This window comes from Gamsiella multidivaricata (assembly GCF_025024155.1).
Source record: "Gamsiella multidivaricata strain RSA 2152 chromosome Unknown BC939scaffold_43, whole genome shotgun sequence".
Lineage (NCBI taxonomy): Eukaryota > Fungi > Mortierellomycota > Mortierellomycetes > Mortierellales > Mortierellaceae > Gamsiella > Gamsiella multidivaricata.
Window position 1 is genome coordinate 1 of NW_026251751.1, and position 64,314 is coordinate 64,314.

General features: G+C 48.3%; 20 protein-coding genes across 20 annotated transcripts in view; 12 read left to right on the top strand and 8 right to left on the bottom strand.

The window, feature by feature from the left end:
- Positions 1 to 2,968, bottom strand: BC939DRAFT_387935 (NUC173 domain-containing protein; the record flags this gene model as incomplete). The annotated part of the gene is made up of 6 exons (XM_051551853.1): positions 1 to 1,352; positions 1,386 to 1,694; positions 1,764 to 1,892; positions 1,997 to 2,447; positions 2,562 to 2,650; positions 2,900 to 2,968. Coding segments are annotated over 6 exons (2,399 nt in total), but the record flags the coding sequence as incomplete, so codon positions are not given.
- Positions 2,969 to 4,152: 1,184 nt separating this feature from the next.
- Positions 4,153 to 13,478, bottom strand: BC939DRAFT_200887 (atypical/PIKK/FRAP protein kinase). Its single transcript, XM_051550614.1, has 18 exons — positions 13,210 to 13,478; positions 13,068 to 13,119; positions 12,802 to 12,931; positions 12,584 to 12,703; positions 12,393 to 12,473; positions 12,159 to 12,292; positions 11,864 to 12,067; positions 11,426 to 11,754; positions 11,138 to 11,331; positions 9,992 to 11,052; positions 9,669 to 9,908; positions 8,960 to 9,574; positions 8,475 to 8,867; positions 7,051 to 8,376; positions 6,255 to 6,956; positions 4,962 to 6,099; positions 4,726 to 4,845; positions 4,153 to 4,641 (listed from the first exon to the last, which is right to left on the bottom strand). The coding sequence occupies exons 1-18, from the start codon at positions 13,263 to 13,265 to the stop codon at positions 4,448 to 4,450; spliced, it is 7,089 nt and encodes a 2,362-aa protein (XP_051410955.1). The 5' UTR covers positions 13,266 to 13,478; the 3' UTR covers positions 4,153 to 4,447.
- Positions 13,479 to 14,762: 1,284 nt separating this feature from the next.
- On the top strand, positions 14,763 to 16,359 carry BC939DRAFT_455055 (GPR1/FUN34/yaaH family-domain-containing protein). The gene is made up of 3 exons (XM_051556144.1): positions 14,763 to 15,034; positions 15,666 to 15,732; positions 15,858 to 16,359. Exons 1-3 carry the CDS (start codon positions 14,834 to 14,836, stop codon positions 16,235 to 16,237), a joined length of 648 nt encoding a protein of 215 aa, XP_051410956.1. The 5' UTR covers positions 14,763 to 14,833; the 3' UTR covers positions 16,238 to 16,359.
- BC939DRAFT_455057 (HotDog domain-containing protein) lies at positions 16,349 to 19,087 on the bottom strand. Its single transcript, XM_051556145.1, has 6 exons — positions 18,593 to 19,087; positions 17,934 to 18,195; positions 17,545 to 17,744; positions 17,269 to 17,442; positions 16,940 to 17,160; positions 16,349 to 16,851 (listed from the first exon to the last, which is right to left on the bottom strand). Exons 1-6 carry the CDS (start codon positions 18,855 to 18,857, stop codon positions 16,456 to 16,458), a joined length of 1,518 nt encoding a protein of 505 aa, XP_051410957.1. The 5' UTR covers positions 18,858 to 19,087; the 3' UTR covers positions 16,349 to 16,455.
- Positions 19,088 to 19,845: 758 nt separating this feature from the next.
- BC939DRAFT_455064 (calnexin) lies at positions 19,846 to 22,108 on the top strand. The gene is made up of 4 exons (XM_051556146.1): positions 19,846 to 20,110; positions 20,250 to 20,515; positions 20,636 to 20,908; positions 21,020 to 22,108. Exons 1-4 carry the CDS (start codon positions 19,949 to 19,951, stop codon positions 22,047 to 22,049), a joined length of 1,731 nt encoding a protein of 576 aa, XP_051410958.1. The 5' UTR covers positions 19,846 to 19,948; the 3' UTR covers positions 22,050 to 22,108.
- Positions 22,109 to 22,475: 367 nt separating this feature from the next.
- Positions 22,476 to 24,014, bottom strand: BC939DRAFT_504204 (uncharacterized protein; the record flags this gene model as incomplete). The annotated part of the gene is made up of 3 exons (XM_051560494.1): positions 22,476 to 22,636; positions 22,769 to 23,593; positions 23,705 to 24,014. 3 exons carry the CDS (start codon positions 24,012 to 24,014, stop codon positions 22,476 to 22,478), a joined length of 1,296 nt encoding a protein of 431 aa, XP_051410959.1.
- Positions 24,015 to 24,096: 82 nt separating this feature from the next.
- Positions 24,097 to 24,478, bottom strand: BC939DRAFT_529866 (uncharacterized protein; the record flags this gene model as incomplete). The annotated part of the gene is made up of 1 exon (XM_051561536.1): positions 24,097 to 24,478. A coding segment is annotated over exon 1 (228 nt), but the record flags the coding sequence as incomplete, so codon positions are not given.
- A 1,399-nt stretch (positions 24,479 to 25,877) lies between these two features.
- BC939DRAFT_455073 (uncharacterized protein) lies at positions 25,878 to 26,812 on the top strand. Its single transcript, XM_051556147.1, has one exon. It carries the CDS (start codon positions 26,021 to 26,023, stop codon positions 26,696 to 26,698), a length of 678 nt encoding a protein of 225 aa, XP_051410961.1. The 5' UTR covers positions 25,878 to 26,020; the 3' UTR covers positions 26,699 to 26,812.
- On the top strand, positions 26,648 to 28,725 carry BC939DRAFT_455077 (uncharacterized protein). Its single transcript, XM_051556148.1, has 2 exons — positions 26,648 to 27,905; positions 27,987 to 28,725. The coding sequence occupies exons 1-2, from the start codon at positions 27,033 to 27,035 to the stop codon at positions 28,521 to 28,523; spliced, it is 1,410 nt and encodes a 469-aa protein (XP_051410962.1). The 5' UTR covers positions 26,648 to 27,032; the 3' UTR covers positions 28,524 to 28,725.
- Positions 28,726 to 29,362: 637 nt separating this feature from the next.
- Positions 29,363 to 31,176, top strand: BC939DRAFT_201088 (uncharacterized protein). Its single transcript, XM_051550615.1, has 5 exons — positions 29,363 to 29,984; positions 30,159 to 30,294; positions 30,451 to 30,543; positions 30,654 to 30,794; positions 30,916 to 31,176. Exons 1-5 carry the CDS (start codon positions 29,680 to 29,682, stop codon positions 31,030 to 31,032), a joined length of 792 nt encoding a protein of 263 aa, XP_051410963.1. The 5' UTR covers positions 29,363 to 29,679; the 3' UTR covers positions 31,033 to 31,176.
- A 234-nt stretch (positions 31,177 to 31,410) lies between these two features.
- Positions 31,411 to 34,508, bottom strand: BC939DRAFT_478143 (uncharacterized protein; the record flags this gene model as incomplete). Its single annotated transcript, XM_051558735.1, has 4 exons — positions 31,411 to 32,552; positions 32,666 to 32,717; positions 32,809 to 33,160; positions 34,009 to 34,508. The coding sequence occupies 4 exons, from the start codon at positions 34,506 to 34,508 to the stop codon at positions 31,411 to 31,413; spliced, it is 2,046 nt and encodes a 681-aa protein (XP_051410964.1).
- Positions 34,509 to 36,889: 2,381 nt separating this feature from the next.
- On the top strand, positions 36,890 to 39,142 carry BC939DRAFT_201287 (Alpha/Beta hydrolase protein). The gene is made up of 7 exons (XM_051550617.1): positions 36,890 to 37,342; positions 37,437 to 37,602; positions 37,696 to 37,763; positions 37,852 to 37,949; positions 38,073 to 38,517; positions 38,624 to 38,865; positions 38,955 to 39,142. Exons 1-6 carry the CDS (start codon positions 37,126 to 37,128, stop codon positions 38,698 to 38,700), a joined length of 1,071 nt encoding a protein of 356 aa, XP_051410965.1. The 5' UTR covers positions 36,890 to 37,125; the 3' UTR covers positions 38,701 to 38,865; positions 38,955 to 39,142.
- Positions 38,688 to 39,325, top strand: BC939DRAFT_201237 (uncharacterized protein). The gene is made up of 2 exons (XM_051550616.1): positions 38,688 to 38,865; positions 38,955 to 39,325. The coding sequence occupies exons 1-2, from the start codon at positions 38,787 to 38,789 to the stop codon at positions 39,152 to 39,154; spliced, it is 279 nt and encodes a 92-aa protein (XP_051410966.1). The 5' UTR covers positions 38,688 to 38,786; the 3' UTR covers positions 39,155 to 39,325.
- A 190-nt stretch (positions 39,326 to 39,515) lies between these two features.
- BC939DRAFT_201309 (uncharacterized protein) lies at positions 39,516 to 40,975 on the top strand. The gene has a single exon (XM_051550618.1). It carries the CDS (start codon positions 39,868 to 39,870, stop codon positions 40,789 to 40,791), a length of 924 nt encoding a protein of 307 aa, XP_051410967.1. The 5' UTR covers positions 39,516 to 39,867; the 3' UTR covers positions 40,792 to 40,975.
- A 5,106-nt stretch (positions 40,976 to 46,081) lies between these two features.
- On the top strand, positions 46,082 to 51,556 carry BC939DRAFT_529871 (uncharacterized protein). Its single transcript, XM_051561537.1, has 3 exons — positions 46,082 to 46,193; positions 46,262 to 46,326; positions 48,073 to 51,556. The coding sequence occupies exons 1-3, from the start codon at positions 46,191 to 46,193 to the stop codon at positions 51,416 to 51,418; spliced, it is 3,414 nt and encodes a 1,137-aa protein (XP_051410968.1). The 5' UTR covers positions 46,082 to 46,190; the 3' UTR covers positions 51,419 to 51,556.
- Positions 51,557 to 52,051: 495 nt separating this feature from the next.
- Positions 52,052 to 52,739, top strand: BC939DRAFT_398460 (uncharacterized protein; the record flags this gene model as incomplete). The annotated part of the gene is made up of 2 exons (XM_051552427.1): positions 52,052 to 52,274; positions 52,426 to 52,739. The coding sequence occupies 2 exons, from the start codon at positions 52,052 to 52,054 to the stop codon at positions 52,737 to 52,739; spliced, it is 537 nt and encodes a 178-aa protein (XP_051410969.1).
- Positions 52,740 to 53,351: 612 nt separating this feature from the next.
- Positions 53,352 to 54,186, bottom strand: BC939DRAFT_455108 (uncharacterized protein). The gene has a single exon (XM_051556149.1). It carries the CDS (start codon positions 54,067 to 54,069, stop codon positions 53,764 to 53,766), a length of 306 nt encoding a protein of 101 aa, XP_051410970.1. The 5' UTR covers positions 54,070 to 54,186; the 3' UTR covers positions 53,352 to 53,763.
- A 1,724-nt stretch (positions 54,187 to 55,910) lies between these two features.
- On the top strand, positions 55,911 to 56,411 carry BC939DRAFT_504212 (uncharacterized protein; the record flags this gene model as incomplete). The annotated part of the gene is made up of 1 exon (XM_051560495.1): positions 55,911 to 56,411. One exon carries the CDS (start codon positions 55,911 to 55,913, stop codon positions 56,409 to 56,411), a length of 501 nt encoding a protein of 166 aa, XP_051410971.1.
- Positions 56,412 to 56,696: 285 nt separating this feature from the next.
- On the top strand, positions 56,697 to 57,264 carry BC939DRAFT_455110 (uncharacterized protein). The gene has a single exon (XM_051556150.1). It carries the CDS (start codon positions 56,881 to 56,883, stop codon positions 57,148 to 57,150), a length of 270 nt encoding a protein of 89 aa, XP_051410972.1. The 5' UTR covers positions 56,697 to 56,880; the 3' UTR covers positions 57,151 to 57,264.
- Positions 57,265 to 57,704: 440 nt separating this feature from the next.
- Positions 57,705 to 64,314, bottom strand: part of BC939DRAFT_201433 (SNF2 family N-terminal domain-containing protein) — an 8,936-nt gene continuing 2,326 nt past the window's right edge. The window contains exons 3-9 of the mRNA XM_051550619.1: positions 64,184 to 64,314; positions 63,504 to 64,073; positions 63,363 to 63,419; positions 63,194 to 63,274; positions 62,947 to 63,077; positions 60,070 to 62,845; positions 57,705 to 59,973 (exon numbers count right to left, since the gene is read on the bottom strand). The exon at positions 64,184 to 64,314 is cut by the window's right edge and continues 13 nt beyond it. Coding sequence (XP_051410973.1) covers positions 57,832 to 59,973; positions 60,070 to 62,845; positions 62,947 to 63,077; positions 63,194 to 63,274; positions 63,363 to 63,419; positions 63,504 to 64,073; positions 64,184 to 64,314 — 5,888 coding nt within the window. The 3' untranslated portion in view covers positions 57,705 to 57,831. The remainder of the gene's footprint in view (positions 59,974 to 60,069; positions 62,846 to 62,946; positions 63,078 to 63,193; positions 63,275 to 63,362; positions 63,420 to 63,503; positions 64,074 to 64,183) is intronic.

Genomic DNA, 64,314 nt, shown 5'->3' on the forward strand with positions numbered 1-64,314 from the left:
TGTCCCATGGCAACCAGAAGTGCGTATGCAACATCACGGGTCTTCTCGTTCACCTCCTTCGTAGCAACAACAACCTCGGACAAAATGGAGGGCACAAAGTACAGGTCTGTAGGTTCCAGGAGCGTGATCACCTGGCCAATCAACGACAGACGAGCGCGCTTGGCAGTCGCGGTGGCAGCGGCAGTAGTGTCGAGAATGTTGCGCATCAGCTCCTCCAAATTCGCCTTCAAGACGATGCGGCCAGTCTCCGTTTCGGCCATCGAATTGACAATCTTGTATGCCTTCTTCTGCAATGCAGCGTCGGCATCATTGGCAAACAGGGAGGCGACAGTCTGGTATAGGCCGACCATGCTTGGTCCATCGACATATGGCACCATGATATCGGCTAGATCCATGAGGTTATGCGACGCTGGAGGGGCCCCTCCTTGTTGAATAGGAGTCTGAACCGTCGTCAAGGCAGTGTTAAGCTGAGCCAAGACTGCCGAGAATGTCTGCTGCAGATCCTGAGGGGTCGAAATACTCAGGTACATCCTCATAACTTCCAGAAGATATCCACGGAACTGAGGCAGGGTCGCTTGGAAGATGTTGAAAAAGACCATGAGATAGGGTCGGGCGTACTGCTGTAAGAGTGCGATGTTGTTGGCAGCCTCGTCCTTGCTCATCAGGTATTTACGCTCCAAAACTACATCGCTTTCAGTACTGGCGATAATGGCCTGGTTGCGGACGACCAAGCTGGTCAAGGCTTGGCAAAGAACAGGTCGAAGATCAGGCACAGAGTAAAGGACATTGCTGAATCGCTCAGCGAGCTCCTTGTTGAAGGCGAGCTCCATATCGACGGGGAGGTCGCAAAATCCGCTGACAAGGCTCCAGACCTGACCAATCAGGGTCTCGTAGACCTTCTTCATCATCCCGTTCTCAGTGCACTCCTGCGCTTTCTGGTTGAGGCGGTCAGCCAGTGGGATCAGAGTTGAGGCGAAGTATTCGAGTTCGGTGTTGGTAACAGAGCTCTTGAGCAAAGGCAAGAGCCAGGCACGACCACGCTTGCGCTCCTCGGGGTTGTCAATATTCAGAGGCAGAGTATCCAGGAAGATGCGAGGCCCGACTGTGCCGATAGCGGTCGACAATACAATGTCCAGATGCGCCTTTTGTGTGAATGCGGGAGTGAACCGGAGTTCGTCGATGATGGGGAGGAACGAAACCAGCAAGGGGTTGGCAGCATGATTGAGACGCTCGAACAGGGTCTTAAGAATGTCCAGAATGCCCAACCATGAGCTCTGGAAGCGAATATCGAATCCTCCCTTGATAATCGTAGAGATGGTGTCAATCACGCTGCGCTTCTTCTTGCTTTCAGGCTGCTGTCCGCGATTCTTCTTCATATCCTGGACGGCAATGTCGATCATTTCATCCGTAATACAGTGGGTGATTAGCTGCTTGAGGCAGTCAACGGTCGAGTTGTGAACAGAAACAGGGTTGGACGACTCGAGATTAGGGAAAATGACCTTGAAGAGCTGGACAATTGGCACGGCGGCCTCCTGAGGGATCTGGGCACCATGACCTGCAGCCTTCATCTTCCCCTGTAGTCTAGCTGACTCGACGAATCCTGCGCGGACAACATCCAGCCACAAAGGCATCAATGTGGCATCATTGGCGCTGGGCTTCAGTTCCAACACTGCACTCATGACTTGAGTAATCTTCTCTAGCCTAGAGACAATTTGATCCATGGTCTCTACTGGAGTTTGGTTGGTTACATCTTCCTGATGAACGACTGCGGGGACATCGGGGGATTCTTTTGTCGAAAGCAGGGATTCAAAGACTTGGAAGGCAGATGATGTAAGGTATGGGTTATTGAGTTTTGGGAGATGGAGAAGGATATCACAGAGAGGAAGGAATTGCTATAGACCCATAGAGATAAAGTCAATATCACCATTAGAAATCCAAGAGATAAAAAATGAGAAGCAAAAGAATAAAAAAAAAACAGAAACGAGCGTGTTATTACCTCGACAGGCCAGGCCTTTCCGACCATGCGGACGAGTTGAAGCGTGTGCAAAATCATCTGAGTAGCGCTGTCCTTATCCTTAGATCCCGCCGCTCCAACGACGCCGTTACCCGACTCCTTGAGAAACTGCAGTGTGGTTTGGACAACGACCTTCATTCCAGGGTGGACAAGCATCATAAGCGGTGGGCGTGTGACGATGTTTCTGACAGCCTCTTGTGCACGCTTCCTTGGCTTAGGCCGCGAGTCGAGCGAGAGAACGAGCAGTGTCTGAAGGGCTTTCAAGGTTGTGGTTTGGTTCCATGTAGCAGTGTCCTGAGCAATCAAGAGGTGTTCCAAGCAGGTAATCAGTGAGCGCAGAGAAGGTGCGGTGGGTGGTGGTTGGAGCGCCATAATTGTCGTGAATACGCTCAAAGTTGCTGTGTATTGAGATCGGAGGACGCTGACCGGGACACTGCAAAAGTTCAAGGCGAGCCGCAGAAAAAAGAATACCACGATCAGTATCTAACACGCTCAGAGTACAACGACCGTAAGAGAGGCATGTCTGGTAGGCGCCCACAACACTTACTTTGGGAAAATAACAGCGAGGAGGTTGAGAATCGCTGCTCTCATTTCTTCAACTTCAGGGTCATCCTTTTGCTGGTCTAGAAGGGACATCTATCCCATTCGGCGAGTTACGTGATAAGATGAGTATTAGTAGCTTGCCCTGGAGCGGATAATGTAATATTCATGAAACATTTTTTTCGGGGTCCTTACCAATGTGGCAAAGTATGCAGTTGGTGTAATCTCTGCGCCTTGTTCCCTGAGCGTCTATTATGGTTGATTCATATAAGTCGTAGAGTATCAATATGACCTGTTCTTGGTGCATCGGATTCCGAATGATAGCCTGGTGTACCTCGCTCGTACCTCTTCAACAGCCAGTAGCGTAGTTGCATGCATCTGTTGGTTTGGCAGCTTAGACGATAGCTGCGTCCTGTAAAAGTGATAGAAGGAACGAAGAGTCAATGATTGTTGTCAGAACCAACACAGAGCGCGAAAGTGAGTGTGATAATCAAGGTAAACTTGCCTAATCTTTGCAAAGTGCTCATCCATCGTGCCGTCGCTGTGTATGTGAAGGGGGCACAGTAAAGAGAGGATGGGCGAGTTAGGGGTGAATGCGAGGGTGTAGAGGAATGAACCCAGCTGCAGTCAGAAGGAGCCTTTTTTTTTTTTTTTTTTTTTTTTTTTGTCATACCAGTTCATTGTTGTTTACAAAAAATAAAAACGCAGATAGCAGTCATCTACAGTCACACCATCCAATGAAACATCGCGAAATGCGTTCAAAACTGAGGGCGTGACCGGCCACAGCATGCCAAACGGCTCAACATGTGGTCGCAGAACTTTGAACGCATTTTTTGGACTCAATAACGTCCTACGCTAAGAACTCCAACTCCTTCCAAGACACGCACATGATAATTTTTCAAGGCATGAGTATGAGACTTTTGAGCAGCAGTGCTCGTTTGTCATGAAGCAAAAATGCGCTCAAAGCTCAATGGCTGAGTCCACGCAAACAACGGTGATAGATGTTGCACGTGAGAAAAAAGGAGTTTAGTCCACATTTGGATTAGACCAGGGGAGAAGGGAGAGAGACGAGATGAAAAACCATTCGACGTCGCGTCAAGGAAGGATCGATACTTTCACTGAAACGAAGATAAATAGTTGACACTAAAGAGTGGGCCTGAAAACTGGCCTGCTCACATCAACATCCGCCCTGTTTAGTAGTTCATTTCAGATTTGGTGAAGCACACTGCAGGTTCAAAACGTTTCAAATATTTCAGGTCTATACTTGATTAGAGGTTTTATCGCGTTGTGTTCTAAGATTGGACATAAAGCATTTCACTGTTTTTCGCGTCAAAGCACTTTTGCTGATCTATCCTTATATTCTGCACCTGTCTAGTCAACCGCTGTCTAGTCAACCGCTCTCGGACGTCTCATTGTGTCTTGTGTTGGCGGATGATTACCTCATGTCTAGCACCTGCCCAAGCTGTATCGCGAACGCACCAAACGCGCAGGCTCGGCGGTTGGCCAGCCCTTCTTTAGAACGTACGTATGCTTAGCAAGGGTACGAGCGGCGGATGGATAGAGGCAGCGTTGGCGCGCACAACTTCCCTCTGACCGAAAAACACTGAAGGGCCATCGCTAATTTAGAGTCACAAAAGTAATCGCGTACACATGGACCTTGCCTCAATTAAAATGGGAGAAATTGTATGGCGGCTAAAATTATACTTTACATGCTACATGTATGATAGACAACTCGGTTGACAATTGGACAGTGAAAAAGAAAAAGGAAAGAGAAGAGCTGAACAATATGAGGCGACTGAAAGTATATCCTCAAAGTACACGTCTGAAGAAATAAAAAATAACGAAAAATGTAATAGTAATATTCTTTTGTGATAGCAGCAGTACAACAGCCGACTACCAAAAGGCACAATATCCGACCCAGCACTGGCACAAGTTCTCGGTCGAGGTCGCCTGTCGTATCAATTTTTCGACTTGCGAAGGGACATCGAGCGTCTCTTCCGGATTAAAGTCTCGTCCTGTCAACTTGTTGGTCACTCTGTTCAGAATGGTCACCGCGCGCTCGTTCAACTGTTCCGGCTGCGCCTCCACTAGTTTTACGAACACAATGAACAAGAAGGTGTGTTAGTAAGAAGCTCTGTGGCAAATAACCTTACATTCAGTGGACGACTTACATTCGGAACTATCGCTGACAAGTTCTTGCTCACTTGGAAGCGGTCGCCTCAAGCTTCGAGCTTGATCTTTAGGGTACGATTCTTGAACCATGCTATTACGTCCTTGCGCCGTGGACGCCTCTGTAAGAAGAAGAAAAAAAGAAAAGAAAATGACACCGTTAGAGAAGGAGCATGTTGGTACGAATAGCAAAAATCGTTCAAAAAACACTTGCTACAAACGAATCAGTTGAGTTTACGTTGACGAGGACTGGGCTGCAAGATCCTCCAGTTGATAAGGGGGTCATGGACAAAGGCCTCCAGAACTGCCATAACGCTCTCCTTGTTCTCCCGCAGCACTCTCATTACATTCTCGCTGGTATTCCTGAAGCTACCCTCGATCCCGCTCACCTCCATCGCCTTGACCAACATCCTTGTCAGACGGAAGGGAATTCTCTCCGGGAACTGGGGCCGATGCATCGCGACTTCGAAGCAGTCTCCAAAGTCGATATGAACAATGTCTCCCGTGTTTCTGTCCATCATCATGTTGGATGGATGTCGATCTCCAAGACCCAAGATGTGTCCTACCATCGACATCACCGCCAAACTACGAGTGAAGTTCGTCCGTCTCTCGAACCAGACCTCAGAGTTCCGACTTTTGAGCCACAGAATCTTGTACAGATCATCTCCAGCGGTCTTGTCCAGCATATTCTCAAACACCTCCACCTTCTGCATAACCGTCAACGAGTCATAGCCCTTCTCAGGGGCCATCTGGGTCAAAAGCTGATGCTCGATGTAAAACGACAGCTTTCGGCTTTCGCGGTAATCCCTGATCAGATTGTGCAGTGTATCCGTTTCTGGGGCCCACCCAATAAGACCAGAATTAGGCGATAGTGGGATTACAGAGAACCGGATGATGCCGAGATGCCGCTTAAATGTTTCCGGATCTGCAGTCAACAACGTGTTGACTAGGCCGAACAACTGCATCACGCGCTCGTCCTGCCTTAGATCCTCATGTCCCTTCAGCAAAAAGGCGTATTCGCGGCCATCGCTACCACGCATCGCCAAACGTCGCGGCTTCTGCTTCGTGCTCATAACATCCAGGACTTGTACGAACGAAGAGATCTTGATGACGGGTTCGCCACTCTTGTACGTTCCTGGGATAGCAAGTTCCAGGTCCCTTGCATTTTGAAGCTGAGGGGACACATAGGGCATATCTAGCGTGCTCAATTTCGGCAGCTTCCTGATACGGCTCAAGACTCGAAGATAAATATCCCAGGCGTCGTTCAACTCGTTGACATCTCGCTTCTGACGGAATCGCGTGCAGCAATTATAAGCCTCTTTCAAGTCATCTCCAAATGCTTTCGCGAATGAAGCTTCATGTAATGTCTCTGGCCGCTATTGCAAAAAAAAAAAAAAAAGAAAAAAAAAGAAAAGAGAGAAGAGAAGAGAGAAAAAAAAAAAAGCGGAGTGCTGATTAGTTATTCACTTAGCATATGTGCGATCCATAGTTTACGATAACGACCGAAATATTCGAACACGCAAAGCGATACCTTCATAATCATCTTGTGAAGTGGATCCAAGACTGCAAGAATGGTGTCGATATTATTCTTGCCGCCCTGGTAATTCAAGGTCAAGGCCTCATCAAGCCCATCCTCCCACATCTCGTGCCACAAGATCGCGACACGAAGCAGCTCCTGACTGACCATCGAAGCCTGGTCGACCAAGACAGGGCTGTGCAACCGCATCTTCTCCATGATGGCTAGAGCCGCATTCTTTCTGAACACACTCGGTGATTTTGAGGCGACATTGAGAGAATAGACTAGCGCCTGCGGATGGGCTTTTCCGACGTCCGCCAATAGCTGATGGATCAACCGATGTACGTTCTGGCTCGGGGCATGGATGCGAGCGATCAGTTGTGGGATGACCTGCAGCCAGGTATCAATATTCACGGTGGGGAATCCTTTGGCGAGTGCTGCGCTGACATCTGGTCGATGGCCGTACTTGAACCAAAGCGTCAAGAGTCTGAGCGTATCTTGCAAAGAGTTTCCAGCAGACAGTGCGATGGATTTGAAGAAGCCAGTAACCGAGGGGATCACGTAGGATAGGGCTTGGTTGGCATTAGCGGGGCCGTTTCGCTCGTAGAATGAAATGACGTCAAAATTGGCCAGAGCCCAGGTGTGCCACGCCTTGTACCAGGTCTTGTCAAGGTTCTTTGCATGCGAATATGGCAGTAAGATGTAGTCGATCGATTCCTAAGAAAGACGCCAGGGAAAAAATGAGACGAATTAGTACAAGGTTTACACGGTGCTAATGGCCCGCTATCCTTATTAAACGAGATATGCTTACAGGAGTCCAGCCATATTGCAGTGCAAACTGCCACTCTCCTTGTTTCAGATAGCAACGCGCTAGCAAACGCGAATAGTCCTCATCCGACCCATGGGCTTGGTTGACACCGGTGAGTGCTGAGCCATTCGTCTCCGCCAGTCCCAAACCCAGGTCAGATGCCAGTCGGTCCGTGAACAGTCGAAGGCACTCCAGCGTTTGTTCCCGCACACCAGTCGCCCACATGTACTTCAGTTTCGCGTAAACAACTTGCGGCGGAGTAACCTGTATCATCTCTGTGAAACCCATATCTGCAGTCTTGCGCCCCACCAACGACACCATGGCCTGCTCTGCCAGTCGCAGACGACCTGACTTGCGGCACAAATTCATAAACTTAATCCTCAGCTCCATGTCCTCAGCAGGTGTCAAAGCCATTGCATGGACCTTGATCACTCTCTGCCAGATCTCGATATTTCGTTCACATCCAAGAATGCGCTTCATCCAAGTCTTGCGAATGGTTGCCTGACGATCGGGTTGGTGTTCATACCGCTTGTATGATATAATCTCCTCCAGCTCGGCCATCATCTGTACCCGGACGACAATGTTATATGCGCGGCTGTAACTCTCACTCACGAGGGCCGTCAATTCGGTATCCAACAGCGTGCGTGTGTTTTCGATCTGCTCCTCTGCCTTGTTAAACTGACCCCGGTGGAGTGCGAGGATGGCTTTGAAGAAGGCGCGATCCGCCGACTCGTCCTGGATGAACGATATGTATTCGTCCAACAGCTCCCATTGTCCCAAGCCCCAGGCAGCCGCCGCAACAAAGGGTGCCATACTACGTCTTAATTCGGATGGAGCACGGCCCCACGATTCCTGCGCCAGCAACGAGAGTGAGTCCCACTCCCCAAGGGCATGTAGACAGCGCATGCGCTTGAGTGTCAGTAGCAGATCATCTGGACTCTCCACCTGTTTCTTGTTATATGCCGCCAGCGCATCCTCCCACCTGTGAAGACGCTCATACCACGACTCCTTCAACTCGATGTCATGATGCCGTTGGGCATAGGTGAGGATCCCCGCTGCGGCGTCGGGTTGCTGAAGGCAGTTGTTGATGCTGATAAGGCTCTCAATACTGGCTGTTGAGTGATTTGTCATAAACTCTAGCTCATTGTAATGCAATGCCTTCGCGAAGGCGTGACAGCTGAAGGCATACTTCCCGAGAGTGCTGATTTCGATTGGAAGGGGTTTGTCGTCATGCTCCATGTACTCGGCCATGTTCAGCAGCGTCTGTCTGATCTCGGGTGAAATATTCTTGGCAACTAGAGCTGTCCTGATCGCTGCAGCGAATTCAGTCTATGTGTTTTAAAGTTGCTTGAAGGGTTAATGCAACGCAATCGGCATCTCGAGTAATGGATACAGATATCAGAGATATGCGAGGCTGCTTTACATACCTGAAACTGCTCGGTTAGCGAAGTCCAACATGACATGAAGGCTGAGTTGAAAAGTTCTCTGGCGAGAGGTTGGAACGAGTTGGCCATGTCTGCACAGGCTCGAAGAGAATGCGATGGCGTCTCCTTCAACATTTCCAAGGTCAGGCGACGAATCCAGTCGGCCCAATCCTCCTTAGTCGAACGAGATGTGGTGTCCCAGGCTCGTCGTAAAGCAACCGGGTTGACTGGCAGTGCCCTATTATCGGATAAAGCCTGCGGTACATCTGTGGCGACAACGTAGCGATCGTCTCCCATACCAGTTAGTTCTGATGGCGATGGAAGGGGCTCCCGGCTCATCAGTTTTGACACTACGAGGTTATAATTGTCGTGGTTGATACGTTCTCGAACCAGCACCTAGGGTTGACATAAACGTGGATGTGAGAAACGAGTATGTATTCGGAAATACTTCTTGTAACAGGTATTACAAATGGGAAACAAGGACTGACCTTGTTCACAAGCGGTACAAATCCAACATAGTCCTCCTTGAGCTGAACGACAAGCAAACACAGCACATCCATGGTAACAGTACGTAGCTCCTGTCCAGGCAGTGCCAAAATCCTTGCCAGCGGATGAATGATCCTGGATGCGTAGTCTGAAAAGTCGATCCTCCTTGAAAGGGCTCCGATCGTGCTGATGGCTGCTCTTCGGAGGTTTATAGGGGCATCGGTTCTCTCAAACGTCTTGACGAGAGCTGGAATGATCAAGTGCATATATTCCTCCACATTTGAGCCCAAACGGACAAATGCCTGCAGGACACGGAGTGAAGCACCATGTCTCTCTGACATGTCCGAATCCAGCACTGCCAGCATAGAGCGAAGGAGTTTGGGCATGTTCGCCTTAAATTCTCCATCGAGTGAAATGGCGACACTCTCTATTAGTCCGATGATCCGCTCTTGCAGGCGAGTATGGCTCCAGTTATCCTCAATAAGCTCGAAGAGGTCGGGTATATATGGCCGGATATGTAGTGTTACAATCTGAACGAGTACTCCCATCTTCTCAAAATAAAAGTCTAGGTTCTGCACATTCCCTGACTGCATGATGGAAAGATACACCGGCATGACCTATAGCATTAATTCAAGTATATAAATATTAGCCATTGGTTCCTATGCTGCATCTTGATTTGCGATCTTACAAAAATACATGCCGTTAACTCACCTGTGGCAGGAAAGGAACCATTTTGAGTTGAAGCGAGCTAAAGATGTTGAGGATCGCCTGTGTAGCAGGTTGATACTGCTGGCTCAAAGATGGGTCCTTCAAAATTTTAAGCAGCGCGTTGATTACAACCGTGGGGTAGTACTCATCTGAGGAGGGGTCTACGCCCGACATTAGAAGAGTGACGTCCGCGTTTTCCGATTTATCTGTCTGGTTTAAGTCGCCAGATTTTATGACCAATTGCTAGTGAACGCAAAAGCGATGTCAATTATTTGCTCTTCATCCATACATGGCCACACTTATCAGCTACACGATTAGTTGCATACCTTGTGTCGATATGGATCAAGAGCGCCGAGCACACCAATAAGCTTTACGGTCTCCTGGCGAATCCTAACAGATTGCTCGGTCTTGATGATGGACATTAAGATGTCCAAAAGAATGGGATAGTTCAAGTATGGATCAATCACATAGCCGGTGTTACTGGCTAGACGACCGAGGGCAGTCAGGGCGGCACTGCGTTTGATGGGGGAGCTTTGGTCCTGAAGAACTTCGATAAACATCGGCATGAGTCGATCCATGTATGGTAAGAGAGCCTCGCCGCCGACACGAGCAATTTCTCCTAGTGCCTGAAGGACGCTGGAGACAACGCCAGGACTACTGTCTTTGATGTTAGGCAGAAGCACCATTAAAATCGTGTCGATGTATGGCCTGACAAGATCTTCAGATGCCATCACCAGCAAAGTTAGGAGGCGTGCACTCTCCTCCTTGTTCCGCACTATTCCAGAGTACTCGATCTCAGTCAAAAGCTGGATGAGAATCTTCCTGAGAGGCGGTATGACATAGGCAGGATTGAAAGCAGTAATGCGTCCCAGGATGGTGATAGCGAGCTCTCGAATAACAAAGGTCTCGTCGTTCAGGGCAATGAAAAGCGAGCGCACATTTTCTGCCTTGGCGAGGTGGCGATCGAAGCGTTCGTCCAGTGAGGTTAAGATGGCTTGACGTATCGTCGCATCTGGGTCTGCTATTCCAACCAGCAGTAGTTTCTCGAGGACCTCGTTCACCACCTGAACGGCATGAGCACTTATCTGGAAGATGATGGGATCACGGGCGAACAAATGGCAACAGGTCTGAGCAGCGGCGCGACGGATTCCTGCGTTCTCGTCGTCTAGGTATATGATACAGGAATCCCGTACAAACTCGTTCAGCATGTGTCCTGAAAAGTTGAACGAATCCAATGTCTTGAGTGCGAGAATGACGGTTTCCACATTTGGTAGATCTTGAAAGTAGGAGCTGATGCGATTGTGAATATTCTTCTTGGGTTGAGGTGCCCCTGGCGCCCTGTATAGTTTTCCGCTGAGGATCAAGGAAATCATGTTGAGAAGGCGCTCTATAAGATAAGCAGTTATGATTTAGCAATGTTATCATTTCCTCGTATTCGCTCAGTCGCAACCGTCATGTGTAATGCAGCATACCTTGTATCCCCGGTAACGAATGGGGGATATAGGTCGACAGATCCGTCAGAGATTGGCACATAGGTTCGCTGAGCCCTGTAGCTAGCATTAAATCCAATAGCTCCCCAAGATGATACTGCAATGCCTGGCCAACAGATCGAGCTAACATGCTGATGCAGCTGAAAATCGGTGCATCTGTTGTTGCTCGAGTTTTACTACCGTATTTTAGTTAAGGTTTTTGTGTTAAAGTTCGTCAGCATATCAAACAGCAAGGTCAAAGTATACTTCATGGGTATTGGCAGTCGATACCTTTTTATCCGCAGCCCGTCTTTGATGCATTGCATGATGCCAATAAGGTAGTCCTCCATGTCCTGCTTTGCAATGAGCGCCAGCTTTCCAATGGCCACAAACGCCATAGATCTCTCCATATCGTTAGCGGTCTTTCGGTCCTTTTCGAACTGGAGCTGGGCAAGAAGATGATGCATAGCCCTATATAGATAGTGCTTAATGAAGTCTACTGGATCATACGCCGCTAGCACAGACAAGAGCTCCATGACCGTCCTCCTGATAAGGCTGTCCTTGTATTCTTTAAGCCCCATAACTGTTTCGCATGTAGCAGTAAATCGCTCGTAGATGAACTAGAGTCGCCAGTGGTAAAAAAAAAAAAGGTATGTGGGTCAGCGAACTGGATTCAGCCGTTCATTGCTCATCGTCAGATAGCCATGAAAGCAGAAGCAAAGCTCGCACCATGTTCGCGTGAAGAGTCAACTCCCTGAATATCAGCAACGATCCGTGAATGCTTTCCGGGGACGCTATCCGCAATCCTCTCGTCGCTTCTTGATGGATCCTGCTGTACCAACTAGTGTTTTGTTGGTTTTGTGAGCTGGCACGATCTGAAATGAGCACCAAAACAGCGCTCAGGGTATCTGCTGCCGCCTCTCGAATGGCTTGCTGCACATAATGGCGAGAAAGAGGAAATAACACAGTCAGATCAGACATTCACTCAAAACGTACCGCTGTAAATCAACATGTGTCCCCTTACCTTGTGCTCGCGCATTGCTCCCCAAAGGTTGTTCAGGATGGTCTCGACATATGGATAGACAATGACATTGGCATGTCGCGCCAGTTCTGCAAGCACTAGCACACTTGCATGGCGACGTGCCTCTTGCCTATCTCCTAGTTTCATGATACATATGGGTGTAGAGTGACCATATGTTAGCTACGAGATCTGAGTCCTTTGCCCTGCTGTGAAATACGGCGAATGATTGATCCGCACCTGCTAGCCATTCGATTGCCCTTGTCAGCTCGAATTCGACGAAATCAGCGGTGAACGGTCCTCCTTGCTGCGCCAGCTTTCCTGTAGCGTTTTTACAAAGGCGGATAAATACATCAGTCATAGGACATTGCCGCTTCTGACACCAACAAAGAACAGGGACGAGCATCAAGCCTTTCTTTTCCTATTCGTACCCAATGCCCTAGCTGCCACAGTCATTGTTGGAACATCCGATGGAAACAGTTGCCGTAGATAGTTGGCGAAGCGGGTCTCTTGAGCCGTGTTGTCCTCATCCTCGATTCCAATCAAATTGTCTATCGATAGGGTGCAACCAATTTTCATGCGCGTGAGATGAAGCAGTCTGTTTAGCATCGACTGAACACGAGGTCGACGATATGTCGCGTTCGCTTACCGATAATAAGGGCTCCACATAGCTTGTCATCGTTGTCAATGCTCCCCACTAGCGTCCTGATGATTCCATTGATCTCCTGATAGAACTTGGTCAAGTCTTCTCCTGAAAGTTCTCTGGAAGTGAGTGTGACCTACGGGGTCATACGAAATAACAAGGCAAATTGTCTTTAGCAACCAGCAAAGAAACAGTGCCATCTTTCCATATAATAAATAAAGGCTGAAGAAAGCGCCAGACAGCATGCCAGGATATTCCTGAGTCCAACATACGTAGTTCCTCAAGTTCTGGGTGCTTAGGTTCCTAGCTTTTTCCCTGTGAAGACTAAGTTTGAGAAAGAGTAGTTGGGTCTAACGAGTTAGGACTGTCTACAGATGGCCAAGAAACTTGATAAAAAAACCAAGTTGTTCCCACCTTGCTTTGAGATCACTGGTCAAGCGGGAGAGGGTTATGGGCGATGCAGAGGCCATGGTCTTTTTACATAGGGCTGCACAGAATCAGCCCTTTTCTTAAAAGACGCCTCGGAGTGTGAATAAGTGAATGGTAGTGTGATAGCGACTGTTCCTGACTGCAGGGGTTGCGTCAACGGTCGAACGGTCTGTTGACGAAGGGAGGGAAGATGCAGGTGGTGCAGCGTTTGAATGTGGTCGTGGTCGTGTTTTCGATGCTGCTGGTTCCTGAGAAGGGAATTGAGAGGAAGAGGGGGAAAGAGAGTTGGATTCTTCAGAATGCCGGGTCCAGTGCGAGATCAAATAGTGACTAACGAAAGCAAGATTGGGGACAAGTAAGCGACCCCCATCCGGCCAAAGTTCCTGGGGTCTCCTCTGACTCTTTTTGCAGCTCTCTTCATACTTGGCCATGGTCCTTACAGCAGACGTCTTTGCCATTTGATTGGATATGAGTCACGTGTGCACGGGACTGCATTTTTTTTCGCGTTGCCCCAATCAACCCACTCGTTTCCAACCAGACCTTTCAAAACTAGGCAGCCCAGCTACAAGTGTTCCTAGGTTGAGTAGGATTTATACGATGGATGAAAGCGATATATACGGCATCGTTTTTGAAGAAACCACTGTCCCCTCAAGACACTTGGGTATGGTTGCTATATACAGCGCGCGTGAGAGACGCTTACGGAGTCGCTCTTTGACGCGTCAGTTTATGGCAAACCTGCTTATTTTGTCAGCATGGTGTTCTCATGAGGAATGACAGCGCGTGAGGATGCATCACAGATCATTAAAGCTACAGGTCCCGGCTGATCGTGTAGACTATACCTCGGATCTTCAGCCAGCAAGCTGGCCCTTTCTGCTACGCGCGCTTGCTCTAGGATTTTTTGTCCCCGACGGATATTTCAAAAACCTAAAATTATATCTGTTGCACGAGTTAAAAGTTGCTTAGTCCTTCAGGTTGCCCGTTCCGCCCGTGCCGTGCCGTGCCAATAAAATAAAATTGTCGACAGAGGAACTCAGTCAGGCAGCGGATGTACTGGCCCCACTGCATCCATCACATGAAAGGAATAGGAAACAAGAGAAAATCCGCTGGGGAGGGGCAATGTCCGCCATGCAGGGAAGATGTATATAACGAAGACCCTTTCCGCCTCCACGTCCACCTTCTTCCTTTTTCACCCACATTCCGCCTCTGTCGTTGATAACTGCAGCCATATACCCTTTCATCATCCCCTGCTACTTTTCTTCAACTCTTCACAGCTGAATTTTGCTTGCGTGCTTTTTTTTTTTTTTTTTTTTGCGGGCAAGAAAATAATTCTCTTTCTCCACACTCCTTCATACGCCGTCAAAGCACTATACGCATGTCTACGCCGAAAGATATCTTTGATCTCGAGAAACAATCGCACCAGCTTGTCGATCACCCCATCCACTGTCTATCCCAACAACAGCAGCAACAACAACAGTTACAGCAACAACAACTACAACAGCAACAGCAGCAGCAGCAACAGCAGCAGCAGCAACTGTCGCCACAGCAGCAGCATCAGCTCCCGCTCCATGCACACCTCGAACCAGAGGACGTCAGGGTCTCACCGTTCCAGATGAACCTCAACATGGCCCCACCCCTGCACGCGGTCCTTCAGCCGACCAATCCACCCCCAAACCCCGGTCCTTTTGGTCTTTGTGCCTTTGCATTGACAGCCTTCTGTATGGGTCTCTACAACATGCATACGGGCGTCGATCCCCATGCTCCTGGCAATTTTATCACTGGAACTGCCATGTTCTATGGTGGATTTGGGCAGGTAATAACTACACGCTGCGGAATAGAAACATGATAAGGGAAAAGATTACCCTTATACCCACCACTCGCACTCCTCTTGTTCTAAATGCCTTCATCATTGCACACACAAACGCCCTATCGCTGTAAACTCATTGGTGGTCTTGGTCTTTAACAACAAAGTAAGACTTGCAGTCCCGCCTGGACCCAACCACGACAATACACACATGCAGCCCATTTGTTGTGCAGGCCATCGACTGATTGGTTCCCCTTCGTTTCGCAAAACAACCCTTTCCAAAAATTATTTACGATGTCCGCCACTGCATCCTCCTCGCGTTCTCCGAACATTCCAATGCTCATAGTTCCCCGCATTTATTTGCATGGGTGCAAAAACCAACCGTTATGGCACTCATACGCACACAGGCAATAGCCTATTGCTTCCGGCGCCCCGTCTTACGCAAATCAGCCATCCCCTCTCCCCGCACCCTGGCGTTTTTCAACCTTGCCCTTCATTTTTATTCCATCGTGCATTTGTTTGGGCTGCACAGCAGGAAGCGCACTCGTAGACAGGTTGCGACAATTTCCCTAGTATCTCTACGCGTCTTTCAATCAACACTATTTCCTGACACTTCTTTATCTCCATTTACTTTCCAAAGGTCATTGCGGGCTTGCTCGAATTCCGCAACGGCAATACGTTCAGCGGAACAACCTTCTGTTCTTATGGTACCGTATATCCTTCAACGCGTCTTCTTCAAACCAGCCATAGGTTCTTATTCTTCTTCATCCGCACTAACAGACCAATCTCACAAATGGGGGGCTTCCCTTAAACATCTCTCCTTCATTTGCAGGTCTGTACTGGGTCTCGTACGCAACGCTGCTCATCCCTTCATTTGGCGTTGCGGCCGCATATGAAGACTATCCAGAGGACTACATGACCGCCGTTGGGATCTACTTGCTCGGCTGGACCATTTTCACATTCTTGATGTGGACCCTCACCTGGCGCTCGAATCTGGCCTCGACTGCCTTGTTCTTCTGCTTGGGCATGACCTATCTCTTCAGCGCCATCTCGAGTCTTGCACATCTCCAACCTGGCAATGTGGTCCAGAAAGTAGGAGGTGGCATGGGCTTGATTACCTCCGGCATCGCCTGGTACAGCGCTATGGCTGATCTGAGTAATTCGCAGAACTCGTATTATACCCTACCCCTGGGACAATTGGGTCGTCGTTGAAAAGAATACCTCAGCATAGATATCTTTCCTTATAATTACATACCATCCAGCTTTTTTCACCATCTCATTTGCTTATACATTCTGCTTGCATCAACCGACCTGGAAAATAAATTGTTGATCTTGCAAATACTCTAAAAAAATCTATGTGGCTATGCTTTACTTTAGTCTATATTTGCTGAAATGGGGATTCCACTAGTTATATTTATAAAAGTATGTTTTCAAGCTGGCGAGCTGACCCTTCTCCTGCTCTGACTACCCACCTTTCTCCGACGCTTTCCTTCGAGATACAGCATCGATTCCGCATACGTCCTGGGCATGATCCTAGGCGTGCCCTTGGCCGGGTCCCTGAACGTGAACCAGAACGTGTTCGTGGTTTCTCGGCTCTTCTTGTTGACGTCCAACACGTCGGCCTTGACCATCACCTGGAATGAGTGGCGATCTCCTCCCTCCGCATACACAATTTGCGAATCCAGCGCCAGGAATGTTCCAATAGGCACCGGCTTGCGGAACGAGATCTCGTCCAATGCGAGGAACGTTGGGCGGGATGAGATAAACGACGACGCATTGCAGAACGCCAGCTCGTATGCCAAACGCATCAAGTAACCACCAAAAATCTAACATGCGATGAGTGGATGAAAAAAAAGGTATAGGTCAGTAAGATCGCTTTGAGGTGCAAACGCGCCTTATTGTTGTCCATATTACCTTGTCGTGGATGTTGCGATCCTGGGGCTGCATGATATGGATGGCACTCATTTTCGTATCAGACATCCACTCGACATCATCAGGCTTCTTGGTCTTGGACTGTGGGTCGTCGTACTGCGAGTACTCCAGATACAGGTCATGGATCAAGAAGCGCTCCTCCTGTGTCGGAGGTCGCTTGGTCAAGGCAGAGTCGGTCGCGACGCGTTTCTTGGCCTTGTGGTCTGTTAAAACATGTCAAGCATACACTGTTAATCAAGGGGTGCTACTCATGGACTTCAAAGGCTCATTTATAAAATGACAAGATGGATGTTGCTGCTGCTGATGCGTACCATCTCCCATCTGGAACAGTTTCTTTTCGGTGTCGTTTTTAAGGAACATGGGATTGACTTGGGCAGCCTTGCCGGTGAGAGCATCTCTGGCAACCATGGTGAATCTTGCGACCAAGATGGTATCGCCATGTTGTCCTGGCTGATCTGGCGACATCTCCTCCACTTTCATGAAAACTATAGCGTAATTCAAATAAAAGACAGCGTCAATAACTCAATCGGAAACAAAGATGTTTTCAAAAGCATTGTAATTCGCTGTTGACTTTCTTATCGACGTACTCTCCATGGAGCTGTATCCAACGTAGGTGACATGTCCAGAGAGACGCAGATCGCAGATACCCAAAGGCTTCAGCAGATCAATTCTATCCACTGAGGCCGTGACGATAGTCAGGGGCGTGCTATCGGGCTTGCCATCATCCGCGTGCTTGTAACCAATGGCGCCCGCCAGGGCATCCAAGTCCTCCATAATCTTTCCATGTCTATCGAGATACGAATGAAAATCAACTTAGTCTAATAAGATGCAATGATAACAATAATTTTTTGAAGGGCGATCCTCTTCTGTCGCTCAAAAAAAAAATAATATTATGACTCCGATGCAGTTCGTGGGCGTGAACCGATTCATTTTCTGTCACCTCTTCAACAATGTTCTGTTCTTCTTCACACGGTACCTCAATGTTCCGCCGACGTTGATGTACTCCTCCAGAAGAGCCTTATCGGTTCGGAAGGGGAGAATAATTTCTGTGTAAGAATCCTGCATGGTCTTCAGGAGCAGATCGCGTTTCTGGTACTTCTTCTCTGGCTCAGGAAACGCGGCATTATTGACCACATGTCCGCCAGGCGATCCGTGTTCGCTGGCCAGCTTGTCGATCCATGACGTGACCGGGCGCACAGTAAAGACTTTGCCATGAGGCAGAGCCGGGTTCGTTGAGGCTGCAAACGATGTAGGACATATTACACAAAAATAGGCATGGGGCGGGATTGATTAAACAAAAAGAAACGCATAGCACTTCATTTTACAACATTATCGATAGCCTGTCTGTTCCCTTCAGTCCCATGTTATTTGTCCAGTAGCAATCAAGAACGAAAACGATGCGAGGACTCCATTTTTGGAATCCGCGGTGAGGTTAAAGTGAATGAATGGTCAAAAGTGCTGTTTGTTTATAGGACATGGGGACCAGCTGGATGGTTACAGAAGCGCCTCCCGCGTGCAAATGCATAAAGAGATCCATCATCAAACAGGAAATATAGGAGGTACATAAAGATCAACGACGACCGTTGGCACCGGAAGGCTTAAATTCGCAATTGATGTGCAAGGCATGTTCTTTACCTGAGGTGGCGATGACCCTGCCAGAAGAGTTGCTACCAAGTTTGTCGAGGAGCTCGCTCCTGTTCTTTTCAATTGCCTCCTTTGGGTAGGCCGAAGATTTTGAACTGGGTGCATGTGTAACAGGCCCGATCTCTGGGGTGATCGGAGACTGACCGGTACGGCTGGAGCCCGAAAAGAAGTTCCACTTCTTTGTGTTAAAGGCACGCTGCACCATCATAGGGCTTGCCAAGCGTCCAATGGATCGCTGTGAGCGAGAAGCATACATTCGAAAGGTAGGTACGTGGTGCAAGGCGCGTGGGAGGAGGATATACAGAAATTGACACTGAGGGAACAAATCAGTTCTGTCAAGCAGTGCGGGAATGAGAACGAGAGAATGAGAATGAGGAGTGGAGTGAGAGGAGAGAGGTGAATGGGAATGAATGAATGAATGAATGAATGAAAAGAAGAGAGAGAGATCTTTGACTGGACAGCTAGAAAAGCGCTTAGGGAGGCCGATCCTCTTCGCGCCATCTATATACAGATATCCCTTGGATGTAACACGCCCACAAGTACGCCGATCCAACCACGCAGCTCGCCCGCGCTCATTTTTCGGGCGACAACTATTGCTGCACAGAGCATTTCCGTTTCCGTTGACCTATCCGTCGTGTCTCATCCGCCACTGTCCGCCTGAGGATGCTGCTCGGGGACTTTGTCCTTTGGATCGGGATAGTGTCGGAAAGCAAGCGTAGTTCGCTGCAGAAAACAGTTATACCTTATCGAGCACGTGTACTTCTATTAATCGAGGATGCAATCTAATTGAAAGTGGTGTTCTTTATCTCCTTTCGAGCTGTAGGCCATGCTCTCAAACGAGCTTCTACTGCTAACCAAGTAAGTTTTGCACGAAGAAAGAGAAATGGCAGCCTGGGCGGGTGTCATTATTGGTATTATTATTGGTATTAATATTAATACGGACACGAAGCTTACATTACACGTTTTTTATGGGCCGGGATCAAGGAACATCAACTTTCTTCGTGAACAAGGACTACCTGGTACCAAAAACGACAACAGCACTTCTGTTGGATTGTCTCCCAAGTGCTGCTATTGCCCTTACTGATCGAGGATCCAATGTAGCGTGTATTCTCCTTCTCCAAATGATAGCGGCGATCGCGATAATGCTATACTAATCACCGCTGCATGAAAGAGCCCGAGGATCGCTCTATGGCCACACGTCACACAGTTAATGTACAAATGTACATTGCTTTGCAAACTCATCATCATCTTACACATCTTCTCCGCAACGACTCTCTTCAACCACATCTTTGTGAACGAATCCCCCTTCGCGATACAAATAACTACCAAAGAATAAAACAAAGCACCATGACGCGCGGTATCCAACTTGGCTTGGCTGCGTTCATCGCCTTGTCCTCGGCAGTGGCCATGGTCGACGCCCACGATCACGGACACGAACACCCAATACCGACCAACCTCGCGCGCCATAAGCACAAGACTGTTCAAGGCACGGAGCCCCCTGTTTTCAAGGTATTGTTTCTTCATCTTGCTACTACTGCGTTACACGACTTTAATGATATTGCTATGTTGGATCCCATGCTAGCTATTATGCGACTGCCGATCTGTGTTAATAGCAAACATCCTTTTTCATTGTTCCCCAATTGGATAGGCAACAAGCATCAAAGGTCCATTTCTCGAGCAGTTTGTGCATGAAGGAGGCTCCTACCAATGGTTGCCAAGCAATGCGACAAGGGAGCCTGCCGGCGAAGGAGAGATCTTTAGCTACGTAGGCCAGTGGGCTTTTGAAGAGCCACATGTGTATGCGGGGACGAAGAATGACCTCGGTCTTATCGCCAAGACCCCCGCTGCCCATCACGCTATCTCTGCATCCATCCCTGAGGCAATTGACAACAAGGATAACACGCTCGTGGTGCAGTAAGTCGATCGATACATGTTGTATGCCCCAACTTCCTCCCACGGGACAATGTAGAGATCAGTGGACAATCTCCAAGCTGGCGATCTTATCCTCATACTTTATCAACTCGTGCTGTCTAGGTACGAGGTCAAGGCGCAGAATGGAATGGTCTGCGGCGGTGCATACATGAAGCTCCTGACCGAGTCGCCTGAGGGTATTAAGTTCAAGGAATTCTCAAATGAAACGCCCTACACAATCATGTTTGGACCCGACAAGTGCGGCACCACGGACAAGATCCATTTTATCTTCCGCCATAAGAACCCCATTACTGGAAAGTATGAGGAGAAGCACCTTCGTTCAGCACCCTCTTCGGGACTGAACGAACTCACCACATTGTACACGCTGATTGTCAAGTAAGTGAAGTTTGTTCATACGCATGAAGAATGTCGTAAGGGTACAGGAAATTATCCTTATGCTGACTCGAATCGCCTGGCTCTGCTCTCGTGGTTTACGCTAATCAATAGACCAGATCAGACGTTTGAGATCAAGGTCAATGGCGATTCGGTGACCACCGGATCTCTTCTCAACAGCTTCCAGCCTGAGGTCAACCCACCCAAGGAGATTGATGATCCCACGGATAGCAAGCCAGCTGACTGGGTCGAAGAGGCCAAGGTCCCGGATCCTACCGCAACAAAACCCGAGGACTGGGACGAAAATGCTCCCCCTACGATTCCCGATGAGAACGCTACCAAACCGGATGACTGGCTTGAGGACGAAGAGGCCGAGATCCCGGACCCTGAAGCAGTCAAGCCCGAGGATTGGGATGATGAGGAAGATGGTGACTGGATTCCAACGACTGTACCCAACCCCAAATGTCAGGACCACGGATGCGGCAAGTGGACTCGCCCCAATATTCCCAACCCAGCTTATAAAGGCAAGTGGTCAACCCCATTGATCGACAACCCAGCATACAAGGGTGTCTGGGCTCCACGCAAGATCCCCAACCCAGAGTTCTTTGAGGATCTGCATCCATCGAACTTTGAAAAAATTGGTGCTGTGGGCTTTGAGATCTGGACGATGCAGGACGATGTCCTGTTCGACAACATCTATATCGGTCACTCTGTGGAGGATGCGGCGGCCCTGGCGGCCGAGACATTCGAGATCAAGTACCCCTGGGAGAAAAAACTGTATGAGCTTGCCAACCCCAAGCCGGACCCACTTTCTGAGGATGGTGCCTTGAACTTTAAGGAAGACCCTGTGGGGTTCGTGCTTCAGCATTTGCGAGAGTTCATTGTTCTGGCGCGTGAGGACCCTATGGGCGCGATCAATGCTCGTCCCTTGGTAGTCTCAGCATTGGCGGCTGTTGTGGGTGTTTCATTCGGACTGATGTTGATCATCATAGGTCTCTTGAGCCCCTCGATCCCTGCTGTTACCAAAGAAACAGCATTCGCGAAGAAGACTGACAAGGAGGGAGAGAGCTCTACGGCTGCCACTGAAGAGCCGGAGGGATCTGCCCTCCGAAAAAGAACCGTCGTTCCCAGCGATGAGAACTAGATCGCTTTGCTACAGCTTGCCATTCTCTGCTTCTTTGCTTATTGCTGCAATTGCTTCACAATAAAAAAAAAAAAAAAAAAAAAAAAAAAAGAGGGCACGAAAACGATCTGAACCCTTATCTCATGTCCACATCCTCTGTCTCTTTTCGGCGAATTTCTGACCGAACGACACACACTCCAGAGGCATTAGATGCAGGTAGAAAGACGAAAGTGCTGTGCGCAATTGTTTTAGCCACAGGCAAACGACAGCCCTCCATCGTATCATTTTTTTAACGTTGACAATCGAGCGAGCGGGCAGGGCCCTGAAAGTTTACTCCATGTGGTTTTCGCCACGTTCTTATGATCCACACTGTCATAAATATCCTTTTGAGAAGGCTGAAGTCTAGTCCTATGTACATGTCAGGCTTATTGGGCCTTTTGTTCTTCTTTACGTTCGAAGCATCTGTGGGGCTGCTTCCATGGGATCAAAAGGGAAATCGTCCAATTGGAACGAAAAGGCAGCGACAGGATGGTACTCTGTAGCGATAGCATGGTACTCTAGGGACACGCCCGGATCATCAGACATCGGATGCGCCATATTAAAATCAACTGCATCAACGACAACAAGGCGATAGAAACAGAGAGCAAGAGAGAAAGAGCAGGTTAGCACTCCATCTCAAACAAACAACTGCATACATCGTTCCAACAAAAAAAAAAGCAAAAAACAAACAATGTACTTACGCCGAATCTCGACCTCCTCTGCCTGTTTATCCTTCTCGCCACTCGTCCTGAGCTTCAGCATAATGACCAACTGGTGTGTAATATCATAATACTTTGACCTCAGGCTCGGCGTCAACATCGCTCGCGTCGACAACGGCACTGTCGCCGCCGCGGCTGCCGTGACTGGGTCCACAAGGTTCGATGCCGGCATAGTCAAATGCACAGTCCGTTTCCAGCCATTTCTGCTCTGCGGCCAACTACCCATCGATGTTCCCGGCACCAGAATTTCGACAAACGTCTTGACCTGCTTAGTGCCAATCATATGATTGACCGACCGCGCGAACCTCGTCTCCTGGATCCCAAACCGTGCATCCATGATCACGACCTCCTGTCCTGCAAAACCGGACCTCGGCCTAAATGGCTGGACCTCGATCGTCACGGGCACTCTCTTCCCAAGAATCACGGTCTCGGATGGGATGGCGACCTGAATTGGCACGTTCTTCTTGGGACTGATCACGACTGTCGAATGTGTAATCGGGGAAGGTAGGAGACCTGCAGGTGGGAGACTATAATTCATGACCAAAAACTCTTGGGAGGCGCTAAAGAGTGGGGTCTTCAATTTGGTGGCAGTTGTTCGGGTGATGTTCGCCTGAAATGTGTATTGTACAAAGCCCTCGGGGTGTCGATAGCAGGAGGATGGCCAAGAGGGCTCAAGGACTGTGAAGACCTGCCGCGTGTATCTCCCGGCGGCAATCATCTGTGGTCCAGACTTGGTCACCGGTAGGAGCCACCGCTTCTTTTGGAGGATTTGTTCTGAATACGATGTACCTATTTCTGCTCCCCGGACTGGATAAGATGAGAGAAGGGCGTTGTTAGGAGAATTATTAATTTCTTCCATAACGGACGAGCATTAACTTTTGGGATGTAGAAATTCAAAAACGACAGATTGATATTGACCTGACATCTCCAAACCTTGGATTCGGGACCCAACGACAGCCTTGAAGATGATCTCGACTTCCTCGCCCTCGCACATCTGGTCCAGTTCAAGCGTAACTGTGGCCTGCACGAACCCTGGTCGCTCTCGAGTTCCTTTGACAAGGACCATTGGCTGCTGCTGCTTTTGCTTCTTATAGGATGAGGTGTGGGCCGTATGGTTTGTGGTCTGGTGCTGTGCTGGTGAAGATGTTGATTCAGGGGTTTCGATATGGATAGTGAACCTCTTGGTCTTTTTGGCATCCATCTTGAGGAGCCTTCTGAAGATAGACATGCTATTGGGTTATTATTAAGGATTAGATGAATAGGGTAGTAGTAGTAGTAGTAGTAGTAGTAGTAGTAGTAGTAATAAAGTAGGTAAGGAGTGAGAGTGAGAGTGTGTGTGTGCGAGTGAGAGAGAGGTTAGGGTAAAGACAAACAAAGGGGAGGGAGAGGAGTGATAGGCGCCAGCGAATTAAACGGTCGAAGAGAGGCTTTGGTCGCCTTTTATGATTGTCCAGGAACAGATTATGAAGGTGCTGTGTTGTTGACGAATATAAAATAAAAAATACCGAAAAACAAGAGTAGCGCTGTGCGCTCAGCATTGAGACGAGAGATGGGCCTTGTAAAGGATGGATACAGGTGGCAGGCGGTATTGGGTTCAGAATGCTTGTCGTACGGGGTGCCGTGTACAGGTGTATTTCCCCAGGCGAGCAGTACAGCAGCAGCAAGCATGCAGGCGTATGGTAGCACTCGTGGATTTAAAGAGGGGTATAAGACGGCCAAACGTGTTTAAAAAGAGCGAGGCAGGGTGCCGATTGGACGACACGTGCGCATTGGGCCAGACAGGGAGATGCCCTGTGCGCTAAGACCTGATGTTCCTGTTCCTGTTCCTGTTCCTGTTCCGCACGGGTTCTTCGTGCCTTGGATGGTTTTGATTTAATCAGGAAGCGTAACACTGGTCGTCCGTGCGGAGAAAACTAAAACAGACTGTGCTATGCTGGCCACAACTGCGCTCAGGCCTCTGGTGCAAAAAACCTCTTCTCTCCCTGGAGCAAACCTCCACTCCTTTCCTCATTACTCCTCATTCTTTCCCTGACTAGAACTCAAAAGGATCTCTATCTGACAGCGACTGCAATAACTGCTGGGGGAAAATGACGAAAAGTAAGTGGCGGGTGCGCGCATGTGCTGGTCCACTGAACGATTGGCCTCAATCGCAAAGCAATAATTCGCCGAAAGGTACGCACACACACATTGCCTGTTTTAGATTTAGTCCTGTCTTTTGGCCGCGCCGCCATGTGTATCTACCGTGACCATTCCTCCCTCCAGGAACCTTAGACTGGCTCTTCCCGAGGCTCATGTATCTTATTATTGGCATGTTTGCTCCTTCCCATGTCATGAACTGTTCAAGTATTTTTTGATAGCAAGGAGGGAATTGTGTGATTTCATTAGCTGGTCAAATAAAATGCAAGTGTTCGTTATTAACAGACACGCCACCAACTCTACTCGAATCAACTCTACCCGGTTTCCATGGCCCTCTTCGGCAATGCGCACTCAGCCGCGTGCCCCAAATGCGAAGCGAGAGGGTCAATTGGCACATGTGCTGGAGGTAATCCGGGTCTCAAATCAATGGAAATTGTGAGCTGATAGGATAGGATCGCTGAAATAGGAAAGTCTCCAAGGCGAACGAACCAGGAGATCTTCGGAAAGCGACATCCAATGGCAGCGTAGTCGTATCTACGCAATGCAATGCTCGGATTAGGATAAAGGAGGAATAAACGCCACCAACAAGTACAATTCTCCTTTTGAGGAGATGCTAATGTCGCGGAGGATGATGCCATTACAACATAAAGGAAGTTGCGCAGGGCAGACTTTTGGGGGAGTAAACAGCTACCACTGATGTCGCAGGGATAGCAAGACCAGAGAAGTGCGCTGATGACGACGGCGGTATGGTAGGGTAGGGCAGCATAGCATGTGTGTTTATGGCATGTGGCAGCCAGTCTTCCCACGGATATGGATGCTTTCCGCGCGGGGTCTTAAGAAGCAAGGGCAGCAGTAGTCGCTGTTCAAAAAGGGAAATTCCTGCATCCGCCAATTGGAATCTTTATCTCGGTCGGATCATCTCGTAGGGGTGCCACTTTTTTCTCCTCCACGCAGCCCCGAACGGGGGAAGGGGAAAGGACGACATAAAAGATGGAGCAGTGGGACTAGCTCCTTCGTGCAGAGACCTTCTCTCTTTCTTTCTCTTTCCTTCCTCCTTTCTCTCTTCTTTCTCTCTTTTGCCACCGACCCCACAAATCTATGCGGTCAAGTCCTCTCTTACGCACCGACATCGACACTCGACTCGACACTGTAGACATGCAAGTTCAGGCTGCTGCACCTTCCTCGCCGGCGCAGACCAACACCGCTCCACAACCATCAGACCTTCAGGACAAATCCTGGATTGCCTCTACTTCTGCAATCGCTCCTGAGCACGACCCCAATCCCTCCTGGATTTTTTATCCTCCTTCAGCGACCTATATCCCCCCAAGCTTAGCCTGCACATCCACCACAGGTGCCAGCTCCCCTCCGCCGACCTTACCATCGTCGCCCTCAAGGTCCCCACGGTCCTCCCCTCCTCCTGGTAACGACGCTACAATCGGCATCGGCAGCAGCAGTAGTGCCGGTTCGGCATCTGCTTCAGTTCCATCAACACACCACCGAATCCTGGACCATTGCTTTCATTTGTCAATCGAGACCCGTCTGAAACAAGCAGAGGCACAGTATCTGGCTTCGACGCAGGAACAGGCCTTAGAGCAGGAGATCGAGAAACAGGATCAGAATCAGGATCAGGACAAAGCTACTGCATCTGCGCTGAAGCAGGATGACTGGCGAAAACGTCAGCGTTCGCTGGTGGATGAGGCTGTGGTTCTAGGACGCAAGGGTTCGAATGTCGAGGCGATTGTCGATGGTAGGCTATCCCAACTACATCACATCTGATTGCATGACACCCTGTAGACAATCGACGTTCCCGCGTCCTCTTTAAGTGTGTCTCCGTATAGGCAGCACATGCTTTTCCCTCTTGTTCCTATCAGCATTTTTTTTTTTTTTTTTGTTCGGGTACGACCTAAAAAAGATTTTCTCGCAGGGTTGTGCACCTTCTTTTTTTCATCTTCGGAATGGGCCCACCTGCCATCTGTATCACGAAAATTAATCATACCTGTCCGGTCTACTTTCATAAACAGGCATCCTCAAGTCGCATCGGTCCAATGGTCCGTTGCAAACATTACCTCGCTCCCTCAAGCATCGTCTCCATCTCTGTCAATTGACTTCCATGGTCTTTGGCCGTTTCGATGTCGCCTCCTCGACTAATAACTCTGCGGGACTCAACGTTTACTCCGCCTTCCATTCTCGGCGCCATGGAGCATCTCGCGCTGCGTACAAACATAGGTTTTCACACAGTGAGCAGGGCAAGTTGTTGCAGCCCCTCTTCGCGCACACTATTCCCGCATCCTCATACTGTCGTCGCCACCATCACAAGGAATGCAAGCGCACATGTTGCACACTCGCCAAATTGCAGCAGGAACAGCAACAGGCATTGGAGCTGAAGAAGAAGATGGCGAATAACTACTATATGAACAATGTTCGCAAGCAGGAGCACCAGCGAGTCACAGGACTGGTCGACGCCATCCCGGCATTTCTCAAGTGCTCTGCCATGAGCTATCGGGATATCGCCAAGGCTATGGTGGACAAGGGCGAACTGGAGGATATGAAGGGCACGAGGGTGCTGGAGGGCTGGTATCGGCTGTTGCTTGAGATGATGACTCAGGCAGCAATCGAGTCGTACCTGTGCGATGAGGATTCTGGGTGCGACACCATCCTGGACGTGTTCTCGTATGGCGATGACCCAGACAATGAAACGGTATTAAAGGATTTTAAGCTGGAGAAGAGTGCAGAGTCTTCTGAAGAGACGTCTTCGTCATCGTCGACTATGACGGGGGTCGAAGGACTGCAGTTCCAGAGTCTGAATAGCCTTGGATCGACATCAATGTCATCGCTCAAGGGCCAGTATCCACACCAACAGCCGTCCAATTCTTCAGCAATGCTACATGATGTCACCACACAGGATCGTCAGGATGATATTCTGTTCGCCAAGACACCCGCATACGAGTCGTTTAAAAAAGCCAAGGATGAGCGCATGCAAGAGGTAAATATCTGCAGCGTTGAACTTCGACTACTTTGAGTAGGAAACATGGACTAACGAATTGTATTTTTGTATTTGCTATAGTTTTTGACACTGAACGGCGCGACAATGGAGCAGCACTTTGCAGATCTGGCAGCCAAGTATCCTCTGATCATCTTTGAACGTCAAATGACGCATTTCATTGCCCGCTCACAGCAGCTGCTTGTAGATCCCAAGCTGTCTCAAACTGTAGCGCCGATGGGATTGCTAATTCCACCCACAACATCTGCATATGCTGATGGCTCATTGTCAATGCCTGTTAGCGAGGATGAGGATGAGGACGAGGATATGGAGGAACCACGTACGAAGCTGGAAGAGATCAAAGAAGAGGACGAGAACGATACCGTTGGCGAACAAAATAGCCGACAGCAGCACTTTCCTTCGCCACCAGCCTCGGTAGTTGTAATCAAGGAGGAGAAACTGAATGGTTCGCAAACACACGACGACGATGATAACTCAACGGCGGCCAGAGTTGTGCAGGTCTCGAAGAAACATAAACATCATGCTGAGTCGAGCGCACATACTGTAGACCTGAACGAGACACAGGATGATGAGCACGCTTCCAAGAAGGCCAGGGTCTAGTTCATCTCCCCTTTGTTTCTTTTCGTTACATGTATCAACACCATATCCGCTGTAACTCCATTTCCGATGGCCCTTTCTGTACTTTATGCCCTGTAGATAAAATAGTAATAAACTTTTTTTTTAGACAATGTCGACGCGTAACTAGAGTAGACTACTGCAGGTAGAGTGCCAGGAACCGGTATATATGCCACAAAAACTATATCCCTATGCTTATCATATCCACATACACCATATTATCTTTGCAAGAACAGTTCGAGAGGAACAGGATACACGCATCCAAAATTTTGTGCTCAGCATATTGGATGTAGACAAATGAGATATTGCAAGCAATTGTTAAGATACCAAACGGGTTTTTTCATTGCGAACAAGAAAAGGTGCGCAGATTGATGTTGAACTGGATGAAGGTGTAGTTAGATTCCCATGCTCCTGATTGGGGATGTATGGTTCCCTTGCCATATTCTTCAAAAACTGCTTGTTGATGCTCGATGGATATTTGTACACCCAGGATGAATATGTCAGCATGAATGGATAGTACTGAATGAAGCGCAGTTGACCTGCGGATCGGTTTTTGTCAAAGCTGGAGAGGTGTCCGTTTCGGTTCAGTTGCTCGTGTTTGAAGTTTGCGACCTTTTCACCCCTTCCAGTCCCAACTCGGCTAATCCCGCAGATAACTCTAACCGCCGTCGTCAGCACGTTTGTCACTCAAAAGAAAACCATCCTACACGGGCTAAAGCATCCATCATCTGTCACCTCCTTCATCTCTTTCATTCTCTCTTTCCCCCTCTCCGCCTCATTCCCCCTACCTCATCCTTAGAGCACTCTCATCTTACCATCCTCTTCGCATAGATCCCTCTTTTCATCTCTTTCTTCAGCCAGTCCTGCTCGTCCTGAAGCACATATTTATTTATTTCTCAGCACCGTGGACGTACCCAACTGCCAATACCTCCCCCTTCGAGTTCCCGCTCGATATTAATATACCCCTGAAAAGAGACATCACACGCCCACCTTCAGTAATACGCTCTTTATAAAAAGAACATTTCGCCTATATTACGACCACATACCCCCGAGGGACCCTGTACAGAACACAAAAACCGCCATAAAACAGAGAAAACGATAACACATCATCCCAAAGAACTACCCAACCTCCCCTGAAGACATGTCCACAGGTCTGACCCTCTCAACGTCCATCATGATTTCGCCACAATCCTCAGGTCTCCAATCCTCTTCAGCAGCAGCAGCGGCCGCAGCCGCAGCCGCAGCAGGCTCCTCAGGAAATGTCAACTACTCTATACCGAATTATCAAGTCCAGCAGGATCAGGTCCCGATCCTGGTCTCAAAACGAAGCGCAACGTGGCGGTATCTCCAGCGGGTGCATCAAGGAGGTATGGTCCTGTATAATACCGCAATGTTGTCAGAGATGGATCTGAGGCGCGGTTATGCGGACGATAAGATTCAACGGAGGTAAGCTAAATAAAATATAATTTCGTTGCCAGGTGGGGCGGTGAGAGTCGTTTCATGTGTGCGTTAATTGGAGAGATAGACCGTTAGTGGCGGGTTGAGATGAACACTCTCTAACATGAATCTTTTTTTTTTTTTTTTTTTTTTCCATGAAAAAAATATATGCGTTCCTCCTAGGGCATTACAATACTTCTTACTGGGAACATCGCTGGCGACAGTTCTCGAAATCCCGAACGTATCGGATTGTCTGAGGGCAATTTACGTCGTTGTTCAGGAATATGAGTATTTCACCGCAGAGTCCCGGTCGAAAATGGTAAATGAAGACAGCCAAAGAGAGAGAGAGAGAAAAAAAAAATTGGTGGCGTCTTTTTTCTATTTCTGCCCATGCATGCTCAGTTTGACACACGTGTATTGTGTATTGTAAAGTCTCATCAGTCTGTCCTACTCTTACTTTTTGGTTTTTCAACAGATGTTCTTCAAATCCACGGGTCGGAAGGCGTTGTTGGACACAAAATCGTCCGAGGAGACGGGCGAATACACTTTACTGGAAGTCCGGCAACTGGTATGGAGCATGCCATGTCGACGACTTGTTTTTGTTCTTTTTTTTTATGTATATTTTCGAAAATGATATGGAACATTCGATTTCGAAACTTTCTGATGCGACAATGATAGCCCTTCAGTCTGGACTATGTCATCACGTTCGCATCCCTCTGCGATGTGATCGCACAGGTGTACGAGAAACTCGGCTCAGAGGAACGGATGTGGACATTGACCAATACGGAGATGTTCCAAAAGATCGATAATCGCTTCAAGGTATAATGACATCCTTTTTTTTTTTTTTTTTTTTGGCAAGATCTAACAGAGTTGCGGAGAAAATTCTAAAACGAACATTCGATATCTTTCTTTATTTCTGAACTGTATTTGGGTTTCCCAGAAAATATTGATGGTAGTATCCAAGGAACTAGAGACGATGGCGAGGGATGTCCTGGTCGACGAATTGAACGCCATGGATCCATTAGGCACAGCGAACGATCATGATTGGGACCTCTGAAACATTGTTCATTAATGTACGACCAAATAAAATGTTGCCGGTATAACGGATAAATATCATTACGGACCAAATCCTAGAATGGACTGGAGGGGAATAAGCATGGGTGCAAAGATAATTGCATCGTGCTCTCAGGACGAGACATTCATTATGGATAGTTTTTTTTTTTAATCCCCACACAGGTCAATAAAAAAAAGTCTATGGTAGTCGAAAAATGGTATATTTTTGTATGCTAGCTTGTATGATGGCGGAGAGCCGCAGCTGTCCGCCTCCTCTATCTCTGTGGAACCTCAGCGACGCGTCTGAATAGGTAACGGTGCTGTGACTTTGGCAACGAGGGGCAGATGTCGATCACTGATTAGGGTTCTGCTGAGGGACGGGTTACGCGAAGGGATCATGTGTCGGCGGGGGAATCGCGATGTTCCCCATATTAGAAGTGTTATCTTTCGTGCTGGGTGGGAGTGTAAATGATGATGAAGTAGCACGGTTGTGGGCGTGAATAGGTGATAGAGGCGGTGGGAGGTATCCTGTACCAGCGTTCGGACTTGACTGACCGCCCATCCCTGCTGCTACTCCAGCACCTGAAATCGGTACAGTGGAAGAGAACTTGGGTGTGCCCAGAAAACCGCCTAAACTACTCGTCTCAGAATACACCATGTTCGGTGAATGTTGAAGCGGCACTGGCTGATGGTCGAGATAGACGGGTTGGACAGCAATAGTACCATCGGGGAGCTGCTGCATCAGGTACTGTACGCCTCCGGATGACTCTGGTGGGCTTGTGTATTTCAGGCCCTGGCTTGTTGGGGTCAATGTCTCAACACCTGCTTGATCGTATTGTCTCATCCCAGGAGTGTTGGCCACAGTACTGTCGGCCCCGTTCAGTGGTCTCGTGGATCCCGAACGCGGAGATGCGGACGAAGCCGCATATGGATTGTTGCGATAGCTCCGATGGCCATCCCGCAGACGACCACGGCTGCTATCACGGTGCAGTTCATCATCGGCTTCGCCATCAGACCCCAAGGATGTCACATAGGCCGTCTTCTCCATCTCTGCCTCCCGGATCTCTATTCGTCTCTGTCGTTTCCTATAGACGACCACAGCAATGATCGATCCCACCACGGCAATGGCTCCAACAATGATACCAACCAATGCGCCCGTTGACAACCCTGAGGAACTATCCGTACCTCCGAACCCAACGCCTCCGGGAAGAGGTTTCGAGATTGGGGTTAAATCCTCCTTTGGGGTATAAGTCGTCATCCAGGCGGTCTTAATTACATCATAGACTTGAATATCCTTGAGGTATCCGATTTCAGTTGTGCTCCCTGACGCGCTGGCACGACCGCCGTACACGATCATGTTGGCTCCGACAAGGTTGCAGTTATGTCCGTACCGTGGCCGGGTGGGGTTTATGGTGATAATCTGCTGCCACGTCGCAGTGACGAGGTCCAGGGACCAGATGTCATCGAATGTAGATTTTGTATTGGCGTCATAGCCCCCAAAGATAATGATTTTCTGGCTAGAGGCTAAGAAGAAGGTGATGGCAATAGAAATAGACAGGGAGTTGCATTTTTGTCAGTCTTTTGTGGTAATTCTTCAAACGTGTGGACAGGTAGCTTTATGGTTATTCGGGTCTTACTGAGAACACTGCAGTGCTCTTGCCGGGGCGCAGGAACCGGCCCTAATGTCAGCTTTAATATAATAAAATAAGAAGTAGAGTCAGGATTCACGTAGGCATCCTCTCACCCAACATTGCCGTCCCATCACTCAGCTGTTATTTACCATTGTTCCGATGGTGGGTGTTGCGGTTGAGATATCGATCCACGGCACAGCCTGGAAGGACTGATAACTCCTTGATCCACTTCCGGACGTGAACCCTCCAAAGAGATAGATCCGACTGCCGTAAATATGGGATGTTCCTGAACTGAATTTGTTCATCACCGCCACAGATCCCGTGGCTCCTTCGTTCACACTCGTCGCTGCAATGTTGGCATTCCACGATCCGTTCTGGTACCTGTCAATCTCATTGATATCGATTCCACCGGGTAGAGCCCCGCCCAGGTACCAGATGGCACCTGTGGCGGGATCGGTCAACAGCTGGGCCTCTTTGCGGCTGGTCCATATTGCTGCCTGGCTATTTTGGTGCAGAAATAACCCCGGTGGGAAGGTGAGTGAGCAAGTGATACGCCTGGGGCGATGGTGACATGGTCGAGGGATCGAGAGGTCGAGGGAGAGGAATATTGAAAGCTTAAGAGAGACTATAAAAAAAATAGTATCCAGGTAGTCTTTGCCATCCTGGTTACTTTGAGCTGGTTTATTCTTAGGAAAATGAGTCCCCTATCGCCTGCAACCCACTCGTCCTATCCGTCTCTCTTTTTTTAAAACCCTTAGCGTGTGTGTCTGTTGCGAGGTTTTGTCATGGATGGAACTTGAGAGCAAATGGTCTCTCTCCACAGTGGACTGTATAGCGACGTGAAAGCAGGTGAGGAACGATGATATTGGATGCCAGATGCTGTTGTATTGCACCTAAAGTCACCCACCGCGTCTCAGATCGCCATCTTTTAACCTTAAAATAGCGTTGAGCCAAACACCGCGCTGTCACCCACGCTTTTCGTCATTAGCATGGTTGAACAAAGCTGCGAATCTTGCAAGTCTCCGCAAAATTCGACTAGCGTGAAAGGGGTGTGCAAATAGAAACGGAAAAAAGGCCCAGACATGTTGAAAAAAATAAAAAATAAAATCGAGCGACTAAGTTACATCGACTCGCAATTGCTTTGTCACTCCCCAGGGACGAAAGATCTGCGAACATCAGGAATTAACTGGCTCCGAGGGCTCCGGGCTCTCAGCACAACATTAGAAAATGAGGAAGGAGGATCTGAATAGGGGTGGAGTGGGGTGGGGTGGGATGTAGGAGTAACCTTAATCATTCAACAACAACAGTAAACGCAAACAACAACAAAAAAATGCCGCGAGCTCACTTACGCTGACGGTGCATTCTCCGTGGACCATGTCGCCGTCTTGACGTTGTACTCGTACAAGAACGGATTCTCCAACTCCCCCGTAGGTGCTGTCAAATACAGGGTATTCAGATCCTTGGACATCGTGGCCGAATGGCTGGAAACCTTTGGTCCCCCTGCGCCCGAGGTTGGGGTTGTCAGATTGCTCCAAGCAGGATTCGAAATAGGCCACGATACTGTGACATCGAGCGAGAGCAGTTCGTTTGAGTACTGCACCGTCGCGGTGTTGAGCTGTCCACCCTGGTAAAAGATGCGTCCGTTGCCTGTTGCGGAGGCAACGCCAATAAAGGCATTCGGTGCACCGTTGGTATACTGTGCTGGTGGCGCTGAAGTCGATGTGGGTGTTGTGGTCGAGGTCGTTGTTGTAGCATTGGGTTGTTGTTGTGCGTGTGTGGGGGTTGAGAGCGCAAGTGACAGAACAAATGCTGCCGCAACATGCTCTGTCGTGCGAGGCCTCTTTGTCATCTGTGTTTATTGTTTATTAATGTTACGTTGCTTTGTTGAAAAAATAGAGGTGAAAGAGGAGATGAACAGAGGGATGAAAAACTCTGGCTTCCAGTGTGCAACTAAGGGAATAACGATCTTAGGAAGAACTAATGTCGGGATGTATGATGTCAACAACTGAGGGCACGGTTAGAGGGGGGGATGTACAGCAGGAGTAGTGGGGAAGTCAGGGGAAAGGAAGGGGAAGAGGAGGTGGAAGTGGAGAGGGGTAAAGGTATGCGAGTATTGTTTTGGCTAAGAGATTATCAGGTTGTATTGTTAGAGGGCGAAAGTGTCAAATGTGAAGACCGGAAGTATTATTCAGAGACATCAATAGGGAGGGAGGCAAAATTAGTTTCGTTCCTGAATCAGAAGGAGGAGACCAGCACGACCAGCGTGTAGAATAAGAGGGAAATGAGAGTGAGAACAAGAATGAGAATGAGAATGAGAATGAGAATGAGAATGAGAATGAGAATGAGAATGAGAATGAGAGAATGAAGAGACAATGGGCGTCTGAACGGCTATCGTTCTCGGGTTTGTGTTCCCACTTTTTCGTTTCGGCTTGCTGCAGCCTCTGCTCTCATATCGTGGCTACTGGCTCCTCTTTTCTGGATGTCTAAGTAGGACTATGATGTATTTCGCAGCGACAATCATAGTCTAGGGAGGGTGGAGGGGACTGAATCTTCTGTTGCTTTTTTCCACGGAAATCACGCTAGGGGGACGAAGGTTTGGTTGTTCCTGTGAAGGTTTTGTCAATCGTAGAACATTCAGGTACAACCCTCAATTATTAAGGAGGATGAGCAAAACGGGCAATTGGCAATCGGATTCAAGGCGTACATTCGTAGCCCAAAAACATAGACATGACAAGCTGAGTGCTAATGATGTTCATATATTGTTAGTTCAGGGGCAATTGCTATCAATCTATCTATCCTTCTGCCTATGAATCACCCATGCCAAAACGGATCGTAAACTACGACGCAACGGCTAAAGGAACCAGGAAGTGAGAAAGAGTATTTTTTTTTTTTTTTCCTGCAACGCCAGCTAGTCTATCATAAATAATCATTCTCCATTCCTTGGGCAAAAGAACCTCAAGTTTACCGAGCTACATGTATCATACGATGTTGAGATTGTCGCATTTTTTTTACAAGACTAGTAAGCGATTTTGTGCCTGTGGTTTGCCTTCGACCATTGATCGCTCCTTGGATGTAGGCAGATTATTTGATTATAGCAAATACACTAGCTACATGCACAACAGTTGCTTGACCGGGATTTTTTTCGGCAGTACAAAAAGAACAAAAAAACACTGTTTGAGTGGGTTGTGCGTATAGACTATTGTGGATGCCCGATTGACATCATGAGCAATTGTGCTGCAGGTGTAATCTACCGTTGCTGAACCTGCATGCAACGCTGCATGAAGTCATTACTGGAGATGACATGTATACAGATGCGCCTGGTTTTCTCGCCAATTTGTCCGCAAGTATCTGGCGCAACAATAGCCAACAACAACGTGGAAGTGGATGCAGATGGAATGCATGCATACACGCATCTCTCTTCAGTCCAGACAGCCAGCCTAACGTAGTCTAATTTATGTTTTTTGTTGTCCTGTTCCGGACAAGACTAGCGGATCTTTGTGCAACCATAACTCAACGTGCAATTGATATTACCCACATGTCGACAAGTCAATAAGTGTGCGCTATACAACCAAGTAGCCCTTTCAACTGATAGCTCTTACGGTGTATTGTCCACAGCTCTCATCGCCAGTTCGTCTCCTCACCAGAACATATATTGCAATTATAGCTCAAGAGCTATCTCAGCGCTCATAAAGAGTTACCACGAAAACAGAGCTGGAGCGGTAAGTATCCTAAAGGTCGCGCAGATCATATCGACAAATTATTTATGGCTACTAGGGATTCTTCTCCAGGATTCCCATGCGGAGCAGTCGGACGTAAGACCAGCGCGCCTCTTATCCTCAACTTGGGAATAGATATCATGTCGTAACAATGAAATCGGCTTTAATTGCGGCGTTTGACTGTGAGCGAATTTTTTATTTGGGACAACAGCCGTTGTAAGTAGTGGTGGGTATGCTCTGCGACGCGACCTTGTCAGTTGCTGCCGTCTGCTCAGCCTACTGGAGGATGCATTATGTTTTTTTACATGCATCGAATGGGTCACTCTATCCAACATGTGTTCCACAGTATCCAGGGGCGATAAGGGTAACATGCATCCGACAAAGTCGATCGCACTTGGATATGGACGGAGAAGTTTGCGAGCGGAGTCCAACCGGAGTGACGGAATCGATCAAGTATTGGTATATATTGGTATAAAAATAAAATGAACACATCTGGCGTGTGCGCGCTGGCTGGCTAGGCTTGGCACAGGATGCGCACATGCCTCCGTCCTTGCAGTGTCCTTCTCTCGGTAGTATTTCAGCCGACCTTTATGCATTCCCCCTTTCTTCATTCTCATTCTCATCCTCATCTTCATTCCCATTTGTATTCTCATCTTCTCTTTGCATCTTCATACTACCGCGATACCTCTTACTCGACTCTCGTATATCCATCGATCTATCAGCCAGTCCTTATCATAGTCATTAGATATCATGGGTATCGTGTCTTTGGTACGATCCACATGGGCAATTGCCTATGCTGCATCTACCGTGTCAGTTCTAATTTTGACAGGGGTCGCCATCACCGGGCTACCCACGAAGAACCGCACCGCCAATGTGGTTCTCTCCTTGCTCAACAATCATATGTCTGAATTGCCATTAACGGTTGTGTTGATGGATGCGTTCTTCTATTTCTGGCTGGGCATTACTGGTACAACTCGTACGTTTTATTTCTCGGTTGTTGCATCGTGGATATCATGGAATTGAGTGAATGGACCCTGCTCTAACCTTGATTGCAAATGTAGGTCAATCGGCGATGGTGCGATTTTTCAATTATGTCAACCTGATCTCGGCGGTTGGGCTCCTGTACCTGTTCAAGCGTTCGTTCGACGCCAAAGGCGCCGTAGAAAAATTCTTGGATCAGCATTCAAAAGAGAGCAAGAGTCGTATTGATCTCCCAGGACCTAGCTCGTAAGAATACGCCAATGGATAACTGAATTTCCCATTGGTTGGATGTTATATCGAGTACTGATCCCCTGAGCCCAAATCCACTTTGCGTAATAGGCCAAGGTTCTGGAAGCAGCTCCTGAACCCGCTTCATTCACCTCAGAACTGCACCGTCTATGAAAACAGTAAGCTGAAACTGAAGACTTGACACTATTGGCGAATCGACAGGGATGTGCTTATATTTCTGACCGGTTTTGATTTGTGAATTTTTAGTTCCTTACTGGGTGCCCAATGAGCAAGTCGCTATTTTGCGATCGGATGGTTGGAAGGCTGTACTGGAGATGGCATTGGATGTCTATAAACCGAACAAAGTACAAGGAGGCGACGATAGACCCGTTTTTGTAAGACCTTCTCATTTATGTGCTGGCAATTCGGATAGCTGACTAGAAGCGACTCGCGTGCCTAACGCTCGTATTTCTGTAACTCTGTCATAGATATATATTCACGGCGGCGGATGGACAAGCGGTAGCAAGTCGCTTACGGGACCCCTTCTTACAGAACTGATTGCACGCGAGTGGATTGTAGTTGCGATCGATTATCGTCTCACTGCGAAAGCTGGATACCCAACGCAGTTGATTGACTGTAAGCGTGCGCTTCGCTGGGTCAAAGATGAGATCCGAATCTTTGGTGGCGACCCGAAAAATATTATTCTGGGCGGAGATTCCTCGGGCGGACATTTGGCGGCGCTCATGGCATTGACACCCAATCTGCCTGAATTTCAGCCTGGATTTGAGAATGTGGATACGACTGTCCAGGGATGTGTTCCTCAAAGTGCGGCTTTGGATTTGACGGATTTGAAGAACCAGAACTATTCTGGTTCTAGAGGACGATTCATCAAACAGGTTGCGCATCGTGAAGGATCTGCAGAGTCACCAGAAAGTAAGTGTGAAATCCTTGAGTCTGTTGCCACTTATCTTGAAGTAGATCACCATACAACGTATGTTTTCTAACTACTCCTTCTTTCCGTGCATTGCTCGGACAATAGACATGAAGTTCTTGACAGAGCACTCGCCTATTTTCAGAGTGCAAGATTCAAAGGTTCCATTCCTGGTTGTGCAGTAAGTACTTGATTGCACGACTCGGCTCGTTCTGGATCTGATAATGACTAGAACGCGCTACTTTACTTTTAACGATCATACTAATCATCAATGACTATCTCTAGTGGGGATCTTGATAATATGTCGCCAGTACAATCTGCACGCGACTTTGTCCACGAGTTTCAAAAAAGTAAGGCTCCCGCGATTCACATTACTGAATGCGCAGTCTAAATGAAATATAGTCTTGTATATTGACCAGTCTCGATATTCGGTGTATAGAATCGGACGTGTCGCTCAACTACCTCGAGGTACCGGGCGGTCATCACTGCTTCCAAGTGTTCTCCTCGCCTAGGAGCTGGTACACTGTCATTGCCAGTGCAGAGTGGTTGACGTTCAACTTCGATCGAAAGACCAAGGAATCGTCCGCCAGGAAGAAGGTTCAAATTCATGAACTTGTGGAATGGGATTGGTCTCTTTAGTAAGCACATTTCCGTTACACAGCAACAAACACTTGAGATAAAATATGTCTGTTGCCGCGAGCGCCTGTCTCACGGTCTGTCGACTTTATAATCGAACGCACATGCAGATTTATGTGTAACTCGAGTTGACAATCTGAATCAGCATCACCTGCTCCTGTCAGGACCCGGATGTGTATTCATGTGGGTTGCGTATCACACGGTCGGGATAGTCTGAGGAAAACGAGCCCGAAGTCGACTGTAATTATTATATAAAGACCCGCGATAATCCCTTGGAGTAACTTATTTACTCAACAGCAACTGCCCACAATAACAACGATAGCAATAACAAAGGATCGACCAATATGCCAAAGATGCCAACTCTCGACTCAATTATGGGGGCACCGTCGTCAAAAGAGAATATGCGCCTCTCGATTCAAGTCCATGCTGACTCGTTTATCAATATCGGCTTCAAACCAATGCCAGTCTTTTACGGTACTCTCGAGCGCCCTATTGTCATCCGCGCGACAGTGACGCTGGAGACAGATGTAGAATGTATCGGAAACATTGTCGAGATCAACTACAAGGCACAAGCATCTTACCGGGCACCTAGTACGAGTCTTTTAGTTCCGATTGCAGTTGTGTTATGAAGCAAGAGCCTAAAGGCTAATGTCTGCAGCAAATCTTTATAACTAGTCCGAACTTGCTACACCGTCTATGTCGACAGTGATCAATTTATGGAAAGGAGGCGCTGGAATACCGACTTGAAGCACCCAAAAGAAGGAAGAGTGGCTGCAGGAAAGTACAGCAGGCTCGTCGGGTCCACGATCGATCCGCTCTGGCCATCCTCAGCAAGGACAACACAACACAATGAGGGCTACGGCTGGGTCAAGTACAGCTTTGAGGCGACATTCAGCAAATACACCATGGGCGCTCTTGCACCAATTTTGACGGATACTCAGGAGGTCTGGGTCCTCAACTCAGCGCTCCTTCCTGATACACAATTGAGAATCGAGCGACCATTCGTCAATCAGAATACCTGGGATGGAATGAAAAGCAAGTCTTCACCTCTTAAGCTGACATTGCCTTCGTCGACCTTGATGATGGGCCAAGTCGTGCCTGTGACCGTTCGCATGAGCGAATTGAAGTTTAAGAGCAAGTACGTAGGGCAACTGCCTGTCGTGCTGGCAGCATATTTTGCATTGAAGCAGAACGTTGTGGGACGAGCGACCGCGCACTCCATTATCTGGAAGTACTCAGAGGATGTAATGACGCTACCGATGAAGGATGGATGGCCCCGCTCTACAGATGGCTGGGAAAGAACGGTGCATTTGACTATGCCGACCAGCCCAGATGTGGCAGCGGACACCAAGTCAAAGTTCATGGATATCTCGCACTCGTTGAAGTTAGTGATGAAGATAAAGGCTGAGAGGCAGAACGACCTCCAGGCAAAGGAATATTTAACCAAAGGTACTAGTGATCCTGAAATTTCTTTGGGTCTGAAGTATGAAGAACGTAATATCGACACCTTGTATTTGTTGCTTTTTCAAAATAGTGGACGTCCAGATTTTAGTACCACGATATACTCCCGGAGGAAGCGAGGATGTCCTACCAGTCTATTCATTGTCCAGCGAAGGCATATCTGGCTCCCCAGCGTGTGAAAGAGTTTAAGCTAACGAGATCAAGACCTAGTTTCCTCTCTATTCGTTTATTAAACCTACAGTTGTGTGCTGTTTTGAAATGCACACTCTTTGTACCTATTTCACTATAAAATTTCGAAATGACAGTTCGACTCCAATGTTATCATCCTAATAAACAGGCCTTGGATGCGCCGTTGCTTTTGTCTTCTTGTCGGCTCATTTTCCTTATTCCGCTTTTACCTCGCCGTGGGGTAACGGCACAGTTTCCACTTTATAGGCTCACCGCTCGACTCTGAGACTAATGGTCTAAAAAATCGAGATGAAATGCAACAACAACAAAGATAACCCCCACTCTTTAGTTGCAGAACTCCCAATATAGGAAGGATATTTCATTGGATAAGATGGTTAGGGACATCTCACCATTTACGATCCAAGTGCGCGAGATAAATCCATCGAGGTGGCCGGCTGGCGTCTATCTTGTTTTACAAAACACCACCGACCCCCATCAGCATCCAGAAAACTATCACCTCTGATGCAGAAAGACATTACAAGACTGATAATGCAGAGATCTCTTTCAAGTCTCCGGCGCTCACTGCCATCGAGCCTATGCGTAAACAAGAGGGGAATCTACATTTACAATTTTCTAGAGACCACATACGGTGTCAACGTGAGCAACATAGATAAAGTAGTTCTTTTTCCTCTTCTACCGGCCACATCTTACAGTAGAGGATACCTCATCCGTATGCATCATTCTAATCGTTGGACTAAAATCGGAACAGGTCTACGCCAAAAGCTACCAGCAATTCCCGGTCCTCCATCCTGAACCTGGCGTCATTGTCGAAAGTCACTACGCAACTACGTTCACAGCGACGATCGATCCGTCCCTCCTTTCTTCGACTATTCACAGGCGCTCTTGGGTCAAACACGGCTTTGGAGTTTCAACGTCCAGTGAGCACACAACCGGGCAGCCGCTCAGGGTGGAAGGCCATGGGAGAAATAATTTTCCCCCAGTATCCGTCTCTATGGTCTTCGATACTGTTACGCTTGGACAGGTTATACCATTGATCATTCGGCTAGGTCCCTATGTAAAGGGTAGCAAGTATGAGGACCAGGAAGTCATGATTTTGGGAGCGCAGTTTACGTTAATGGAGATTCGACGGATTTGGGGTAAGGAGAGTCATAGCAAGACGCCAGTTAGGTCAAAGAGGTCTTGAGTGTTTTCCTGAGGAGCGGATGACCGGTCTCGAAAGATGGATGGGAGAGAGCGATCAGTTTGATGATGTCGACGTCGCCAGGGTTGTCACCAAGCATGAAATCAGGATACTTTGATTCGAACACTGGATAGTGGTCATGGTGAAGACCAAGGCCAGCGGTGGGTGGTTCTTCAGAGAGGCTGATGAATACATGCTACAGGATAGGATTATGGAATGCAGGAAAAAAAGAAAATACATTGTATTTTAAAGAGGTAATTGATCCTTGATTCTTTGTTGTTTACTGCATGTAGCGAACGTCAAGGTGGTTGCTCCAAGAGTAGAATTGCCGGACGTAACAGCGGCCCGCCCTTGCACAATGGAGACGAAGGACAGTCTAGTCGTGAAAATGCAGCTGCCAAACTATACCCCGCACCCAGAATGAGTCGAGAACCTGCTAGTCGGTAAAGCGTAGTACACTTCAGTCCTGTCCACTTTAGGTAGTGAAGCACATCATTGACGGGAGTGAGCCAAATTATAATAAATGCATAGTCGCACAAAAGAAATAAGGAATGTTCGCTTGCGGAAGTCGCTATCATCACGAGCGATGAGGATTTTTTTTTTCTTTTTTTTTTTGGACCGCTTGCATCCTACGTAGGAGGGCTCATACGTGGGGATGAGCACCGCAGCAGAGTAAAGGTGAATATTTACCAGCAACAACAACATCAGCCATCCCATCCGTGGGGCAACCTCCACTCCTTTCCCTTCGCATCGCTTCTTTCTTCTATTCCGATCATTAAAAGGGTTGGCATCGTTCTTTAAATAGTGTGACACAAATTGAGTTTGTTCGTTTAAAGACCGGGAAAGACTGCAGTTTGAGCAACTTGTAAATTTTTCGCGCTGATGACCACGACCTTATTTTTTTGAGCAAAGCAGCAGCGGTGTAGTACCCAAGGTTCCCTTCAATACGCCTACTGCATTGAACTCCATCACCATTATCTATATCCACAAGTACCTGAACGAATAATCGAAGTTTCATTCCCAGGGCTGATTCTGCGTTCAAGGTCTCCCTAGGATTTCGGGGGTTCAGCTGCCTCCTTCCTCCTCCTCCTCCTCCTCCTCCTCCTCTTTCCTTCATTGCCAAACGTCATTTCTGCGTGACAAAAAACGGGAAGCTCATGCAGCATGATGGTACTTTTTTTTAATCCGCGTTTTGCGCTTCCATCGATTATACTGATCATACTGATCATACTGATCATACTGGGCACAAACTATCGCTCTACATCGCGACGTTCACAAATCCCAAGTTTTTCTTTTTAGCTGTAGTGCCAGCATCAAGGGCTACGAAGCTTTGTGAGGGTTGATTTCGAGAAGAACTAACCATGATATGAGCCGAAAAGTCTGAGAACTCTGTCCATTGTACATTAGATAGATAGAGTCTCAAACAACATAGGTATAAACCAGTAATATAATGAAAAGCTGTCCCAGCGACTCCAAGTTGCGACAGAAGGCTCTGAAACGGAATCTGATCTGGCAAACGCTACAATAAATTTAACGTATCATAAAACGATAATTCGTTTGCAGAACCCCAGACATAAGACACTACCGCTTCAAGTGCGATACTTGTAAATGCGTCTCAAGCGAATAGAATGCTACACATATCGTTTACGATCCCAAGAGAGCATGTAAGTAATTGCTCCTGTTATCAAGTCGACAGTTATTGCCCCACAAAACAGTAAACAGAGGAAAGGACAACGCGAGGGGCGTTTTCATTTAACCGCAAGATGTTCGTCATATTCGTTTACAACCTGATGAGTTTAACGAAAAACAAAAAAGAAAAAAATCATCAACAGATCCTTTCAAAATCAACAAAGATACCTATCGATCCTCAAGAAGCAGAAAGACGGACAGTAAGGCGTCCTCAAATGCTGTCTTAATCATGAATGTGTGCATGCGTCCTAAGCAAAGCGAAAGGCCCGCTATCTAGGCATCAATGGGAAATCGGCCATTTTCGCGTGGAAGGGTAAACTTACGCGGGCTCTTGTACCTGCGGAGTACATTCATGGTTCCACCACAAAACAAACATGTCAATGAACGATGTTGCAACAAACAGAAACATAAAGAGTGATGGCTGAATCGGATGGCGAACTTGCAGCGTTAGCGGGAAGAGTTGACACTTCCTTACCTGTCTTTCTTTTTTCTTTTTTCTTTTTTCTTTCGAAAGCTGTGCTGAAGATACATGGAGCGCCGTACGTTTGTGCTGGCAACCGTCTTTATTGCGATTACAGCTGCTGTACGATATATGTCTCAGGGACGGATGGACGCTGTTGTTAAACGACCAGCAATAGTGTTGTTGTTAAACGACCAGCAATGGCGTTGTTGTTAAGTGACCAGCAATGGCATTGCTGTCGCTACGCGAATCTACCTGTCTAGAACGTGCAGGATTGAGTTCCACAAAATGTAATACGACCAACTTTGCGAGATGATCTTCGCACTGCGGTCAACGTTGCGACTTGACAAAGTATGATAAATGAGGGTAATAAATGGACTGGAGGTTCACGTCACTACGTCGGTAGGCCATGCTGAAGTTTTGCTTTGCGCACACACACACCCCCTTGATGATCGTCCTTGCGCTTCACCGCTCACACCGGTAACATCTGCTTTTACTTGAGAGGAGCTGTCCTGGCAATATAGCGGCGTCATGGATAGTAATGGGGACGTTTGATACGCTTGACGATTTCGTCCGTTGTTCTAATCAATTCGTATATTAGGACGAAAGACAACAATCTCTGCAGACCTGTAGAGTTGAAAGTTGTTGCTTTCCGTGATTGGAAAGCCTTTACAGCAATGAACCTTATGAAGAGAATTACAAAGCGAAACGCTCCTTGTCAGCGATACGTGTAACTTATTTTCTTCAAGCCCAGAAAAAGGGCATGGACCACAAAGACTGTAGCATGAGCAAGGTATGTTTTTGGGATGTTTTACTTATCGACAACAGGGGTAAATGATGCAGAGTCCCTAAAACTTCGTCAGATCTGTTTGAAGTTACAAAAAACGAAGGCAATGCTGGCTGAGGCAAAGAGCATTGGCATATAAAAATAAACAGCTATCCTCTAATGGGGTTTGGTGCCTTTTTCCGCAACCTTGCCATCATCAAAGTCGCATAGAGTGAGGGTTTCACGTCTGCCGTATTATACTCGGAAAACTTGTGCTTCAATAAAGGGCAATAGGAAACGATAAAGCACAGAAAACCTAGGAGTAGGCCGAAACGGGCACACCTATTCGATACTACAGAAAAATGAAAAAATAGCCTGGCTAAAGTCAGAATCAGCAATGAAGGTTATGTTCTACGTTTGGATCATGGTATGGTCAGCCGAAGGATGGATGGTGACTCTGCAAGGCGTATACTCAAGACATAAGGCAATACTCTCAGCGCGGAGCGGCATCCACTGTTTTTTTCCTGTAGCAGTGTATTTTGGTGTCGAAGAGGCCATTACGAACTTTGCGGAACAATACAAAGCACAAGAGTCCTTTTTTTTTTTTTTTTTTTTTTTTTTTTTTGGCAGGGATGGTATAAAAAACTCACGGGTATTTGCTGTGGACTACAGGGCCGGATGGGATTGTGGAAATACGATAATAGGCATATTGGCAGTTGCGAGTTGACCAAGCAACGGAGAGCGGTGCAGCTTACTGACCGACCCTTGCTTTGTTTTCAATGGCTGAACTACAGCAGATCTCTCTAATGTCTGCTTTGTAGAGAGATATCGGACACCTTCGCTTTCTATTGTCCGGAGCAACATAATACCCCATAATTGTAAGTCTATGGAACCTGGCGAGGAGGAAGAACAAGGCAATACCACCCTGACGACGAGGATAAGGATGAAGTGAGTAACAGATGGAACTGAACGAAAGCGAAGAATGATTTACGCTCAAAAACACTTTGAGGAGGAGCAATTGCACGCGTTCTTGACCCATCAATATTGACAGAAAGAGAGGGAGAAAGAGTCGAGGAAGGCAATGGTGTGAGTGGCGTAGTGGGACGGGGTGAGAGGATTGGTATAAAATGAACTTTGGCTGCGAAAATATTTTTTCTTTCCTCTCTCGTCTTCCTTATTCTTCACTCTATCCCTCGTATCGCACCTCCGTATGTATTAAATTTCACCCTTTTTTTTGTTGGTGCTCTCGACTGACTGGACTCAACATTGAGCGACACTCTGTCCCTCTGCGCGCATGGTAATGAATGAGTGATACTAATGAATACCTAAACTATATACTCTTTACTCATTGCTTATTATATTTAGACGTGTTTGGCCATCGTAACAGCTATCCCCCTCACATACGTACAGTTCATAAAACGGCGCACAGGGTAAGAAAGACAAAGCAGCATTGTTTATTATCTATCTGAACCATTGTTGATTACAGAAAATAAAGCCTTGCTAAGCAAAAGAAAATAATCATCCGCGGTCGCATATGTTCCTGACCGACCCTATTACTTCGTAACTTCTAGTGTCGGTTAGAGTAAGGATCCAACAGCCAAATCTCCGGGGGAATCAGCTGTATAGGGTTGTCTTGAGCTATGCATGCGTACATATGAAGTCGGGGGATTTCGACAGCTGAAGCAAGTAGTAGTGCTGGTCAAGCCTAGTGTCTCGACATACAGCGACCGCTCATTTTTTTATAATGATTATGGGACTGAGGAAGCAGCTGTCAGAAACGGAGATGGTGGCGTTGTTAGTTTGAGGTGATGTACGGTCTTTTTGAGTTCTGGAAGCAGTTTGTAAATGGCAAGATGGCCGAAATGGTCAGCTGGCCAAACCAATTCATACTAGATTGAAGGGCTTGTTCGTTTAAAGGGACAAGCTGACTGCGGGCTACCATCCTATTTCTAGGTGCAGCAAGTCGGATAACTCTTTCGGACCGAGTTATCTCGACTGTGTAGCAAGAGATAAAGCTTGAATTCAAGCAACTCTTTCGAAGGATTATTGGACGCAATTTATCTTTCTGGTGGGGCTGGGACATGCCTGAAGGGCGGTGATCAATTTAGGTCTGCTTTGTGGTTTGTGCCCTACGTGCTTAACAAAAGACGAGAGTAGCAGCGGCAGCGAGCTAAGTCAGGAATGAAAAAGAAGGCTCTTGTATAGGACATGTGCGCAGGACATTCCTCTCCCTTGTAATGAAAACAAAATGAGAGGTTGCGAACACCCTTTTTTTTTTGGGTGTCTCTGGGGTCACGGCAGCGATTTTATCAACGATATCGGCTCATACGATTTCATTCAATTCTCGCGCATGTTATTTACTTACAAGACAGAAACAAAAGCGTCGTGTGGGTGGAAATACTGTAATATTGCTGAAGCTCTTCTCCCTCTGGTATATGAAAATAAGACAGAGCAGCTGACGATATAATTTGAAAAGGGTACGTGGGTCGAGCAACTTGTCTTTTTTTTTTCCATACTCCGAAAGACGTACGCGTCTGAAAACAGAAACCTGCCATAGCATACCTTGAGGTTGTTCTTAGTCCTCTAGGGCCATCATTCACCTCAACTACCGAGCATTATCTCCCATCATTCTGTCGCGGAACAGACGGAGGATTGGGCGGGAGCGAGCTTAAGCAATTCTTAACCAGGAGGAGGGCAACAGCGGGCTCTCTCCTTGCTGCAGCGTGGGGTGCAAACGAACCCTCGTAATCTTTTGTGCCCAAAGAGTGAATCAGCTCGTTTAATTTTGGTTTATCGGCGGTTATGGGTTGCCTGGCCGTTCCATCATTTTCATTTACAGCATTAAAAACGACGATGGAATTGAATGACAGGGAGCTGAACGCTAGTCCAACGCGGGTTGGGTTAGGTGAACCGTCGTAGATATTATCGTCATTGGCGACATTCGATCGCCCAGTCAGTTAGCAACGATATCATCATCGGCTTCAGCATCATCATGCCGCGCTCAGCCAGGGCGCGTCCTGTTTTGTTCTTTTTTGCATCGTTCCAATATATTGCAGTCAGTCGAGGGTACACAGCAGAAGGAAGGCTGCGGGAGTGGGATGACTACTCGCTTTCTGAATTTGGTACTTTCTTATATGCCCTCTTTCTAACGCATGTTGATATCCTAATTTCATTAGCACTTTCATACATACATTGCCGAACAGTAATAACACACAGCCCATGCAGTCAGATCATGCCTATCAGCTGCCGGTCAGCAATATCACGTATCACGTCTATAGCCCCGAGGATGAGCGAGCCAAGACCATCTCTCGCCAGGCCTTCCAGCGGACCATGGACACCTATCATGAAAACGAGCACTTGGCTGATCTTTTCCAAGTGGAGCTCGATAAGCGCGAGAGACTAGCCCAGGAACGCAAGGACCGCGAGAAATCACTAAAGGTTCAGAACAAAAAGTCCTCGAAACGTTCCCAGCAGGGTCGCAGTCAAGATCGATCGCAACCTCAGCTGCCAGAGCGCCACTCTCTACGTCGACATCTGCGGAATTCGAGTGCCAATACTAGCAGTAATGGTACTGGTGAAAGGGGCAGAGATACAGCATCAGCCGACGCTTCCTTGGGGGACAGGTCTTTTGGCAGCATGAAGCGCTCAAGGCGGATTTCAGACATAAGCAACAGCGATATTAGCGGCTACGGCGACGACGATATGCGGTTACCAGGACCAGAACCAACGTCGACTCATCTCCAGTCGAGCTCATCATCTCGCCATGGCGGTCTCGCTATTCACCTCGCGCAATCGAACGAGCGTTCCTTGTCCAGCTCTCCAGCCCTTCCTTTCACGCCATCCCCACGGCTTACTCCATCGGATCCACGGAATCAGAACCAGACAGGTGGTGAATCAGGAACAGATCTTTCTAAGCAATCACCGAATGAGCCGGGGCTCAACTCTTCCGCTTCCAGTCTGGCATCGTCTTTTGTTACCGCTTCGGCAATATCTCTGCCAGGACAGATGATTGCTGGACGAAGGAAGCGGAAGCAAGCGATACCCGTTCACCCTTCGGTAGTGGAACGCATTCCCGGCATAACGCTCAGGATCCAACGAGAGAAGCATGGGGACCAACTGCAGGTGGAGATTCTTAAGAACCTGGATGATTACAAGACGCAGCCGGATGGCGACAGCGGCGCGAATTTGGAACTTCAGCAGACGCAGGATATTCGTAAGGTCCAGGAGTCCATTGAGTCAGGTCGTCCAGGATACGCCTTTTTTCCAGTACCTTCATCTGGTTCAGACCTGCAACGGCTGGGCTCTCCGGACATTCCAGAATCTTCAGCGAATCACGGATATGGTAGCCCAGTTATATTGCCCTGGAACCAGTCCCTTTCATCCTCGCTGGCGTCGCTGACATGGGCGAGTTCGAATGCCGTTTCGGTAGAGTCCTTGGTTACGATGAATGATTTGATTGATGCCAGGTCCTTGCCGTTGTCGTGGGAGAACTTTTCGACAAGAGAATGCGTCGTGAACAAGGTGGTCGGTAAGCATGATAAGGACTTAAATATCCTCGAGGGGGTCGTACATGAGGCGATTGCAAGGCAGCAACATACCCTTCAACAGCAACAGCAGCTGCATCAATTAAATCAGGAACGCGACCGTGAGTACAGCCCAGCGTCATCGCATACACAAAGAAGGATTTCGGGGGTATCGAATGGCTTCAGCAATGCAGCCGCAATTTCAGCCGGAACGGCGAGTCATCGAACATCCAAACCTATGGACGCGTCTTCATCAGCCACGAATCGCTCATTGCCAACACGTGCGACCCGAAGCAGGGCGCATGGATCGGAAAGGACTAGTCATGGAGGAGGCAGTAATCTGGTGGCACATGAGGACATCGAGCTCGTGTTAAAGCAAAGGCGCAAGAGAAAGATGGAGGAGAGGAGACGGCTAGGCAGCAAGGCGAGCTCGAGGGAAGACGAGGATGAGGACGACGAGAGGCGTACACCACTGGAGGACGAAGATGATGAAGAGGACGAGGGAAAGAGGCAGATCTTCGGAAGAGATCGAAAGAGGGAGGCTGGGCGCAAGATCCATAGAGACAAGACACAGAAGCCTCGTCCAACAGCGGCGTCGACAAAAGCATTAGCGAGAGCAAAAGTCGCCCCTGCTCGCTATCGCCATGAGCCTGCAGGATCCTGGGATGAGGATTCGTCGAGCGGGGAGGAGAGGGAGGACCATCGCGACACTACTTACGGGAAATCGATCCGCAGGAAACAAACCATGTCTGAGCCCAAGGTTGCAGAACAGATACATATTTCAGCACAGACGACCGCCACGACAACACCAAGCATGGTTTCGAAGACAAAGAAGTCTGTGGAGGAAAAGTCCGTCCCAGTAAACCATATGCGGACGAACCCCAACACGCCTGTTTCGGTAGCTGTATTATCGTCTGATGGTATTCGACGTAACAAGAAGGTCTGGTCGCGAGGCAAGAACACGAGGAAGGAGGACGAGGTTATTGATACAACCAGTGACGACAGCGGTTCTGGAGATGAGGGCATGGATGGGGACAGCAAGATGACGCTTGACAAGTTTGAGTCTCGTTCGACATCGCTTGAGGCACTGAATACGAACAGAAGGATATCTGTGGCTGCTACAATTCCGGTCACCAAGGCCTCACATCACACTACCAAGGCAGGGGTGACAAACCCATCCGCATCCAGCACTAATGCCTCGACCTCCTCGTCATTGCCGAGCGCTAGAGCTGGCCCCCAAGGGAGCACGAGCGACATGAATGAAGACGGCAAGTTCAGCAGCGGCAACAATGCCCCTCATCAGGAGTCTGGCGGTCGAACTCGTGCACGGGCCAGGTCGTTTTCGAGCACGATTGTGACCACTGACAAAACCAACTTTTTCGAATCTGCGCTGGACTATATCAGTCAGAAGAGACGTGAGACGCTAGCGAAAAAAAGGGCAGCACGTGCAGACGCCGAGGAGAAAGAGCGACTGGAACAGGAGCAGCTCGAGCAGCGTGAAAAGGAGGAAGAGGGGCGTCAGGAGGCCATAGCCCGACTCGAGCAGCAAGGCAAGGCACAAAAGATTGAAGCTAGCAATCTTCCCAAATCATCAAAGTCGTTGCCTGGGCGTGTCTTACGGAGAAGCAAGGTGGATGGGTCTGCGGTGGAGGACTCTGTTGATCCTGATTGCACCTCTTGTCGATTGGAGCTCTCTGCGGAAGACAAGGCCATGTGGAAGGCTGCACAGGAGACGGGCGAGATCCGGTTGCCGAGGACGTGGGGTACACATGCGATCCTTTGCGCGACATGCAAGCAGCAGTACTTGGATCACCATTCGCGATGCACAGCTTGCTTCTACGTGCCGGTGAGGGAAGAGATGGCCGCGTCAGGCGCCTCCTGCAGTCGATGCAAAGCTGGTACATGGTTAATGGAGGCTGTGCGTGATCCTCCTATTGCTGCTGTCGTGGCCGAGAGGAAGAATAATCGTCATAAGAACATATCCGATGTATCGATGTAGATCTTCTTTCGATTAATTTGCGAAAAAAACGCGTGAACCTTGAACCTTGATAAAGTTTTTGGCGTGTAACCTTCCAACCCCCCTTTTTTCCCCTTCTCTTCGGGGCGCGAACTTGGGAACTGTGCAGTGCACAACAGCATTTGCGACCATAGTCATCTACCACCCGTCAGCACAACCCGACTGAGTTCGGAGATCTCTCGCCGTAGTGCCGAATGGGTCAGAGGTCGAACGCATGCACTTGCCATCAACCCATTCTTCCCCAAACATATACTCCACACCATGCTCCGCCAGATTACTGTCAGGGCAACAACTACTCTTCCCCGAGGTACCGCAACCCTCCCTCCTACCGACTGCAACTCCCCGCACTCCTTCCGATTTCAACATAAATGACCTCGGAATTTATTTCCCCGATCCTGAATCACGGACTCTTTGCACCAGCGCTTGCTGGACCCAATGGAACACTATCACATCAAGATTGACTCGCCCTTTCCTTTCTATCTGGATACCTCCTATCTCTTATTAGTCTCGTCTCGAGTCCTTGCCCCCTCTATGCTCACAATTCCAATGCGTTCGCTCCACGTCTCGTCCGTTACGCCGGCACAGAACACGAACGATTACCGAGCGAATCGGGAAATGTTCCCAGAGGATGATCATTCGACCCGATTCGCGCCCGGTCAGGCACCTAGCACGTTAGACAAGGCGTCCCAGTCTTTGCTGTTGACGGAGCTCGTGCGCGGCATGTGGGTTGTTCTCGAGTCGTTCTTCCGACCCCCTTATACGCTGATGTATCCTTTTGAGAAGGGTGCGCTCAGCCCACGGTTCAGGGGCGAGCATGCATTGAGACGCTATCCTTCAGGTAATTGAACTGTCAGTATTGTTTTGTCTTTGATGTTGAAGTACGGAGATTAGGGCCACGAGGTCATTCTGGTCTAGAACTCCACCATGATATCCTTCATTATACGTGCATTAACAAACTAACCGAACATTGTATGATCTGCAACACATAGGCGAAGAGCGTTGTATTGCATGCAAGCTGTGCGAAGCTATCTGCCCTGCACAGGCGATCACGATCGAGGCAGAGCCCCGCGAGGACGGATCGCGTCGCACGACCCGTTACGATATTGATATGACTAAATGTATCTACTGTGGTTTCTGTCAGGAGGCCTGCCCTGTGGATGCGATTGTCGAGGGTCCGAACTATGAGTACGCGACCGAGACGCACGAGGAGCTGTTATATAATAAGGAGAAGCTATTGGCGAACGGTGATAAGTGGGAGGTCGAGCTGGCACGAAACCTCGAGGCTGATCATCTATACCGTTAACACGATGAAATTGCACGGGACAGAAAATGGGACGTGGCGGATATGAACAACAAAGCTGTTGGATTGTTTTGGGCTGGAAGATGGAAGTTAGTTTGCAGTTTTCCTTTTTCTCCTAACCTAATAATACATTACTAGTGAACACAAATGAGAAGATTGAAATGAATAGCAAAACATATGAATGTGTAGATGCGATTCGAAGATACGCGCGGAGTAAATTATATCGAGCAAATTGTGCGAATACTTGAACGGTACGTTCAGGCGCGCTTATGGTGTTGTTGGAAAACGCGCGCCAAGAGCCGTGCTATTAGCTATCGTATACAGGGTGCTGAGATGAAGTAGATGGGGATGGATATCCAAGTTGCCCTCTAAATTGTTGGCGTATCATATTTTACGAAAGCGCATTGAGTGTGTAAAGGAGGCCCCCTTTTGCTTTGCCTTATGAATGATACAATGCCCCTCTGGATCGTACATCACACGAGAGTTCGACATGGAAGGCATAATGAAATATATGAAATAATTTTTTGGTCCGCAGCCTTTTCTTGACGAAGATCACGTTGATATGATTCGATTCAGTGGTATAGTAACGCCTTGCAGCGTAAATATACCCCTTATATTTCTCTTGACCAGGCATGCCATTCTACTACCATTAGTATCTAGCACTGATCTAGCCACCAATGAACATTAAGACAAGAATGGAGCTGCAGGTTTACTGGTGCAAGGTTCCAAGCTTTTTATTACAAACTAACTATGGTGGACATTCATTTTAAAACTCTACGTTGAACAACAAAAATTAAACAGGATAAAGAAAAAGAGAATGAAAGACATGGCGGTAGCGTGCCGGGTAGGAGAAGAGAGAAGCTCAGAGCGAAATAATTGGTCTGATAAAAATGATAATTAATACCTCTTAGCAACTCAGTCCTTCCATCTTTCCTTCTCTCCTTCTCCTTTTTCATTGTTCTTTTTCTTTTTTTGACGTCCTCTTCTTGGAGCTATTCTTGCTTGCTTATGCACGTGGCGTTCTCGTTTAGAGAGCGGCGGCCAAGGCAAATCCGAGACCAGCAACGACGGCGACAGAGTTAACCACAACATTATTTCCAGCCGAAGGCTTCGTGGTCGTGGGCGCGGGGGTTACCGGAGTCGTGGTAACGGGGACTACCGGAGTCGTGGTAGCGCTGGTCTTGGGAGGAAGCGGGGACGAGGCCGAGCTAATGGCCGAGGTGGTGGTCTTGGCTGCCGTAGTGGTGGTGGTGGTGGTGGTAGTCGTAGGATCCGCGGCCATGGCACCGGCGGCCAAGGCAAGAGCGGCAACGACAATGGTGGAAAACTTCATGGTTGAGAATAAGATAAAAGGAGATTGAGTGTAGAGGTTTGAGGGCTTCTTGGGGCTTGGAATGGAGTTATATTGGCTGATGATGACGATGGTGAGAAGGAAGAAAAAGAGGAGGATGAGTGCTTGGTCTTTATAGCTGCGAGATAATCTTTCTTCCCCAAGTCGCGCTGCTGTTCTGGAAAAAAAGAATCCAGGATGATTGGTCACTGTAAGACAGTAGAAGAGCAACGCGGGCCAAGTAAAATCTATGTAGAACAGCATCTCATTGTTGGGTTGGCGTTCATTGGTTTAATGGCTCCTTTCTGACGCGAAACTATATTGCGCCCTTCCCTTTGCATCCTTTACTTTTACTTTACGTGCAAGCCTTCACTTCGCAGGTACTTTTTTTCTCGTGAAGATATGAGTCAATGAATCCATAAAATCGTAGGAAATTGTTGCATCGTATGGACATGTTTTTTTCGCTCTACGCCGAGTCCCGAGCCATGAGGAATATGTATGGATTGTCCAGGCTGTTAAACTTTTGACATCTCCCCTCGCCCTAGGATTCTATTCCACAAATATCCGCTACTACAGACACGTATAGAAATTATTGTACAAAGGCCTGTACACGTTACACCATGTTTATAACCCTTATTTCCTTCAAAGGCGTAATGAAGAATTGGGCTGTCGCGGTATTTTTACTATAAAGAACCAAAGAATCAGGGGGGCGTGAATCGAACCTCTGGCGCTCCAAAAGAACGGTATTCGCCCTCGCGTCCCTTCCATCTGTCTGTCCCTTGCCCGAGAATATCCCTCAAGCTCATAAGAGATATCCATAATGGCATGGCATTGGTCCAACTGAAGCCATTCAATCGTGCCTTTATGGGAATCCCTAGTAAAACTCAATTAACTTGGGCTGTTGTATCCTGGACTTATGCAGGTCTATTAGAACTTTCTGTTCGTTCAATTTCAGGTAAACGCCCTCATTTGTGTCCACTTTCCTTTTCTTCCTTTACGCCCTCTCTTCTGTCCACCAGGGTATCCACGGTTACGGAGAGGCATCTGCCCCTGTCCCTATCCCTGAGATGTGAGCATTCCGTCCCCAAAAACATACCAAGCTCCAAGGTTCAGAGGGCGAAACGAATTAGCACAGCACAGCACATTCGCATAACCAATTAAAATTGTCCTACAACCTAAAATTAGGGACCTTGAAAATCATCAAACTAAATAACATATGCTCGTCGCCTTATATTTCTCTATTTTTCTTCATTGGACCGATTAGCAATTGAAAGAGGATGATTAGCCTGAAACCGTCCGATACCCTTATGATTCCCTTCGTTAGCCTCTATCAGCTTAGAAGACAATATGACAGAGACAGAGGATGTGTCAAGCTTATGGTTCAATAAGCAGGGTCTATTTCATGCGTACAAACAAAAGATTCGATTTCTAATATCATAAAGCCATAGTGAAATTTAGTCATCTCACAGAACGGCAGAAACGCAAAACACGACAGTCCAGAGCTGAAGGACGGTGCGAGAAAGCAAATACATCCAGAGACAGATCAAAATATCAATCATGCCCAGAAGAATGTCGCTCTGCACCGATGCTCGTAACAGCCAAGACTGACAGCGATACGTCTGATGGAGGGAAAGAGTGCCCACAAAGTACTCTACAGTGCAAATCCTTTATAGTGGAAAATTTTTCCCTTGTAGAGGAGGAAATGGTTTTTAGTATTTGAGCTTGGCGTCGTGACACTTGAGGATGAAGTAACATGCCTTCAACAGGAGCTCGAACAAAAATACGCGAACAACAAGGACGCCATTTCTTAGCAAAAGGACATTTCCGTCCTCAACTACCTCAGTATGTGCGACGGCGATGGACTTTCAGAGTCGATTCATGAAGCTGCGATGAGCGTCATAAACAGCGAAGAATTCAGGCACGTTTTCAATCAGCACCAGGAGAGCGACTTTATTGAGGAGGATGAAATCGATGATGATGATGATGATTTGGATGACGATTATGTGATTCCACCGAAGCGGAAGGTGAACAGAATCCTTTTTACTCTTCGTTCTCGCGACGTTACAAGAATTGAAGAATGCTCATCGTCTGATGCAAGCCCACAGAAAAAGAGGCCGTCTGACATGTCGGCTATCTGGCGGACTATCAATGAAGCAACGTCCATGTTCCGTGGACGCCATGACCCCGTATCTATCGAATCTATGCGCGTGCTTTCTCACCTAGCTTCCGACGCGGAAACCGCTCTGGACCGAATCCAATTGCTGGCGTATAAGGCACATAAGGCAGACGATGAGGAGGTTTATGAGCAGGAGGAGGAGGAGGAGGAGGAGAATGGCAATTTATAAATTTTGTAAACAGATATATTCATATCAGAATATATGTTGGCATATATTTTTGAATCAAACTGAATACTAAAAACCATTTCCTCCTCTACAAGGGAAAAAATTTCCACTATAAAGGATTTGCACTGTACATGCTTACGCAATTTGGCCTGGTCATCGAAGTGTCTCCAATTATCGACTATTCAATAGCAAAATACACTGCGCCCTCGCTCCTCAGTTACACTATGAAGAGCAATATACCATGCCCACACACCTTCGACTTTACCTTCGACTTTACCTTCAACAACTCTTCTTTTGGACCCATCCACATTCCCGCGTAGTGCTCTTCATCTTCTCAATCTCTTGAACCTTAGCATTTATCTATTTTCCAACAATGTCAAATCTGTCAGCTCAGTACCCTCAACGCCGCCTGCGCCACTGCTTTACCAAGTAATGACTCATAACTCGTGCCTATGAAGCAGTCTTCCCGTCCATGGCCTCCAGCAGCGAACGTCAACGACGAACGCTTATGATGGAGTCCCATTACGTTCACTACGGAGCTGGAGCTAACCTGGTGTCCTGTGCCATTGTAAAAATCGCTGCGGTATTATCACCCAGTGTCGTCGGCATCAGCACCCTCTACCGTGCAAGCACCCACATCGGTGCCCGGATCTATATTTTCTTTGGTGCACACGCTGCAACTGCAGCTATATTTTATACATATCGAATTCGAAAGATGTCCGGCACGTTGACTGCTGTCTGAAGACGGTGCCTGAGTGCAGCCTATCAAATAAATAGGTGAAGTTGGCATCGGTATGGGTTCGCGCTTGGGAGATCACTCGAAGAGGGGCGGTGAGAAGATGTGAGGGGGGCATAGGCGCTACTGATGACCGATGAATATCGTTCGTCCAAAACATGCATCTTTTGCTTTCGCTAGGTCCATCATGCGAAATCAAGGTTGCAAACGTTCACTGGACAGTCGAATGCATCAATTCAGACTGTCTGTCATCCCAATGCGAATATGTCATCAAAGCCCGCGACTCGCACGCCACTGTCACAATCGCTATCATAGGGGCCTCGGCTCCTACGGAGTCCAACCGCACCTATCTCGCGCCTTTTCCTCGAAAAAACTCCCCGTTCTAGTGCTGTCAGCTTCACCATTACTGCCAGTCAGCAAGCACTGGAGGCATCTTCAAGGCAAAAAACGATGCCATGGAGGCTCCCAGAGTGAAGTGGGGATTATGATACGATAAAAACGAATATGGAAAGGATGTTTCAGCGCTCTGATAGTTTATATTACATTTTGACACATATAGCGCTCTAACATGCTCGCATGTAAGACTACCTTATCATATTATTAAGTACTGATAATAATATTAAACAAAAATAAACGCAGGTTCTATCTTGTTATCTTGTAGTAGTTGTAGTTAGTTATTGGGCCATCCTATGCCTTAGCCCGTTTGCGATACGCGTCCTCGTCCTCATCCTGATCTGCATCCTCGTGTCCGTACGAGCCACTATATCCCACCCCTTGGTCATCCGCATATCCTCCACTGACACCACTGCTGACACCACTGCTGACACCCTCGCTGCCATAGCTGCCCTCCTCAGACCTCGGTGTTGACACCTTGCGCTTGCCGTTGCTCGACGTCGACAGCTTCATTCCAGTCACGTTCCTGGCTACCACCGACATTGGCGATGCCGAAGCCGATGGTGCACCGTAATGTGCTTCCATCGATCCATCATAACGGTGGTTGTGGTAGCGCGGTTTCGAAGACGAAGATGACGATGGCCGATCACCAAGGTACTTGTCCCTATCCATGTCGTAGCCGCGATCTCGATCACGATGGTCCGGGGAATGTGCACGCTTCTTCATGCGGTCTCTAGAAGAAGAACGATTCCTGAATTTTCGCTCGCGCTGGTGGCGATGACGGCGAGCATGGGCATCAGTGTTTGAGCCCGAATCTGATCCTGAGCTAGATCCTGAGGTTGAGGAGCCAGAGCTGAACGATCCGGAACCGGACGATGAACTGGATCCGGAGCGAGACGAGGAGGACGAGGACCCAGAGCCCGAAGATGACGAAACGGACCGTTCACGACGACGGCGCTTCGCAGACGAAGACGACGATTTGCGATGGTGCTTGGGTGAGGAGTGATGGCGCGGTGATGCCATTGCGCTGCTGTCGCGACTATCTTGCCCAAAATTAGAGGACGTGCCCTTGGATTTTTTCTTCTCCATGATCTTGCGCTGCAAATATTCCACTTGCTTGCTGGCTAGCGCCATCATCTCGTCTGTATCGCTACCGCTAGAGCTTTCGGCTCCATGTCGACTTGGGCTATGCTTTTCCTCCACAGCCGGCCTCCGCTCTTTCTTCTGTTTGCCCTCTTTCTTGCCTGGCATCTTACCTAGCTTGATCGTCAGCTTGAGCCCCGATTTCTTCACAGAGGCCGAGGACCGGTCATCTTCATCATCGATCGTTACCATCGGTTTACTCTCCTTGGCTGATGTCCGACTGCGCTTCTTGCTGGCTGGGCTGGCAGGTATCGATGGGCTTGCCGCAGAGCTATCATGCCGCTCATCGTAATGCTCATGATCACTTCGGTCCGACTCGCTATCATCCTCATCCTCACCGCCCTTCTTCTTGTTCTTGCTCGCCATCAACGAATTGTTTAGGGCCAACTGGGCTGCGTGGTTGCGGCGCTTTTTCTTGGAGACAGGCTTGGGGTGAATGACAATGTCCATCAGATGGTCCATACGGCGCAAGACCACAGCCTCCTTGAGCCATACAAAATCTTCAGATTCGGCTGGAGCCGCTGGAGTAGAAGCCTTGGGCGCAACCGCAGGCGTGACAGCTCTTTCATCCATTTTGCCCTCTTGAGCTTCCACCGGCATGCTATCGCTAGTGCTCTCGATTAGATTCTCAGACTTGACCTCAGATTCGGTTTTGACCTCTGACTCGGCCTCGATTTTGGTATCCTGGAGCTCATCCTCTGGCTTGGGCTCTTCCTTAACAGCCTCTGGAACGATATCCATCTCAGTGCTATTGGTACGACTAAAGCTGTCGTCCTGCATAACGTTGTCGTCAGCCACGGCTTCTGTACCAGCTAGAGGACCGACCACGCTCGACGACCAAGTTTTTGCTGGTTCACCGTTCACAAATGGTACTGGGGAGCCTTCGGCTTTTGTTTCTGCGGCGAATGGTTCGATGGCGGCGCCATCAGCGACAACATCCTCCATGGCCCTAGTTTCCTCAGAAACGGGATCCTGCTGCTTCGACTCAGTCATTTCGGCCTGTCCAAGCTTGGCCGGCTCCTCCTGCTTGATGACGCCGTGGTCGACATCCATATCGCCACATTCTGCTGCTGCGGCAGTTTCGGCTGCCTGTCTTTCCATGCGCTCCTGCTGAAGAGCTGCATAGTGCTTACAGATCTCAGCAAAGGGCAAATCTTCGTCCTCCACAATCAAATCCTGTCGATGGATACCATGCTTAGCTAGACCCTCTAGGAACGGTCGATCATGGATTCCAACCTTCCACCAACTGGGCAAACCAGGCGATCGACGAGAGGCTGCCAGCAGCTCATCAAGCTATCAACGAAGTTGGCATAAGCGAGGCATGGCTTTGTTAGAAGATATAACTCAATATGGAGAATAAAGCATGCGAACCAAGATGAGAAATCTTACCATTGGATTGGCCAAAACCTCATCGCGGAGAATGTTCATGACTTCGACCCTCTTCAAGACACGCCTAGCTCTGTCCAGGGGTGGAACATCTCCTCCAGCGTCGTCTCTGTCTTCCTCTTCCTTCTCTTCGTCCTTCATGATCTCTTCGCCCTCGTGCTTGTGGTTCGACGCCAGGCTTGACTCACGCGAGTGGCGACTTGGCAGGGCATTGTTCTTGTCGATTACTTGTTGGCAGACTTTCATGACATGGTGATAATACTCCTCCATCACTTCGTCTGGCTTCTTTGTCAGTCCCGATAGTTCCTTGAAGCGGGTCCAGTCATGTTCCATAACAACGGCTGCATGTCCGGGGTTATGGCGCGAGTGACGTCTGCTGTGAGAGCCAGAAGAATGACCTGGGTGATAGCCCATTGAAGAAGAGGAGCGCGATCGGCTTTGGCTCGCTCCATTCCTCAGTCGCACAACACCGAAAGAGGTGATTGTTTTGTAAAAATCACTCTTGTCCTTCTTGGTCCATCGCGAAGCAAGCTCAATCTCCTTCTGCAGCTTCTTTTCCTGTGCAGCCTCCTCGCGCTGACGCTGTCGATCAAGGCGCATCCGCTCCTTAGTCTTGTCCTTTTCCGCCAAAGTGTTTTTGCGAAGTTCGATCTGGTTCTGGCGTTGCAAAGCTGAAATGATGCGGCGCAAACGGAGACCAATGTCCGACTTTGAGGGCCATGGAAGGGCCTCATCATCACCCTGTTCGAGTCCATAGCTTGCTTGGCGAGATCGACGACTACTAGATCCCTCACCGTCATCGTCATCGTTACCATCAGCGCTCGCACGGAAATCATACTTGCGACCATAGAAGCAAAACTCGGGGTCATTGCGCACAGCTTCATACTGAGGTTCCGTCACGAGATACCCATACTTGATGATCGCTAACATCAGATCGCGGTCCTCATCCTCACCCCACCAAGAGGCAGGTGGCACACCAGACACGTGCGGGATGATCATCTGCTTGGCCACGTCCCAGTCCTTGGGAATCAGGTTTCGGATCGTGTGAATCAGCTGCACTCTGAGAACCAAATTGCGGCCCTTCTTGCGGATATGGTCCACATAATCTTGGGTGGCATTCAAAAGGAATGACCTGAACTCGATGGTCGACTTCTTGCTTGCCTTCTCGAACGGGATATCGCCCGCAGCAGGCGCTTCATATCCGCTTGCCGTATCACACTCTGCCAGGACTGTTTCAAGGTCGTTGATCAGCTTTTGGTCATCGTCTGAGCCCGTGCTCATGTCCTTCATGACCCGACGGACCATACAGTGAGCAACAGCATTGAGGTCCTTCTCGGTTCGTCTTGGGAAGAAGACGCGCATCTGATCCCAGCGGCCATACCCGTAAATCATTAGCTTGCGCTCAAACATCAGCTTCTCGGCCATGCTCCAAGGGCGGGGCGCCTCGCGTTTCTTGGGCCCGGACTCCTTCGCATCCTTGTCTGCGTGTGAGTCCTCGAAATCTGGATCAGAGACATAGTCCTTATCTTCCGAGTCAGATCCATCCTGCTCTTTGCCAAATCGCTGCACCTGTCTACGGCTGCGAGGCGCGTTGATAATGAGCTGGTCCTTGGTCGTGATATCCTGGATATCGACATTGGCGCGCTCGGCCCACTTGTCCCAGAACTGAGGGTCATTTACATCGAACTCCTCGCCAACGGGTGTCGACGAGAAGGTCGCCTTTGAGAACACGGACCCTTTCTCGTTTCCAGTATGCTTGATGACTGTTGTGCGACGTTCCAAGATCTGATCGATGTCTTCCTCACAGAACTTGGCGCTGGTCTCGTCATCATCCAACAGCGCACCGTACGCTCCCTTCTTCAGCAGCTCCTCGACCTCTTTCTTGCTCAAGGACGATGGCGGCTTGGGCATATCCGAGAGATCATCCGTATTGGGCATGACGTCCATTTTTTGCAAGACGGCCTTGTCCAGACCAAGCTTGATGCTTGCGCGGTCAAACATCTCCTTCTCGTACGTGTTCCGGGTCACCAAGCGGTAGATCTGCACAGGTTTGGTTTGTCCGATACGATGGCAGCGTGCTGTCGCCTGGAGATCGTTCTGAGGGTTCCAGTCGCTGTCAAAGATAACCACAGTGTCGGCCGCTGTTAGGTTGATGCCAACTCCTCCTGCACGGGTACACAGCAAGAAGACGAACGAGTCTGGCGTAGTTGAGAAACGATCAATAGCAGCCTGACGCATATCTCCACGAATGGATCCATCAATGCGTTCGTAGGGGTACGCGCGTCCACGGAGATAGTCCTGCAAAAGGTCCAGACACCGTGTCATCTGCGAGAAAATAAGAACCTTATGCCCACCCTCCTTAAGCTTCTTCAATAATTTGTCGATCAAGACCAATTTTCCTGACGCCTCAATCAAGCATTGATATTGAGCCTCCGGAGTAATAGCGTTTCTCTCAGCAACGATTCGATCTTCTGCTCCTGAAATCAGGTACGGGTGGATACAGCACTTGCGCAACTCCATCATCACGTTGATCAAGCTGGGTCCTGCAGAACCGCCCTTCTTCAAAAAGCCAAAGTTCTTCTCCAAAATCGCGCGGTAGAAGGCCTTTTGGGTTGTCGTCAACTCGACCTCGATAATAGTCTCCTCTTTAACGGGAATCGACTTTTCGACATCCTCCTTGAAACGGCGCAACATCAGAGGCTTTAAGAGCTGCTGCAATTTGTCGACCTCAGCAGCAGTCTTCAAATTTCCATACTCTGCTAAGAATGCCTTCTCGTTCCTATTTTCAATTACAAAAATAGCAATCACATTAATAAACATTTGCTCCGCAACGCTATCAACGGACTTCGTCCCGTGTTCAATATGAAGTATGATACTTACGCAAAACGGGTCGGCTCCAAAAAGTTAAGTAGAGCATAGAGCTCGTCCAGTGAATTCTGCAGCGGGGTTCCAGTCAATAGAACGCGATGTTCCAAATTATACGTCTTAAGAATTTCTGATACTTTTGACGCCTAAAGTTTTCGCGATAAAATATGAATGAGAGATATAGCATTGCATTAGATGCATGCAGAAGAGGGACGAAGTTTGAGGTAGGCGCTCTTGACCCATTAACTGAATAACAACTTACAGAATTCTTCAGTCTGTGCGCTTCATCGACAACAATGGCTCTCCATGCAATCGGTTTGAGCTGAGCAGATGCAGCCACAATCTATTGTGCATATTTCAGAATAGAGCGTCAATCGCCTGAAATAACTCAAGCAAGCATTTCAGTAAAAAACCAAGGTAGAAATAAATACCATTTCGTAGGTTGTGATCAAAACGTCGAACTTGTAGAGGCCTGGGACAATTAGACCCTATTAAAATACAATGAAAAAAATATCAGGATCCGCAGTGTTAACATGGGCATTGCATTTAAACAATACAGGCTCAGCGCGTACCTGGGCATCCTTGTAATAAAATTCCGTGTCGACAATCAGGTTTCTTGAAGGCGCGTTGCCGTGGAACACAATGACATTCATATCTGTCCATGCCTCGAACTCTCGGTGCCAGTGCGGGATCGTTGACAGGGGTGCAATGACCAAGAATGGACCTCTGATACGATATGTCGTGTGGATTTCGTTCAAGAATGTAACTGACTGGACCGTCTTTCCAAGACCCATTTCGTCAGCCATGATACAAGCCTGCTCGTTGAACCAGCAGTCCAGCAGCCAGTTCAAGCCCTCCATCTGGTACTGTCGAAGTTGGTTGCCATGCTTGAACTTGGGAGACTCCTTTAACTTGCGGAACGCACCACGGGGAGGACGAGGTAGTTGGCGGGCCTCATCAGGGTTGGGAATGATCTTGCGCGCATAAAATTCATGCACTTTGGTGGCGTCGATTTTCAAAATCTCATCGCGCAATTCCCATGTTGAGCCGTCGTATGGGGTATTGCACCATTTGACCAAGAAAAAGATCTGGATCTCGCCATTGGGCGTTGCCAACTCTCCTTCGTCAATAATGCGGTCAACCTTAGACAGAGTAAATACGGATTACAAGTGGTAGTCAGTTATGCTGCCTGTTGCCCACGAAGACCATTTGTAACAAAGAAATGACCAAAGCAGTTGGAGGGGGTGGTTACCTTGACAAATGCTGGGTTGAAAAACTCGTAATCGGAGTGTTGCCCGTACTTTTCCATAAACTTTTTCACACGGTTCTTTCCAAGGTGTTCTCCTTCCTCGATTCTTTTCCTGGGAACCCATTCGACATGAA

What these genes read in the sequence shown, in the direction of transcription:
- BC939DRAFT_200887 (XM_051550614.1), bottom strand. Translation starts at nt 13,265, where the DNA reads ATGGCCTCTGCATCGCCCATAACCCTCTCCCGCTTGACCAGTGATCTC. An exon ending in TGTGGCAGCTAGGGCATTGG is followed by an intron (nt 12,474 to 12,583) that starts GTACGAATAGGA and finishes AAAACGCTACAG; the next exon opens with GAAAGCTGGCGCAGCAAGGA. An exon ending in TTGATCCATATCGACACAAG is followed by an intron (nt 9,909 to 9,991) that starts GTATGCAACTAA and finishes TGCGTTCACTAG; the next exon opens with CAATTGGTCATAAAATCTGG.
- BC939DRAFT_455055 (XM_051556144.1), top strand. Translation starts at nt 14,834, where the DNA reads ATGAACCTCAACATGGCCCCACCCCTGCACGCGGTCCTTCAGCCGACC. An exon ending in TCTATGGTGGATTTGGGCAG is followed by an intron (nt 15,035 to 15,665) that starts GTAATAACTACA and finishes TACTTTCCAAAG; the next exon opens with GTCATTGCGGGCTTGCTCGA. An exon ending in AACAACCTTCTGTTCTTATG is followed by an intron (nt 15,733 to 15,857) that starts GTACCGTATATC and finishes CTTCATTTGCAG; the next exon opens with GTCTGTACTGGGTCTCGTAC.
- BC939DRAFT_455057 (XM_051556145.1), bottom strand. Translation starts at nt 18,857, where the DNA reads ATGTATGCTTCTCGCTCACAGCGATCCATTGGACGCTTGGCAAGCCCT. An exon ending in TGGATACAGCTCCATGGAGA is followed by an intron (nt 17,443 to 17,544) that starts GTACGTCGATAA and finishes ATTACGCTATAG; the next exon opens with TTTTCATGAAAGTGGAGGAG. An exon ending in ATCGCAACATCCACGACAAG is followed by an intron (nt 16,852 to 16,939) that starts GTAATATGGACA and finishes ATCGCATGTTAG; the next exon opens with ATTTTTGGTGGTTACTTGAT.
- BC939DRAFT_455064 (XM_051556146.1), top strand. Translation starts at nt 19,949, where the DNA reads ATGACGCGCGGTATCCAACTTGGCTTGGCTGCGTTCATCGCCTTGTCC. An exon ending in GATAACACGCTCGTGGTGCA is followed by an intron (nt 20,516 to 20,635) that starts GTAAGTCGATCG and finishes CGTGCTGTCTAG; the next exon opens with GTACGAGGTCAAGGCGCAGA. An exon ending in TTGTACACGCTGATTGTCAA is followed by an intron (nt 20,909 to 21,019) that starts GTAAGTGAAGTT and finishes GCTAATCAATAG; the next exon opens with ACCAGATCAGACGTTTGAGA.
- BC939DRAFT_455073 (XM_051556147.1), top strand. Translation starts at nt 26,021, where the DNA reads ATGCGGTCAAGTCCTCTCTTACGCACCGACATCGACACTCGACTCGAC.
- BC939DRAFT_455077 (XM_051556148.1), top strand. Translation starts at nt 27,033, where the DNA reads ATGGTCTTTGGCCGTTTCGATGTCGCCTCCTCGACTAATAACTCTGCG. An exon ending in AGGATGAGCGCATGCAAGAG is followed by an intron (nt 27,906 to 27,986) that starts GTAAATATCTGC and finishes TATTTGCTATAG; the next exon opens with TTTTTGACACTGAACGGCGC.
- BC939DRAFT_201088 (XM_051550615.1), top strand. Translation starts at nt 29,680, where the DNA reads ATGTCCACAGGTCTGACCCTCTCAACGTCCATCATGATTTCGCCACAA. An exon ending in CAGAGTCCCGGTCGAAAATG is followed by an intron (nt 30,295 to 30,450) that starts GTAAATGAAGAC and finishes GTTTTTCAACAG; the next exon opens with ATGTTCTTCAAATCCACGGG. An exon ending in TACTGGAAGTCCGGCAACTG is followed by an intron (nt 30,544 to 30,653) that starts GTATGGAGCATG and finishes CGACAATGATAG; the next exon opens with CCCTTCAGTCTGGACTATGT.
- BC939DRAFT_201287 (XM_051550617.1), top strand. Translation starts at nt 37,126, where the DNA reads ATGGGTATCGTGTCTTTGGTACGATCCACATGGGCAATTGCCTATGCT. An exon ending in CTGCACCGTCTATGAAAACA is followed by an intron (nt 37,764 to 37,851) that starts GTAAGCTGAAAC and finishes GTGAATTTTTAG; the next exon opens with TTCCTTACTGGGTGCCCAAT. An exon ending in ATCTGCAGAGTCACCAGAAA is followed by an intron (nt 38,518 to 38,623) that starts GTAAGTGTGAAA and finishes CTCGGACAATAG; the next exon opens with ACATGAAGTTCTTGACAGAG.
- BC939DRAFT_201237 (XM_051550616.1), top strand. Translation starts at nt 38,787, where the DNA reads ATGACTATCTCTAGTGGGGATCTTGATAATATGTCGCCAGTACAATCT. An exon ending in TGTCCACGAGTTTCAAAAAA is followed by an intron (nt 38,866 to 38,954) that starts GTAAGGCTCCCG and finishes TTCGGTGTATAG; the next exon opens with AATCGGACGTGTCGCTCAAC.
- BC939DRAFT_201309 (XM_051550618.1), top strand. Translation starts at nt 39,868, where the DNA reads ATGGAAAGGAGGCGCTGGAATACCGACTTGAAGCACCCAAAAGAAGGA.
- BC939DRAFT_529871 (XM_051561537.1), top strand. An exon ending in TTCATAAAACGGCGCACAGG is followed by an intron (nt 46,327 to 48,072) that starts GTAAGAAAGACA and finishes TAATTTCATTAG; the next exon opens with CACTTTCATACATACATTGC.
- BC939DRAFT_455108 (XM_051556149.1), bottom strand. Translation starts at nt 54,069, where the DNA reads ATGAAGTTTTCCACCATTGTCGTTGCCGCTCTTGCCTTGGCCGCCGGT.
- BC939DRAFT_455110 (XM_051556150.1), top strand. Translation starts at nt 56,881, where the DNA reads ATGGCCTCCAGCAGCGAACGTCAACGACGAACGCTTATGATGGAGTCC.